The following is a 72,089-nucleotide window of genomic DNA, read 5'->3' on the forward strand; positions in this document are numbered from 1 at the left end:
TCTGTATGGAGGACTATGTGGGGCCCATTATTCTGTATGGATGACTGTGAGGCCCATTATACTGTATGGATGACTATGAGGTGGCACATTACATTGTATGGATAACTATGTGGGGCCATTATTCTGTATGGCGGATGATGTGGGGCCATTATTCTGTATGGAGGACTATGTGGGACCCATTATTCTGTATGGAGGACTTTGTGGGGCCATTATTCTGTATGGAGGACTATCTAGGGCCCATTATTCTGTATGAAAGAATATGTGGTGCCCATTATTCTGTATGGAGGACTATCTAGGGCCCATTATTCTGTATGGAGGAATATGTGGGGGCCATTATTCTGTATGGAGGACAATGAGTTGGCTCATTATTCTGTATGGAGGGCTATGTGGGGCACATTATACTGTATGTAGCACTATGTGGGCCCATTATTCAGTATGGAGGACTATGTGGGGCCTATTATTCTGTATGGAGGAAAATGTGGGGCCCATTATTTTGTATGGAGGACTATGTGGGGCCCATTATACTGTATGGATGACTATGTGAGGCCCATTATACTGTGTGGAGGACTATGTGGGGCCCATTATACTGTATGGGTGACTATATGAGGCCCATTATACTGTATGGAGGATTATGAGGGTCCCATTATACTGTATGGAGGATTATGAGGGGCTCATTATACTGTATGGAGCACTATGTGGGCCCATTATTCAGTATGGAGGACTATGTGGGGCCTATTATTCTGTATGGAGGACTATGTGGGGCCCATTATACTGTATGGAGGACTATAAGGTGGCACATTAAACTGTATGGAGCACTATGTGGGCCCATTATTCAGTATTGAGGACTATGTGAGGCCCATTATTCTGTATGGAGGACTATGAGGTGGCACATTATTCTGTATGGAGGACTCTATGGGGCCCATTATACTGTATGGAGGACTATGTGGGGCCCATTATACTGTATGGAGGACTATGAGGTGGCACATTAAACTGTATGGAGCACTATGTGGGCCCATTATTCAGTATTGAGGACTATGTGAGGCCCATTATTCTGTATGGAGGACTATGAGGTGGCACATTATTCTGTATGGAGGACTCTATGGGGCCCATTATACTGTATGGAGGACTTTGTGCAGATCACAGTTGCGGCATCATATTGTGTTCGCGTCACAGTAGGGTCATCATACCGTGTGTGGAGGAATTCACTGTGAGGGTATCATACTGTGTTTGGGAGGCACTTTTGTTTGCATCATACTTTATTATCTGTATTATTTATTAAGTCAAAGTTTTTTATCCTTTGTTATTACATATTTAAATTAGGCCATTGGGCCATTTGCTTTTTACTGCTCTTACATAACATTATATTATTCCAGTATGCCCTATTTGTGATTGTGTTTTATTTTATTCTAAGATCTATTAATTAAAATGTACTTTGTTCGTGGCACAACCCCTTTAAGAAAAGTTTCATCATTATATTTGATAAGGAAAAACGTCTGCAATTCTAGACATTTTTTTAAATATGAACATTAGCCTGCGACTTTGTCTAAGTTTTTAATTTTGGCCATCTGTGTATTTGAGTTTGACATCCCTGCCATAAATCATCTGATCGCTGTGTTGTGCGGGTCGTTATAGGTACAGGAACACATATGTCCATGGTATTTGCTGATTTGTGATGTTTATTATCTAAAAAAGCTCAATGAAAATGCCATTATTGTAATTGTTTTTCATTATTTTTTAGTAATGTTATAGGAAAAAAATCTTTTAATTTCCCTCTATAATACAGGGACAAAAAATACACTGCTATGTATAGATGTATCTCTATGTATCAGTAGCATTTGCCTGTGGGTTCAGAGTGTGCAAATATCGAAAATCCTCTCAGTGATATCAGCAGAGGCTGTTGCTCATAGCTTTAGTTGTTACCGGCAATGATAGCGGTTGTGGGTTTGATTCCCATGGAGACCAGAAAATGGTTTATTTAATTCATTATAGGCATATGGAATTATACTCTATGGTTGGGGCCCAATTATACTTTATCGAGATCTATGGGTTGCATTATATTATATGTACTGTATGTTTGGCTGCATTATACTATAGGGAGGCTGCATTATACTCTATTAAGGACTGAGGAGAAAGCATTATACTATATGAAGGACTATGGGGAGTGCATTATACACTATGAAGGACTATGGAGAGTGCATTATACTATAGGGAGGGCTATGGGGAGTGCATTATACTATATGGAGGGCTATGGTGAGTGCATTATACTATATGGAGGACAATGAGGTGCATTATACTATATGGAGGACAATGAGGTGCATTATACTATATGGAGGGCTATGGGGAGTGTATTATACTATATGGAGGGCTATGGGGAGTATATTATATTATACTATATGGAGGACTATGAAGTGCATTATACTATATGGAGGGCTATGGGGAGTGTTTTATACTATATGGAGGACTATGAGGTGCATTATACTAATATAGAGGGCTATGGGGAGTGCATTACACTATATGGAGGGCTATGAGGTGCATTATACCATATGGAGGGCTATGGGGAGTGTATTATACTATATGGAGGAATATGCGGTGCATTATACTATATGGAGGACTCTGGGTAGTATGTTATACTATGTGGAGGGCTATGGGGAGTGTGTTATACTATTTGGAGGAATATGGGCCACATTATACAATATTGAGCGCAGTGGGGCACATTATACAGTATGGAGGACTATGGGGAGTACATTATATTATAGGGAGGGCTATAGGGAGTGCATTATACTATATGGAGGGCTATGGGAAGTGTATTATACTATATGGAGGACTATGGGGAATGTATTATTCTATATTGAGGAATATGGGTCACATTATACCATTTGGAGGGTTGTGGGGCACATTATACTATATGGAGGACTATTGGGAGTGCATTATACTATATGGAGGACTATGGGGAGTATATTATACTATATGGAGGACTTTGGGGAGTGCATTATACTATTTAGAGGGCTATGGGGAGTGTATTATACTATATGGAGGACTATGAAGTGCATTATACTATATGGAGGGCTATGGAGAGTGTATTATACTATATGGAGGGCTATGGGGAGTGTATTATACTATATGGAGGGCTATGGATAGTGTACTATACTATATGGAGGACTATGAGGTGCATTATACTATATGGAGGGCTATGGGGAGTGTATTATAGTATATGGAGGACTATGAGATGCATTATACTAATATGGAGTGCTATGGGGAGTGCATTACACTATATGGAGGGCTATGAGGTGCATTATACTATATGGAGGACTATGGGGAGTGTATTATACTATATGGAGTAATATAAGGTGCATTATACTATATGGAGGACTATGGGTAGTATATTATACTATGTGGAGGGCTATGGGGAGTGTATTATACTATTTGGAGGAATATGGGCCACATTATACAATATTGAGCGTTGTGGGGCACATTATACAATATGGAGGACTATGGGGAGTACATTATATTATAGGGAGGGCTATAGGGAGTGCATTATACTATATGGAGGGCTATGGGAAGTGTATTATACTATATGGAGGACTATGGGGAATGTATTATACTATATTGAGGAATATGGGTCACATTATACAATATGGAGGGCTGTGGGGCACATTATACTATATGGAGGACTATTGGGAGTGCATTATACTATTTAGAAGGCTATGGGGAGAGTATTATACTATATGGAGGACTATGGGGAGTGCATTATACTATATGGAGGGCTATGGGGAGTGTATTATACTATGTGGAGGGCTACGGGGAGTGTATTATACTATTTGGAGGAATATGGGTCACATTATACAATATGGAGCTCTGTGGGGCACATTATACAATATTGAAGATTTTGGGGAGTGCATTATACTATAGGGAGTGTATTATACTATATGGAGGGCTATGGGGAGTGCATTATACTATATGGAGGGCTATTGGGAGTGTATTATACTATATGGAGGACTATGGGGTGCATTATACTATATGGAGGACTATGAGGAGCTTTATACTATATGGAGAACTATGAGATGCATTATACTATATAGAGAGCTATGGGGAGTGTATTATACTATTTGGAGGAATATGGGCCACATTATACAATATGGAGGGCTGTGGGGCACATTATACAATATGAAAGCCTATGGGGAGTGCATTATACTATATGAAGGACTATGGGGAGTATATTATACTATATGGAGGGCTATGAGGTGACTTATACTATATAGAGGTCTATGAGGTGCATTATACTATATGGAGAACTATGAGGTGCATTATACTATATAGAGAGCTATGGGGAGTGTATTATACTATTTGGAGGAATATGGGCCACATTATACAATATGGAGGGCTGTGGGGCACATTATACAATATGGAGGACTATGGGGAGTATATTATACTATATAGAGGGTTATGGGGAATGCATTATACTATATGGAGGGCTATGAGGTGCGTTATACTATATGGAGGACTATGAGGTGCATTATACTATATGGAGAACTATGAGGTGCATTATACTATATGGAGGGCTATGAGGTGCGTTATACTATATGGAGGACTATGAGGTGCATTATACTATATGGAGAACTATGAGGTGCATTATACTATATGGAGGGCTATGAGGTGCGTTATACTATATGGAGGACTATGAGGTGCATTATACTATATGGAGAACTATGAGGTGCATTATACTATATAGAGAGCTATGGGGCAGTGCATTATACTATTTGGAGGAATATGGGCCACATTATAAAATATGGAGGGCTGTATGGAGGACTATGGGGAGTATATTATACTATATAGAGGGTTATGGGGAGTGCATTATACTATATGGAGGGCTATCGGGGGTGTATTATACTATATGGAGGACTATGGGCCTCATTATACAATATGGAGGGCTGTGGGGCACATTATACAATATGGAGGACTATGGGGAGTATATTATACTATATAGAGGGTTATGGGGAGTGCATTATACTATATCGAGGGCTATCGGGAGTGTATTATACTATATGGAGGACTATGGGCCTCATTATACAATATGGGGGGCTGTGGGGCACATTATAAAATATGGAGGACTATGGCATGTATTATACTAAACAAGCAAAATGCTGCCTATTCATCGAGTAATTGGATTGTTTATGCCAGAACAAAAATCCTTGTTCTCAGCAGCACATCGGCCGGTGTAACCTGCAGATGTGCTGCTGATAACATGATGCTGTATGGGGACAGATTGATCTATTAGTGATTGTTCTGTATCCATCATTCTTCCTCAGCTGGTGTAAAGAGGTCGGGAAACAAGCGTTGAACGGCTTCAGTATTGCGGATTGCGCTCGTTTAGCGGCCTGATCTCAGCGCATGTACATACAAGCTAAATGTTTGTGTGGTGCTGTATGTCAGCATTTGGGACCCCACTTTAAACTTTTCCCCAGGGCCCCACTTTATCTAAAATCGGCCCTGCACCCATTTAAATGGTTCCCGTCCGCTGCACAGACTGGGAGAGAGAGGGGAGACTATTTGGGGCTTATGTAGTGGCGCTCAGTTTTGTGGACATCGGAGGGAAAGTTTTCTTTTAATTTATGAAATTCAATTCATGTGATAAATTTAAAAAAATATTAGTAACAATTCAACTTTATTTTCATCCTTAGGTTATGGGTGAGGATCTTTTGGCAGAAAGAACAGAGGAAGGACAAACGGACACAAAAACCACTCAGACATTGGCCTCTTACATAATGGCGTCTGACGCCGAGTTCAGAGTCAAATGGTTTCAGAAAGCGACCACTTTCCTAATGAGCAGCGAGTAAAGATGATCAGCTCTCCGCCATCACTGACTGTCTGCCAACTGGAGCTTGTCCATCTCTAATCATTCCTGCTCAATGGGGGCACAATATTTTTACTTCACAGTAATCACTGACATCTTTTCGGAGTATATTGTATACATAGTGATCTTTATACGGCTGGAGCACTTACAGTAGCCAATCAGATGGCATGCAGGTAGCGTTGTGCGAGATCCAGTATGCCGTCCTGCTTCTATCATTAGAGGGTCCTGCTAGAGAACAGCGGCCACACTATTATACTGTGTCCAGAGTTACAGGACTCTGTCAGATGTGGACTGCTACGTTCCAAAAAATGCTTAATAAGTTATTTTTTTTCAAACTGGATTGATATGCAAAATATTTTTAATAAAATCATTTTCTTATACTTGCAGGGTTTCTGTTTATTCAGTAATGTTGTAGCTGTTTGCTCTCACGCTGTGGATGATTGTAAATGAATACAGTTTCCTACATAATCATTGCAGCGGATCAGTTAAAAACGGGTGCCGTATGTGTTGTACCCAGGGCCGGCATCACCACCCGGGCAAGTGCCTGGACCCTGAGCGAGCAGGGGGCCCACTCACCCTCTGGGACACCAGCGCGCTATGGGGCCCATGAGTCAGCGGGGCCTGATGCCAGCGAATGGGCACTTGCACTGGGCCTTCCCCAGTGCTTTAAACTGTTTGCAATACTTACCTCTCCCTGTTCCTCTGTTGCTCCTCTGTCTTCTGCGTCTTCTTACTCTGTGACATCTCAGGGCAGAGGGCGCGATGACGTCACTACAGAGCACCCTCTGCTGAGCAGTCCCAGTGCAGAGAGTCGGAAGACCCTGATGAGACAGGCCTGCTTCCAGCAAGGAGCGGTGAGTATTTGATTTTTTTTTTTAATGTAATGAGTATTATATGGGGCTCATTATCTATTGAACAATATATGGGGCTCATTATGTATGGAGTAATATATGGGGATCATTATCTATTGGACAATATATGAGGCTCATGTATGGAGTATTATATGGGGCTCATTATCTATGGAACATTATATGGGGCTCATTATGTATGGAGTACTATATGGGGCTCATTATCTATTGAACAATATATGGGGCCCATTATGCATGGAGTATTATATGGGGCTTATTATCTATTGAACAATATATGGGGCTCATTATGTATGGAGTATTATATGGGGCTTATTATCTATTGAACAATATATGGGGCTCATTATGTATGGAGTATTATATGGGGCTCATTATCTATTGAACAATATATGGGGCCCATTATGTATGGAGTAATATATGGGGATCATTATGTATGGAGTAATATATGGGGATCATTATCTATTGAACAATATATGGGGCTCATTATGTATGGAGTATTATATGGGGCTTATTATCTACTGAACAATATATGGGGCTCATTATGTATGGAGTATTATATGGGGCTCATTATCTATTGAACAATATATGGGACTCATTATGTATGGAGTATTATATGGGGCTCATTATCTATTGAACAATATATGGGGCCCATTATGTATGGAGTATTATATAGGGCCCATTATCTATGGAGCATTATATGGGGCCTATTCTTTATGGAGCAATATATTGGGCCCACTATTTATGGAGCAATATATAGGGCCCATACTGTATGGAGCAATATATGGGGCCCATACTGTATGGAGCAATATTTGGGCTCCATTATTCTGTATGGAGCATTATATGGTACCCATTATGTATGGAGCAATATATAGGGCTCATTTTACTTTATGGAGTAATATATGGGGTCCATTATACTGAATGGAGCAATATATGGGGATCATACTGTATGGAGCATTATATGCGGTCCATTATTCTGTATGGAGCAATATATGGTGCCCATAGTACTGGATGCAGGACCATGTGCTGCCCATAATACTGTATGGAGGACCATGTGGTGTCCATAATACTGTATGGAGGACCATGTGGTGTCCATAATACTGTATGGAGGACCATGTGGTGTCCATAATACTGTATGGAGGACCATGTGGTGCCCATAATACTGTATGGAGGACCATGTGGTGTCCATAATACTGTATGGAGGACCATGTGGTGCCCATAATACTGTATAGAGGACCATGTGGTGCCCATAATACTGTATGGAGGACCATGTGGTGCCCATAATACTGTGTGGAGGACCATGTGGTGCCCATAATACTGTATATGGAGGACCATGTGGTGCCCATAATACTGTATATGGAGGACCACGTGGTGCCCATAATACTGTATATGGAGGACCACGTGGTGCCCATAATACTGTATGGAGGACCACGTGGTGCCCATAATACTGTATAGAGGACCATGTGGTGCCCATAATACTGTATATGGAGGACCATGTGGTGCCCATAATACTGTATATGGAGGACCACGTGGTGCCCATAATACTGTATATGGAGGACCACGTGGTGCCCATAATACTGTATATGGAGGACCACGTGGGGCCCATAATACTGTATATGGAGGACTACGTGGGGCCCATAATACTGTATAGAGGACTATATTGTCTGGTCTGAACTGTGCGCTGGGAGGATTGGCCGGTTTCTGAGCTGTTGTAGACTTTACAATAGATATCACTCATGTAATGTGAGAAGTGAAATCTTTAGCATTGTACTATACCTATATTCCTGTGCATCATGAATCGTGGTAGGTGTGAAAGGGGCCCACTGAGACTTTTGCCCGGGGCCCATGAAATCCTGGAGCCGGCCCTGGTTGTGGCATCTATTTCTTTTTGTACTGTATGCATGAGTTTTAATGGCGAATTTCTTTCAAAAAACAGTGGGATAAACCGTCATCTGAACTTGTCCCTTAACTTACATTGGTCTGTGAGGTGATCTGAAAGCAGAAAATCCAATGCTGACTTCTAGAACATTTGGGGTAACTTTCCCGCATTGGTCTCTACATAATCTGTGAATTCAGGGAACTGCTAGATCTGCGGCAGATAAAAGAGGGATTATATCAAAATGCCATCATGCAGACCAGCAAGTGACACATCGCTGGGATAAGGTCCTCTGCCCCGACTTGTTGCTTTTAGATTACATAGCAAAATCCTGATGACAGGTTCCCTGTAATAAAATCCCAGAGCTTCTCACATGGGAGATACAGCGGGTGGCAGATACTGGCCTGGAATCCTGCAGATACACAGCACTGCCGTCTCCTATACAGTGCATTGTGAAAGGATTTGGCCCCCTTGAACTTTTCTACCTTTTGCCACATTTCTGGCTTCAAACATAAAGATATAAAATTCTATTTTTTGGGGAAAGAATCAACAACAAGTGGGACACAATCGTGAAGTGGAATGAAATTTATTTGCTATTTTAAACTTTTTTAACAAATTAAAAACTGAAAAGTGGGGCGTGCAATATTATTCGGCCCCCTTGAGTTAATACTTTGTAGCGCCACCTTTTGCTGCGATTATAGCTGCAAGTCGCTTGGGGTATGTCTCTATCAGTTTTGCACATCGAGTGGCTGAAATTCTTGCCCATACTTCCTTGCAAAACAGCTCGAGCTCATTGAGGTTGGATGGAGGGCGTTTGTGAACAGCAGTTTTCAGCTCTTTCCACAGATTCTCGATTGGGTTCAGGTCTGGACTTTGACTTGGCCATTCTAACACCTGCATATGTTTATTTTTGAACCACTCCATTGTAGATTTTGCTTTATGTTTGGGATCATTGTCTTGTTGGAAGATAAATCTCCGTCCCAGTCTCAGGTCTTTTGCAGACTCCAACAGGTTTTCTTCCAGAATGGTCCTGTATTTGGCTCCATCCATCTTCCCATCAATTTTAACCATCTTCTCTGTCCCTGCTGAAGAAAAGCAGGCCCAAACCATGATGCTGCCACCACCATGTTCGACAGTGAGGATGGTGTTTTGAGGGTAATGAGCTGTGTTGCTTTTACGCCAAACATATCGTTTTGCATTGTGGCCAAAAAGTTCGATTTTGGTTTCATCTGACCAGAGCACCTTATTCCACATGTTTGGTGTGTCTCCCAGATGGCTTGTGGCAAACTTCAAACGAGACTTTTTATGGATATCTTTGAGAAATGGCTTTCTTCTTGCCATTCTTCCGTAAAACCCAGATTTGTGCAGTGTACAACTGATTGTTGTCCTATGGACAGACTAACCCACCTCAGCTCTAGATCTCGGCAGTTCATCCAGAGTGATCATGGGCCTTTTAGCTGCATCTCTGATCAGTCTTCTCCTTGTTGGAGATGAAAGTTTAGAGCAGTGTTTCCCATACTCCAGTCCTCACAGACCCCACAGGTCATGTTTTCAGGATTTACATAGTATTGCACAGGTGAGAGAATTCCTGATGCCTTGATGATACTTCCATCACCTATGCAATACTAATGAAATCCTGAAAACAAGACCTGTGGGGGTCCGTGAGGACTGGAGTTTGGGAAACACTGGTTTAGAGGGACGGCCGGGTCTTGGTAGATTTGCATTGGTCTGATACTCCTTCCATTTCAATATGATCGCTTGCACAGTGCTCCTTGAGATGTTTAAAACTTGGGAAATCTTTTTGTATCCAAATCCGGCTTTGAACTTCGCCACAACAGTATCTCGGACCTGCCTGGTGTGTTCCTTGGTCTTCATGGTGCTCTCTGCACTTGAAACAGAACCCTGAGACTATCACAGAGCAGGTGCATTTATACAGAGACTTGATTACACACAGGTGGATTCTAGTTATCGTTACCAGTCATTTAGGACAACATTGGATCAGTGGATTCTAGTTATCGTTACCAGTCATTTAGGACAACATTGGATCATTCAGAGATCCTCACTGAACTTCTGGAGTGAGTTTGCTGCACTGAAAGTAAAGGGGCCGAATAATATTGCACGCCCCACTTTTCATTTTTTATTTTTAAGTTTAAAATATCCAATAAATTTCATTCCCACTTGTTGATTCTTCCCCAAAAAATGTGAATTTTATATCTTTATGTTTGAAGCCAGAAATGTGGCAAAAGGTGGAAAAGTTCAAGGGGGCCAAATCCTTTCACAATGCGCTGTATCTACCACTCGCTGACCTCCCTCTGTGAGAAGCTGATGGTTATTAATGATGGAATACAATGTTTTATTATAGCGGTGAGTGCTGCATTCACTTCTTACACTCATTCATGTGGATTTGTCTGATTAGTGACCTGCACCAGCTTATATCATGGGGCTGCTCAAAGTATAAACATTTACAAAAAAGGTGTGGTCTGTTTATTTTCTTTCGGTTTCCATTTTTTTTTTACTTTTTTTTTTTCTTTACGTGGATCTTTCTGTAAAAGAGAAATAAAAAATAAAATATAGTCAACCTCTGCTATGCTCTACTACCATGAGATCCCCATAATAAAGGCAGAATTTAATAAAGGGTTACACATTTATCCAAGACATTGAAAGTTATGGTTAAAAAGGTAAAAAGACTTTTCTTTTTTTGCAGCAAAATTGGCTACAATTGCCCAGACAGGTTATATTTGCCCACAGCGTCGGACTGGGGAGACTGGGGCCCACCCTACAGCTAGATGCAGATACCTGTTAGCCGTTATCCCCGTTATAGTGGGACCTCGACTGTAAAACACAGGCGGCTCCTGCACATCTACTGTGCGCACAGCACAACTGGGATGGACAATTACGGTAGTTTGCATTAAAGGGCTTCTTTGGTGAAAACAAGTTATCACCGATCCATGGGCTCCTCAGGATTGGTGATAACTTAATGATCGTTTGGGTCCGACCATTGGAAACTGCACTGATCAGAATTGGGAAGTTTTATCCCTGACAGGACACTTTTATCCCCATTTTAAAATGCAGCGGCAGGTGGGATGTCTGACCGCAGATTCATTCATTCTCTTTGGGGCTTCCAGAAAAAAACAAGAGCAGCGCTCGCAGCCATTGAGGGAATGAATGGATCAGTGGTGAAGTCACACATGCTGCTCCAGTCTAGTGGGGATAAAAGCTCCACATTCTACTAATCGGTGCGGGTCCCAGCAGTCAGACCCCCACCAATCAATACCTTATCACTTATCCTTTGGAAAGGTGATTACTTGTTTTCACAGTAGAATTCCTGTAAGTGCATCTTGTTCCAAGTATTTAATCACAAATCTAAATAAAGATTATTCTCCTAATATCAGAGAGAACAATTGACTGCTGTACACAACACACTCCACTTTTTCAAGACCAATAATACCACATTCAAGGGAGAACTAAAGTGACACTGTGACCAGACCACATATTACCAGCATAAAGCGACCGAATAATCCCACGTAGAAGGGAGAAATACAGCCACACCGTGACCAGACCACATATTACCACCACATAGTGACCGAATAATACCACATATTGTATAAGGGACAAATATTGCCACACCATGATCAGACCAGATTTTAGCAGCATATAGCGACCAAATTATTCCACATAGAAGGGAGAACTACCGTCACACCGTGAGCAGACCACATATGACCACCACATAGTGACCGAACAATACCACATATTGTATAAGGGACAAATATCGCCACACCATGACCAGACCAGATTTTAGCAGCATATAGCGACCAAATTATTCCACATAGAAGGGAGAACTACCGTCACACCGTGAGCAGACCACATATGACCACCACATAGTGACCGAACAATACCTCATACTGTAAAAGGGAGAAATATCGCCACACCATGACCAGACCAGATATTACCAACATATAGCGACCAAATAATTCCACATACAAAGGAGAAATACCACCACACCATGTCCACACCACATAGTGACCAAATAATAACACATACAGGGATAAATACCACACCATGACCGGACCAGATATTACAACATAGTGACCGAATATTACAATACTGATCATTAATGAAATGTCCTCGGATGCACATTCAGTTGAAACCAGTGGGCCCCCTCTACGTCCTGCTCAGGGTCCTGCCAAGGACCCTGGCCCACCGGATAATCGTCCAGTGTCCCGGTGCTCCAGTCAGACCCTGTTTGCCCACCAAACTCATCCATTTAAATGTCTGATTTTAGAGTTTGCATTGTGTTCCTTTTCTTTGCTTATAAAAACATAATAATTATAGTCTATGAACCTTTTCTGATGCTGATGGTTCACAAAAGAAATTTGAGACATGTTTGATTGTAATCTGATTTGCAGATAAAACTGGCCCATTCAAATGATTGGATTGCCAAAAAAAGATCCATTTGCATCCTTGTTCTGTATGTTTTTCACTGACTAATGTTAGAAGTTTGTAAATCTTCATCACTTTTTTTCTCTCATCAATAGGTGGCAGAAAATGTCATTTTACAACATGAGGAGAGAAAACTTCATTCCATCACTTTACCTGATGGGCCCATGCAGGTTCGGACTGGCCTGGTGTGATAAATTCCCGGTGGGCCCCGATGAGAGAGTGAGAGAATTGGTAGCGGGGGCTCTTAAAAAGTGCGGGCCCTTTAAAAGCGCAGCCGAAGGAAATGTAGCGTCGCGTGCGGCGCTCATACTATTCAGTGGTGACAGCGGGTGACGCGCATAGTCACATGACAGGAGGACGTGTTCTTGGTGGGCGGTGACACGCACCGCGCTCTGCTTTCCCGCTGGTGGCTGGCAGTTGTGTGGTGTCAGGTGACACGCTGACGTCACGCTCTCCTCTCCCTGCTCCCCTGCCGGTTTTTGATACGCCGACGCCGCGCTCTGCTCTCCAGTCCCGGCTCCTGCTCCCTTGGAATTGGCCTTGTAACACCGGCTCCCGTCCGGGTATGTAACACCGCACCAGCACCGCGCACCGCCCTCTTCTCTCCTGCTCTCTTGGCCTTTTAAGCCGGCTCCTGGGCTGAGTATGCGGTGACCTGCACTCTGCTCTCTCACCATCACCCTGGAAACAAGGCTGCCGGCCCCGGCTACAGCTCTCCCTGCTTCAACTTCAAGTCAAGTGCAATAGCCACATTTTTCTGGGTGAGTGTTCCCAGCATTGGTCATCATCCATATATGGAGGGGTCGCAGGCTGGTCACATGGGGACATGGATGGAGACATGGGGCTGAAGGGGGGGCTGGATGGACCCGTGGGGACATGTATGGAGACATGGGGCTAAAGGGGGGGGTCTGGCTGGACCCGTGGCGACATGGATTTAGACATGGGGCTGAAGGGGGGTTGGTTGGACCCGTGGGGACATGGATGGAGACATGGGGCTGAAGGGGGGGCTGGTTGCACCCGTGGGGACATGGATGGAGACATGGGGCTGAAGGGGGGGCTGGCTGGACCCATGGGGACATGGGGCTGAAGGGGGGGCTGGCTGGACCCATGGGGACATGGGGCTGAAGGGGGGGCTGGCTGGACCCATGGGGACATGGGGCTGAAGGGGGGGCTGGCTGGACCCATGGGGACATGGGGCTGAAGGGGAGGCTGGCTGGACCCATGGGGACATGGGGCTGAAGGGGGGGCTGGCTGGACCCATGGGGACATGGGGCTGAAGGGGGGGCTGGCTGGACCCATGGGGACATGGGGCTGAAGGGGGGGCTGGCTGGACCCATGGGGACAGACATGGGGCTGAAGGGGGGGCTGGCTGGACCCATGGGGACATGGATGGAGACATGGGGCTGAAGGGGGGGCTGGCTGGACCCATGGGGACATGGATGGAGACATGGGGCTGAAGGGGGGGCTGGCTGGACCCATGGGGACATGGATGGAGACATGGGGCTGAAGGGGGGGCTGGCTGGACCCATGGGGACATGGATGGAGACATGGGGCTGAAGGGGGGGCTGGCTGGACCCATGGGGACATGGATGGAGACATGGGGCTGAAGGGGGGGCTGGCTGGACCCATGGGGCCATGGATGGAGACATGGGGCTGAAGGGGGGGCTGGCTGGACCCATGGGGCCATGGATGGAGACATGGGGCTGAAGGGGGGGCTGGCTGGACCCATGGGGCCATGGATGGAGACATGGGGCTGAAGGGGGGGCTGGCTGGACCCATGGGGCCATGGATGGAGACATGGGGCTGAAGGGGGGGCTGGCTGGACCCATGGGGCCATGGATGGAGACATGGGGCTGAAGGGGGGGCTGGCTGGACCCATGGGGCCATGGATGGAGACATGGGGCTGAAGGGGGGGCTGGCTGGACCCATGGGGCCATGGATGGAGACATGGGGCTGAAGGGGGGGCTGGCTGGACCCATGGGGCCATGGATGGAGACATGGGGCTGAAGGGGGGGCTGGCTGGACCCATGGGGCCATGGATGGAGACATGGGGCTGAAGGGGGGGCTGGCTGGACCCGTGGGGCCATGGATGGAGACATGGGGCTGAAGGGGGGGCTGGCTGGACCCGTGGGGCCATGGATGGAGACATGGGGCTGAAGGGGGGGCTGGCTGGACCCGTGGGGCCATGGATGGAGACATGGGGCTGAAGGGGGGGCTGGCTGGACCCGTGGGGACATGGATGGAGACATGGGGCTGAAGGGGGGGCTGGCTGGACGCGTGGGGACATGGATGGAGACACGGGGCTGAAGGGGGGGCTGGCTGGACGCATGGGGGGACTTATGGATGGAGGCACGGGGCTGAAGAGGGGGCTGGCTGGACGCATGGGGAGACACATGGAGGTGAAGGTGGCCAAGTTGGGGACCTGGATGGACACATGGAGGTGAAGGGCGGCAAGCTGGACACATGGGGACCTGGATAGATATATGGGGTGGGGTGGGATGCATATATGGGGGGGACAGGGTGGACACATGGAGGCCCGGATGGATATATGGGAGGGGCAGGCTGGACACATGGAGACCAGAATGGATATATGGGTGGGGGGGGGTCAGGATGGATAGATGGGTGGCCTCGCTGGACAAGGGACTTTATTACTGTTTAGTGGCCAGATTGAGGAACTTTATTAGTTTATGATGGCGAGTGGGGAACATTATTACTTTAAAGTCCAATTAGGGACATTATTACTTCTGTAATATAATTTACTTTTTAGGAAACTGTTTTCCATAAGAGGGGACAAAAGGGGGGTCCTGTTACTGTGCAGGGCGCCACTATGTCGCTTTATTTCTTCAACTGGTGTAGTGTAGAAGCCTGGGGAAAAGTGGGAATGTGCTCTAAAAGAGATCAGTTATTGATAACTGTGTGTTATTTTCTGCAGAGATGATTCCTCGCTGGAAGAAGTGATGGCGGACTGTGCCAGATGAAGAAAAGCGAAGATGAAGAACTTCACCTAGAGACATCACTGGTGAGTCAGTGTATTACTGTACACTTACACTATATAGTATATTCAGAGCTCCTGTGTATGTCACTGGTGACCAGTGTATTACCTATACACTATATACAGAGCTCCTGTGTATAATGTCATCGGTAATCACTGTATTACCTGTACACTATATACAGAGCTCCTGTGTATAATGTCACCGGTGATCACTGTATTACCTGTACACTATATACAGAGCTCCTGTGTATAATGTCACCGGTGATCACTGTATTACCTGTACACTGACACTATATACAGAGCTCATATGTATAGTGACAGTGTTGTTAGTATTGTGGTTTGTATTCCTGATCAGTATTGTAGTATTTGGTCACTATGTGGTGGTAATATGTGGTCTGGTCATGGTGTGGCGATATTTGTCCCTTTTGTATGTGGTATTATTGGTGTTATTATAGTGGATTATGTTGTGTATGGCGGTCATTTGTTCTCGCTGAGATTAACTAGGAAAAGATTTTTTTCCATGAGGCCACGGCTTCACTATCAGTATTTGGTCAGTATTGTTTCTCAGTAGTGAGAGGCAAAAGCAGGAGTGGGTGATAAATCCAGAATTGGTGACTTGTTTCTATTATTCTCTTTCTCTGATTGTTCCTCACCTGGTTTTGGCTCCCACTCCTGAGAATAATCCTGACTGAATACTGATAGTGGGGCTGTGGCCTTAGAGATGAAATACTTGGAGCAGAGCGTCAGAGATGCACTTACAGGGGTTCTCCGGTGAAAACAAGTCATCATCTCTCCACAGGATAAGTGATAACTTATTGATTGGCGGGGGTCTGACTACTGGGACCTGCACCGATCGGCAGAATGTGGAGCTTTTCTCCCCATTAGACTGGAGCTCATGTGCGACTCGACCACTGATCCATTCATTCCCTCAGAGGCTGCGAGCGCTGCTCTTGTTTTTTTCTGGAAGCCCCAAAGAGAATGAATGAATCTGCGGTCAGACATCCCACCTGCCGCTGCATTTTAAAATGGGGATAAAAGTGTCCTGTCAGGGATAAAACTTCCCAATTCTGATCAGTGCAGTTTCCAATGGTCGGACCCAAACGATCATTAAGTTATCACCAATCCTGAGGAGCCCATGGATCGGTGATAACTTGTTTTCACCAAAGAAGCCCTTTTTTGGAAGCCCCCAAGAGAACGAATGAGGCTGTGGTCATACGTCCCACCTGTCGCTGCATTGTAAAATGGGGATAAGTGTCCTGTCAGGGATAAAACTTCCCCATTCTTCCAATCAATAAGTGATCACCTATCCTGTGCAGCCCATGAATCTGTGATCACTTGTTTTAACCAAAGAAGCTCTTTCATGCAAACTCCAGAAATTGTCCGTCCCTGTTCTAGTCTGTGCACAGTAGATGTGAGGAGCCGCCAGTCACTGCTCCACTATAACAGGGAGAGCAGAGAAAAGACATCTGCATATTGCTGTAGGTGGCCCCTAGAGTCAATGTCCCCTGTGGCCCCAGACGCCCCAGTCCGACCCTGCTGACATCTGATTAAGGCCTAAGGCCCCGTTCACATGTCAGGTATTAATCAGTGTTTTTTTCTCATTTTCATCTGATTTTGGTCAGTGTGGCAGTTTTTCTCCTCAGTGGGGCATATTTTTTTATATGTAAAGTAAAAAGCTAAAGGTTTCCTAGCCTCGCTTGCCCGGCCTATAGACCCTGGAAAACAAGCAGTACAGGCAACATGGTTGGTTCTGGCCATTTTTCTGACAGACTCATTGACTTCAATAGATGATCTTTATCTACAAATCGGATGAAAATCGGACCGGTCTCAGTTCTGATTTACAGATCAATCGTCCACAAAAAATAGAGCTGTAAACCTGTCCCCGGTCTATAACGGAGCATATTCTACCTGTTAGAGAAATAACCAGACGTGAAAAGAGCCATGTGCTATTCTTACAGGGAAGGGGCCACCATTTTATGTTTTGTATTAATAATTATTGATTATGTAATCAATTATTTTTAATACAAAATTAAATGTCCGACTTTATTAGTTTTTTAGTTATTTATGCTGACATTGGCCACTGGGGGCTGCCATTTTTATTTGGGGGGGGGTGTAAAAAGTGCTCTTACACACCTCATTTACAGCAGCCCTGGCCATAAGAGACAGTAGTCTGTCACCGACCCCATCTCTAACATTAGAGGCCGCTCCTCCTGCCTCTAGCTGTGACCTGGGCACGCCCCCTTGGCTGTTCAGGTCGCAGCCGTGGGAGGAGATTGCAGCCATCTTTGTGGAGCCTGCAGTGTAAGCTGTACATTCCCCCTGTCGTCGCACGCACTGCTCAGTCAGAGCGTGCCATGACAGGAGCTGCCGGGGAGGAAATGCCTGGGAGTGGAGGCCCCGAGTGAGTATCTGCGGCGGCGCCGTGCGGTGATCTCAGCTTCTCTGCTGTTATCACTGCCGACATCTTCAGGCAACACAGACACAGCGCTGCGTGGGAACGTGGAAGGTGAGTAGAAGCGTTTATTGTTTTTTTTTTTTCTCCTTTGCATTGAATATATGGGGGCATAAACCCACCAGGATGGAGGAGGAGTCATAAACCCACCAGGATGGAGGAGGAGTCATAAACCCACCAGGATGGAGGAGGAATCATATACCCACCAGGATGGAGGGGGGGCATATATCCACCAGGATGGATGGAGGGGGGGCATATACCCACCATGATGGATGTAGGGGGGGGGCACATACCCACTAGGATGGATGGAGGGGGGGCATATACCCACCAGTATGGAGGGGGGGATATACCCACCAGGATGGATGGATGGAGGGGGGCATATACTGACCGGGATGGATGGAGGGGCATATACACTTACCCAGGATGGATGGATGGAGGGGTATATACACCTACCCAGGATGGATGGATGGAGGGGCATATACACCTACCCAGGATGGATGGATGGAAGGGTATATACACCTACCCAGGATGGATGGATGGAGGGGCATTTACACCTACCCAGGATGGATGGATGGATGGAAAGGCATTTACACCTACCCAGGATGGATGGATGGGCATTTACACCTACCCAGGATGGATGGAGGGGCATATACACTTACCCAGGAAAGATGGAGGGGCAGATACTCCTACCCAGGATGGATGGAGGGGCATATACACCTATCCAGGATGGATGGATGGAGGGGCATTTACACCTACCCAGGATGGATGGAAGGAGGGGCATTTACACCTACCCAGGATGGATGGATGGAGGGGCATTTACACCTACCATGGATGGAAGGATGGAGGGGCATTTACACCTACCCAGGATGGATAGATGGATGGAGGGGCATTTACACCTACCCAGGAGGGATGGATGGATGGAGGGGCATTTACACCTAGCCAGGATGGATGGATGGAGGGGCATATACAGTATAGACCAAAAGTTTGGACACACCTTCTCATTTAAAGATTTTTCTGTATTTTCATGACTATGAAAATTGTACATTCACACTGAAGGCATCAAAACTATGAATTAACACATGTGGAATTATATACTTTACAAAAAAGTGTGAAACAACTGAAAATATGTCTTATATTCTAGGTTCTTCAAAGTAGCCACCTTTTGCTTTGATGACTGCTTTGCACACTCTTGGCATTCTCTTGATGAACTTCAAGAGGTAGTCACCAGAAATGGTCTTCACTTCACAGGTGTGCCCTGTCAGGTTTAATAAGTGGGATTTCCTGCCTTATAAATGGGGTTGGGACCATCAGTTGTGTTGTGCAGAAGTCAGGTGGATACACAGCTGACAGTCCTACTGAATAGACTGTTAGAATTTGTATTATGGCAAGAAAAAAGCAGCTATGTAAAGAAAAACGAGTGGCCATCATTACTTTAAGAACTGAAGGTCAGTCAGTCCAAAAAATTGGGCAAACTTTGAAAGTGTCCCCAAGTGCAGTTGCAAAAACCATCAAGCGCTACAAAGAAACTGGCTCACATGAGGACCGCCCAAGGAAAGGAAGACCAAGAGTCACCTCTGCTTCTGAGGATAAGTTTATCCCAGTCACCAGCCTCAGAAATCGCAGTTTAACAGCAGCTCAGATTAGAGACCAGGTCAATGCCACACAGAGTTCTAGCAGCAGACACATCTCTTCAACAACTGTTAAAAGGATACTTTGTGCAGCAGGCCTTCATGGTAAAATAGCTGCTAGGAAACCACTGCTAAGGACAGGAAACAAGCAGAAGAGACTTGTTTGGGCTAAAGAACACAAGGAATGGACATTAGACCAGTGGAAATCTGTGCTTTGGTCTGATGAGTCCAAATTTGAGATCTTTGGTTCCAACCACCGTGTCTTTGTGCGTCGCAGAAAAGGTGAACGGATGGACTCTACATGCCTGGTTCCCACCGTGAAGCATGGAAGAGGAGGTGTGATGGTGTGGGGGTGCTTTGCTGGTGAGACTGTTGGGCATTTATTCAAAATTGAAGGCATACTGAACCAGCATGGCTACCACAGCATCTGGCAGTGGCATGCTATTCCATCCGGTTTGCGTTTAGTTGGACCATCATTTATTTTTCAACAGGACAACAGGCTGTGTTAGGGCTATTTGACCAAGAAGGAGAGTGATGGGGTGCTACGCCAGATGACCTGGCCTCCACAGTCATCAGACCTGAACCCAATCCAGATTGTTTGGGGTGAGCTGGACCGCAGAGTGAAGGCAAAAGGGCCAACAAGTGCTAAGCATCTCTGGGAACTCCTTCAAGATTGTTGGAAGACCATTTCCGGTGACTACCTCTTGAAGCTCATCAATAGAATGCCAAGAGTGTGCAAAGCAGTCATCAAAGCAAAAGGTGGCTACTTTGAAGAACCTAGAATATAAGACATATTTTCAGTTGTTTCACACTTTTTTGTAAAGTATATAATTCCACATGTGTTAATTCATAGTTTTGATGCCTTCAGTATGAATGTACAATTTTCATAGTCATGAAAATACAGAAAAATCTTTAAATGAGAAGGTGTGTCCAAACTTTTGGTCTGTACTGTACACCTACCCAGGATTGATGGAGGGGCATCTACACCTGCCCAGGATGGATGGATGGAGAGGCATCTACGCCTACTCAGAATGGATGGATGGATGTAGGGGCATATACATCTACCCAGGATGGATGGATGGAGGGGCATATACATCTACCCAGGATGGATGGATGGAGGGGCATTTACACCTACCCAGGATGGATGGATGGAGGGGCATTTACACCTACCCAGGATGGATGGATGGAGGGGCATTTACACCTACCCAGGATGGATGGATGGAGGGGCATTTACACCTACCCAGGATGGATGGATGGAGGGGCATTTACAACTACCCAGGATGGATGGATGGGCATTTACACCTAGCCAGGATGGATGGATGAAGGGGCATATACATTTACCCAGGATGGATGGATGGAGGGGCATATACACCTACCCAGGATTGATGGAGGGGCATCTACACCTGCCCAGGATGGATGGATGGAGGGGCATCTACGCCTACTCAGAATGGATGGATCGATGGAGGGGCATATACATCTACCCAGGATGGATGGATGGGGGGGCATATAAACCTACCCAGCATGGATGGATGGAGGGGCATTTACACCTACCCAGGATGGATGGATGGAGGTGCATACACACCTACCCAGGAAAGATGGAGGGGCAGATACTCCTACCCAGGATGGATGGATGGAGGGGCATATACACCTACCCAGGATGGATGGCGGGGCACATACACCTACCCAGGATGAATGGAGGGGCATATACACCTACCCAGGATGGATGGATGGAGGGGCATATACTTCTGCCCGGCATGGATGGAGGGGCATCAACACCTACCCAGGATAAATGGAGGGGCATATACACCTACCCACAATGGATGGAGAGGCATCTACACCTACCCAGGATGGATGGAGGGGCATCTACACCTGCCCAGGATGGATGGAGGGGCATCTACGCCTACCTAGAATGGATGGATCGATGGAGGGGCTTATACATCTACCCAGGATGGATGGATTGGGGGGCATATAAACCTACCCAGCATGCATGGATGGATGGAGGGGCATATACACCTACCCAGGATGGATGGAGGGGCATATACACCTACCCAGGATGGATGGATGGAGGGGCATACACACCTACCCAGGAAAGATGGAGGGGCAGATACTCCTACCCAGGATGGATGGATGGAGGGGCATATACACCTACCCATGATGGATGACGGGGCACATACACCTATCCAGGATGAATGGAGGGGCATATACACCTACCCAGGATAGATGGAGGGGCATATACTTCTGCCCTGGATGGATGGAGGGGCATTAACAGTTACCCAGGATGAATGGAGGGGCATATACACCTACCCAGAATGGATGGAGAGGCATCTACACCTACCTAGGATGGATGAATGGAGGGGCATCTACACCTGCCCAGGATGGATGGATGGAGGGGCATCTACGCCTACCCAGAATGGATGGATCGATGGAGGGGCATATACATCTAGCCTGGATGGGTGGGCATATAAACCTACCCAGCATGGATGGATGGATGGAGGGGCATATACACCTACCCAGGATGGATGGATGGAAGGGCATATATACCTACCCAGAATGGATGGATGGAGGGGCATATACACCTAACCAGGATGGGGACCATATACCATATACGAAGATGTGGCCATATACAAGTATGGGGAGGGCATATACTGTGGGGCATATATGGGACCATTACGCTGTAGAGCACTATATGGGGCCATTACGCCTTTGGCTCACCATATGCGGCCATTACGCCTTTGGCTCACCATATGTGGCCATTACGCCTTTGGCTCACCATATGTGGCCATTACGCTGTGGCTCACCATATGGGGCCATTACGCTGTGGCTCACCATATAGGTCCATTACGCTGTGGGGCACCATATGGGGCCACTGAAGTTCTCCACCGAGGGGGTTAAAAACTCCTATTACAGTTACTGATGATTACTGCATGGCTCCTGTCACACAATTATGTTATAGCCTATTGACTTTGTACTTATATATAAAGATGATAATCATAGTGTCTTTTCAGCAGGGACAGATGTTACAGACTTTGCAGTAACTAATAAAAATGATGCCTTAAAACATTCTCTCATTATTCTGGCATTTAGCAAATATTAAAAATTATGGTAATCCTAATTGACCTAAAACGGGAAAGATTTATTCTGATTTCATGTCAGATATTGAGAAAAACATGCAGATGTGTCTATTTATACAGTGTATGGAAACTTCTGATTTCAACTCTGTGTGTGTGTGTGTATATATATATATATATATATATATATATATATATATATATATATACATACTAGCTATTGAACCCGTTCTACGCCCGGGTGGTGAGCATTTTTATTGGTATATCGTCTCCCATGCTGGTATGTGCTGCCCCCATCCTGTACCCACCATCCAATCCCGGTATGCGTGGCACCCCTCACCCCCAATCCTGGTATGCATGGCACCCCTCACCCCCAATCCTGGTATGCGTGGCACCCCTCACCCCCAATCCTGGTATGTGTGGCACCCCTCATCCCTATCCTGGTGTGTATGATATCCCTCATCCTGGTATGCCTGGCACCCTATCCCTCACTCCCAATCCCGGTATGCGTGGCACCCCTCACCCCCAATCCCGGTATGCATGGCACCCCTCATCCCGGTATGTGTGGCACCCCTCACCCCCAATCCCGGTATGCGTGGCACCCTCACCCCCAATCCCGGTATGCGTGGCACCCCTCATCCTTATCCTGGTGTGTGTGGTATCCCTCATCCTGGTATGCATGGTACCCCATCCCTCATCCCTATCCCGGTGTGTATGGTATCCCTCATCCTGGTATGCATGGCACCCCATCCCTCATCCCCAATCCCGGTATGCGTGGCACCCCTCATCCCCAATCCCGGTATGCCTGGCACCCCTCACCCCCAGTCCCGGTATGCCTGGCACCCCTCACCCCCAGTCCCGGTATGCGTGGCACCCCTCACCCCCAGTCCCGGTATGCGTGGCACTCCTCACCCCCAGTCCCGGTATGCGTGGCACCCCTCATCCCCAATCCCATTAAGCTTGGCACCCCTCATCCCGGTATGCATGGCACCCCTCATCCCTATCCTGGTATGTTTGGCACCCCTCATCACTATCCTGGTGTGTATGGTATCCCTCATCCTGGTATGCATGGTGCCCCATCCCTCATCCCGGTATGCATGGCACTCCATCCCTCATCCCCAATCCCGGTATGCGTGGCACCCCTCATCCCCAATCCCGGTATGTGTGGTACCCCTCACCCCCAATCCCGGCATGCGTGGCACCCCTCACCCCCAATCCCGGTATGCGTGGCACTCCTCACCCCCAATCCCGGTATGCTTGGCACCCCTCACCATCAATCCTGGTATGCGTGTTACCCCTAACCCCCCAATCCTGGTATGCGTGTTACCCCTAACCCCCCAATCCTGGTATGCGTGTTACCCCTAACCCCCCAATCCTGTTATGCGTGGTACCCCTCACCCCCAATCCCGGTATGCGTGGCACTCCTCACCCCCAATCCCGGTATGCGTGACACTCCTCACCCCCAATCCCGGTATGCGTGGCACCCCTCACCCCCAATCCCGGTATGCGTGGCACCCCTCACCCCCAATCCCGTTATGCTTGGCACCCCTCATCCCGGTATGTGTGGCACCCCTCATCCCTATCCTGGTATGTATGGCACCCATCATCACTATCCTGGTGTGTATGGTATCCCTCATCCTGGTATGCATGGTACCCCATCCCTCATCCCGGTATGCATGGCATTCCATCCCTCATCCCCAATCCCGGTATGCGTGGCACCCCTCATCCCCAATCCCGGTATGCGTGGCACCCCTCATCCCCAATCCCGGCATGCGTGGCACCCCTCACCCCCAATACCGGCATGCGTGGCACCCCTCATCCCCAATCCTTGTATGCGTGGCAACCCTCATCCCCAATCCCGGTATGCGTGGCACCCCTCATCCCCAATCCCGGTATGCATGGCACCCCTCAATCCCGGTATGGGTGGCACCCCTCACCCTCAATCCTGGTATGCATGGTCCCCTCACCCCCCAATCCTGGTATGCGTGTTACCCCTCACCCCCCCAATCCTGGTATGCGTGGTACCCCTCACCCCCCAATCCTGGTATGCGTGGTACCCCTCACCCCCCAATCCTGGTATGCGTGGTACCCCTCACCCCCCAATCCTGGTATGCGTGGTACCCCTCACCCCCCAATCCTGATATATACATGGTCCCCTCACCCCACAATCCTTTTATGTGTGGCCCCCTCATCCCTTTCACACTGTACACAAAAAAAAACAAAAAAAAAAAAGTTACACTCACCTTTGTAATAAAGGTAACCAAAAAATTAGAGAAATATTACAAAAATACTGGTACATACTGAGACAAGATCCCCTTCTACGGGATGTACTACCAGAGAGACCAGGCATCACCTTTAGAAGGGGTAAAACACTCAGAAACATTATAGCACCTAGTCGCTTGAAAAAATCTGTAGTGAAAAGCTCTGGAAAAAAACAAACGTCTCTCCAATCTAAAACTACTAATCCTATAATAAAAAAGACAACCAATACACTCAATGGCACTTTTAAATGCAACCAGAAAAAGTGCCAATGCTGCCAAACAATAACCCATGGCCATCAATCTATCACCTCCAATAGTACAGGAGAAACCTTTCCCATAAAACATCACCTGACTTGCACTAGCAGCTATGTTATATATGTAATTACATGTAGTTGCGGAATGCAATATGGTGGCCGGACGACACAGATGGTCAGATCACGTTTAAACGCACACCGACATAATGCAAAAATTGGGCTACTATCACATAGCCTATCGAGACATCTCTTACTAAATCATAATAAGAGCTTTGAGATAAGTTTGACTCCTGTCGAAGAAATTCCGCAGAATATATCAAACAGAATCCATCTACTGAACAAGAAAGAGGCTTTCTGGATGTACAGATTGCGCTCTCTACATCCGGACGGCCTCAATGATAAACTGGAGAACATATAGAACATCGAATTAGATCAGGACAGCGATGCTGACCAATAGAAATATATAGAAAGAATGGAATATATGGTAACCCAGGCTAGATATTTTTTATGATATATTCTTGGGTTTGCCCATAAACCCCTGACTAGTGAAGCCAGCATCATGAGGACATCCACAGCATAGAAGTAAATACCAATGAGAGAAACACAATAGACCCTGGAGTGTGGACTACACGAGTTCAATCCCAATAGAAAAAACTAACTTATCTAAAAAGTTCCCACAGCAATTAAAGATATAGAACTCACAATATGATTAGATTAATGTAATATGATTATTCTTTTTATTTTTTAATTATTTTTTTTTTGTGTTGTGTTTTCTCTCATAAGAAAAGTTTTTCTAGTAAAAGAAGTATAATATAATAGTCCTAATATGATCATTGAATATATGCTGTATGTGTGGATAATGCCATAGATTTACATTTTTTTATACATCCACTCATGCTGTACACTAGTGTTGAGCCACCCCCGTAGTGTTCGAGTTCGGTTCGGTTCGTCGAACACCCGTGTGTTCGTCGAACTGTTCGTCGAACACCTTCGAACACCGTTAAAACCAATGGCAGGCAAACAAAAACACATAGAAACACATAGAAAACACCTTCAAAGGTGTCCAAAAGCTGACAAACTGCTCAGAAGACACAACTAACACATGGAAAAGTGACAAGTACATATAGTCATGTGAAAAGAAAAGAGGTGGAGGAGTAAAAGGAGGGGGAGACACAGATATAGGCATGTCATGCCCTTCTAAAATCCAAAAAGTGAGAAGCCGACACGGCCAGTCCGTTCCTGCCTGTGCCACCTCCGTGTCGCCGGGTTTGTGCCAGAGCCGCGGTGGACCCTGACGGCCAGCCCCCCTATCCCAATACTGGTGCCTGTCCGCCGGTGGGTCGAGGCCCCCCACGGTGGGGGGGGAGTAACATCTGCAGAAGAAAGACCATCTTCCAGCCAAACTAAGATGTCGACTTCTTTTCGTGGACAATGTGATACGATCCCATTCTTACGGACACGCCCATCGCTACAAATTCTAGATGAGGCACAAAAACAGCAGGTGCTTCAACGGATATCAAGTGCTCCTTCAAGTGGGCTCTCCATCACCTCAATTTCAACATCACAAATACTCCAGTCCTCAGAGGTGTCACCCCAATCGCACTTGCTTCCTCACAGCTCCCAAGTCTCCAGCTGCCCGTCTGAGTATGGGATAACACAGATGGCTGAGTCTGCCCAGCTGTTTACTCATACTATAGCCTGGGAAACGGAGGTCTGCTCCAGAGCTTCTGTTAATCCAGATGAGGAAATGATCTGATCCGATGCCCAGAATCTTTATAAGTTGGATCCAGGACCAGATGAAGAAGGTTCTGAGCATAATGTAGACCCTTGTTCCCAAACTGTAACTCCTGTTGGTGGAGACAATGATGAAGACGATGATGAGACTCAAATACCTGATTGGAGCGACAACTTGACTTTTCGGTCAGGGCAGGAAGAGGTTGGCTCTGAGGGCGACGGGTGTGATAACACACAGGGTGATGATGACGAGGTTGGAGATCCCACTTACTGTCAACCCACAGTCAGACAGTCGATGAGGTCAGCAGAGGAGGTGGAGGAGGATGTGACTAGCCCTGGGGATGGGGATGACTCGGTACCCGGACATTTGCCTGGCCTTGGGGATGTCGCGGTGGTCGGCTCCCTGGCCCGTACCCTGGGGTCTCTCTTTAAAAGGGTGGATAATTGTTAATTTTATAAGAGTTCATGACGCCACCTGTGGTATCTGGTGACAAGCACCAGCGCTGCAGCAGTCCACTGAGGCCGGTGATAAGGCAGCTCGATGGTATAGCTCCCCACAGGTGGAGCTAGGTCTCAGGGCAGCGTATGCAGGGGGAATGCAGGACAGGCGAGACCCAGCTGGATCAGAGCAAGAACGGGAACGGACACGGTAGTCACTTCAGTACCTTTTACTGGTGGAAATTCAGGCACATCCCGGAGCACTGTAGGGTGAAGGGTGCATATCAGGATCCTCCCCAATGAGCGGGTGTAGGGCCTCCTGTTTCTTGCCTCTGCGCAGTAAGTTTCTGACCTGCCTGGAGCTAGGCCTAACTTTGTCTCTGTCCTGCGCTGGCTGACCTTGTGGTAGGGCCTTCTCTTGGAGTTCACGCTCCCAGTATGCGGGGCCTAAGCGTCTCCTGGCTCTGTTACATATCAGCACCTTAGCGATCCTGGGACTTGTAGTTCTCCAGGGATTCCGGTTATGCCTTACTGGGTCATAGAGATACCGGTAAGCTCGGATCCTGTGTCCGGTAAATGCTTCGGGGTGAGCTGGTTAAGCTCCTCTGCCCCTTATGTACTAACTCGCCACTCGCCTTCGGCCTACTCGGGCCCTCACTAGGCTATACACACTAACGGCAGCTTGCCGCGCTTCATTGATCTTACGGCACCGGCACACCTTAAGCTCTATCTGGGCTCGCTGAATCTAGCAAGCAGGAGCTTCGTGCTCCACTGCTGAACTATTAACTGCGTTCTCTAGACTAGACTGAGCTCCACTGCAGACTGACCTCTCTTAGGCTTCTCTACTGCAGGAACTCTTCAGAGGAACTGAACTGCCTAGCTCCACCTTCCCTATTTATATCCCTAACGGGCTCCCTCTGCTGGACTGAGGTGGAAGGTGGAGATGTGTGAAGGAGCACACAGACAACAAGTTAAAGTCCAGGGTCTTTACTCACAGTTCGTTTGTTCCGGGTCACTTCTGTCAGCAGTGACCGCCCGAGCCGTGCTGCGTCCACCAGGTGAGGGGCTCGGTCAACTCCCAGGCAGCTCAGGAGCATGGCACAGGACCCCCTTTAATCCTTTCTCTGGCCTGCCTTACCAGTGACCCACTTTTGTCCAGCTGCCGCGGACTTGTGCGGTTAAACGTGGGCCCCGTCCTCCGCTGTCCTATATGGTGCCTTCCTAGCAGGTTTGATGAGGTGTCGCACCAATAGATGATCACGACGACCGGTCTTTGGCTGAGGGTTGTTTCTCCTCCACCAACTTGGGATCCGGTACCCTTAATCTGCCTGACCCTGCACCCTGGATTCTCGTGGGTTCTTAGGGTCCCTTCCACCTTCTTGTTCCTGAGCCCTTCTGTTTCTCTGTCTCTCCTTCTTTGCAGTTCCTGTTCTGTTCCTTTCTGTTCCTTTCTCTTGGAGCTGAGATGAGCCAGAATCTCAGCTCCCCTTCACCTCCTCCTCGGCCTCTCACTAGGCCCTCCTGGAGTAGAGCTCCTACAGAGCCTCTACTCCCTGTCTTCTCCTCTGGCTGAACTGACCCAGAACTAAGATGGTGCCCACCTTTTATACCTCCCTCTAGCCATGAGCCCAGGTGACCAGCAACCAATGGGCTCCTTCCTACACTCAGGAACCGCCCCCTATCTGCCCCTACAGTACTGGGTGTTCCACCCCTCCCTCCCCACTCCAGCAGGGACATGGTCGGTCGTGCCTGCACTTATGTCTAGTGGGAGCACCGTTGAGCTGTCCCTCGGAAATGGGGTGTGTGTGCTGCATGCAGCTAACTGAGCCCTGGTCCACACTCCATCCTTACCCGGGAGTGGAATACCACACCTCTGGCAGAGGTGCAATACCCCTGTAGCGGCCGAGCCCTCGGGGCGCTACATTCCCCCCCGGTAAACCACAGCACGTCCTCGGGCTGGAAAAGAGCAAAAACAGATAATTACAGGACATGCAAAAACTTTTTCAATAACTTTTCACATCAGAAAACAGGTAACATGGTTCAATTCCCTTTATGGGAAACACTCCTCTTCTCTTGCCACTACCACAAAACACTTTGCTAATGCCTCTGGAACTCTTTTGTCACTTATCATATAAAACGGTCTCAAAATTATGTAAAACATTTTCTAGCAGCATATAAAACTTTCTCATGTAACACATTTTTAAGTAAAGCACATTCTTGGATTCTTGGCTGCGGTGCAACTTGCAACCAGGTAAAGGTGCAACAGTCCAGTAAATCTTGAGGTAGACGTTGCGGTTTTTGTATAAAACCAGTAGGGGGGGCTTTAGGAAGCGCAACTATATACAAAGGGTTGACCGCTCTCAGTCCTCGGCCAGTTTTGGGAAGGGAATGGCTGCTCACAGTCCTCAGCCTGATAGGGGATGAGGGGCACACAGGTAGCAGTTCAATATTTGTCCCAACGGGGACCACACTTTCAAGACGGGAACAGTCCCAAAAACAGTTCTGATACCCTGACGGGTAACTATGTACACGGGTACTTTGCTACTTACTAGTAGCGGTGTCCTCCATATGCTCCTTCTTCCTCCTCATATGGTTCTTCAGACCCGTCCGGGTCCTCTTGGCTCTCCTCATAGCCGCGGTATTGTAGCTCCTCCTCGGTGAGCCGATGAACATGTAGGGCGTATGGTCCTTTTGCACCCACGTGGCGGGTAAAGGCGACCACATCACCAGGGTACAGGTCACGGCCACGATGCCCCTCAGGTAGATGACTCTCCACGTCCCTGCGGGTCACAAAGACCATCGCCTGCGGTTTCTGGGCCCCTGATGAAGCCCCAGCCGTTCTCCATGTGGAACTTGACTACGGTCCCGGTGATTCGGGGACCACGGGCTGCTTGGGGGTCTTGGCGGGCCTTGCGCTTTTGTTCAGCACTCTGGACTTGGAGCCGTTCCTCCCTGACGCGCCTCTCTCGTTGCTCCCGCTCAAAGGTCGCCAGTTGCTGGTGACAGGCCTCCAGACGACGGACCGCGTCTGTCCGGGTCTCTTGAGAGAACCCCATCAAGTTCTCGCCGGTGGAGTCCCACGCAAATTGGACGTCTTCTAGTGGGGGTAGGGTGACCTCGACGGGTTCAGGAGCCGGTATCAGAGGCTCGCGCGGGGGCTGGGCCTTCCATGGATGATTGCCGGTCACTTCAGCCGGCCACTCCAGCGGCAGTCCATCCGGACCGGTGTGATGGGCAAACAGGTCCACGCCCAGCGATGGTATAGTGGGGGGACCTGATCTGGGAGCAGCGCCCGGGGGCACTCGGCCTTGCGACCAGGCCGGGGGTCTTGTGGCTGCGCTAGGTGGCAGTCCCATCCGGGACAGGGGCGCAGGCTTGGCGATGGCGCCCGGGTCATAAAATGTGGGCACCACATTTTAAAAAAGACATAGACAAACTGGAGCAAGTTCAGAGAAGAGCGACCAGAATGGTGACTGGTCTGCAAACCATGTCCTATGAGGAACGGTTGCAGGATTTGGGAATGTTTAGCTTGCAAAAAAGAAGACTGAGAGGAGACTTAATAGCTGTCTACAAATATGTCAAGGGCTGTCACATTGTAGAAGGATCATCTTTATTCTCATTTGCACAAGGAAAGACTAGAAGCAATGGGATGAAACTAAATGGGAGGAGACACAGATTAGATATTAGAAAAAACTTTTTGACAGTGAGGGTGATCAATGAGTGGAACAGGCTGCCACGAGAGGTGGTGAGTTCCCCTTCAATGGACGTCTTCAAACAGAGGCTGGACAGACATCTGTTTGAGATGATTTAGTGAATCCTGCTTTGAGCAGGGGGTTGGACCAGATGACCCAGGAGGTCCCTTCCAACTCTACATTCTATGATTCTATGATCCAGGCCTTGCGACCGGGCCGATGATGCTTCCTGCTTTACGGCACCCGGGGTCAAGGGGCATGGCGCTGGGCGGGGCGTGGCCGCGGCGCTCGCCGCTTGAGGCCTAGCCGGGAGCAGTGGCGGCGCGGCAACAGGTGCGGTGAGTGGGGCCTCTGGTGCTGCGACGGGAGGCTGGGGCAGGCTTGCGGGTGCTGGGCTTGGGGTGGTGACGTCCCCTTCACTTGCCTCAGTCCTCGTGGCTCCCTCTGCGGCGTCGCCTCCGGTCCTCTCTCCTCCTGCGCCGTCCTCCGAGGCAGGCAAACCGCGGGGTGCGGCTGAAGCCTGTCGCTGGTGGGTCTCGGCCTGCCGGGCCAGTTCCTCTCTCCACTCGGTGAGTGCACTCCGCTGCGCCCGGACCATCCTCCGCTCTAGGTCCTCCAGTGCAGCTTGCGCACGCTCCGGATCTCTGGGGAGCTGCGCCAGGACTTCTGCTAGGCTGCAGAACGGTTCGGCCTGCAGCAGGCTTCGGGCCAGGAGGCTGGTGCTGCTCAGGGCGTCCATTCCCGGGTGCGGTCTGTCTGGACTGATCCAGACCACTCCCTGCCCCGCAGTTTTCTTTCCTATCCGCCCCCATGGGGGGTGGTCCTGGGGCATTCTGCTGACAATCACTCTCAGGGGCAGCCCCCCCACGTTGACGGACATTTCCACAGCAGTGCTCATGGTTGTTGGGGGCGGGCTTCCTCTTTGGCGCCATTCTGGGACCCGGCCCACGATGGGAGGCGGCCTCCTGTGGTCTTTTGGCGCGCACATTATGGCGCTCGTTCTTCTGGGGCGGGCGCCATCTTTAGTACCGTGAAACAGTCTCTTTTCAGGCGCGCAGTACCCGTGGTTAGCGGGCACGAAATCCTGCCGACTACGCCAAAGCTGACTCGCCCCCTGGGCCGTGGGGCACGCGGATCCGGGCGATAGGGAGATGCTGGGAGTAGTAGTGGCGGCCCGGTCCCGCGGCTCAGGGTGGTCAGACCAATGGTAGTCTGCTACTGTACTTTAGATAATGTCCGACTACGCCACCCGTGGATTGCGGTTATTAGGAACCGCCACTGCAAGGCAGTCCGCTGGGGCTGATGATGGGTGCAGCTGAGGTGATGTGACTCCCCACGGGAAGAGTGCAGCCCCAGGGCAGTGTAGTGGATGGTGGGAGTGATGGTAGTGCGAGTCCCGGTGCTGATAGTGCTGGAGGCGCGAAGGAGCACACAGACAACAAGTTACAGTCCAGGGTCTTTACTCACAGTTCGTTTGTTCCGGGTCACTTCTGTCAGCAGTGACCGCCCGAGCCGTGCTGCGTCCACCAGGTGAGGGGCTTGGTCAACTCCCAGGCAGCTCAGGAGCATGGCACAGGACCCCCTTTAATCCTTTCTCTGGCCTGCCTCACCAGTGACCCACTTTTGTCCAGCTGCCGCGGACTTGTGCGGTTAAACGTGGGCCCCGTCCTCCGCTGTCCTATATGGTGCCTTCCTAGCAGGTTTGATGAGGTGTCGCACCAATAGATGATCACGACGACCGGTCTTTGGCTGAGGGTTGTTTCTCCTCCACCAACTTGGGATCCGGTACCCTTAATCTGCCTGACCCTGCACCCTGGATTCTCGTGGGTTCTTAGGGTCCCTTCCACCTTCTTGTTCCTGAGCCCTTCTGTTTCTCTGTCTCTCCTTCTTTGCAGTTCCTGTTCTGTTCCTTTCTGTTCCTTTCTCTTGGAGCTGAGATGAGCCAGAATCTCAGCTCCCCTTCACCTCCTCCTCGGCCTCTCACTAGGCCCTCCTGGAGTAGAGCTCCTACAGAGCCTCTACTCCCTGTCTTCTCCTCTGGCTGAACTGACCCAGAACTAAGATGGTGCCCACCTTTTATACCTCCCTCTAGCCATGAGCCCAGGTGACCAGCAACCAATGGGCTCCTTCCTACACTCAGGAACCGCCTACTATCTGCCCCTACAGCACTGGGTGTTCCACCCCTCCCTCCCCACTCCAGCAGGGACATGGTCGGTCGTGCCTGCACTTATGTCTAGTGGGAGCACCGTTGAGCTGTCCCTCGGAAATGGGGTGTGTGTGCTGCATGCAGCTAACTGAGCCCTGGTCCACACTCCATCCTTACCCGGGAGTGGAATACCACACCTCTGGCAGAGGTGCAATACCCCTGTAGCGGCCGAGCCCTCGGGGCTCTACAAATGTTTATGGGGGCCTCATGTGGAGGATTCCATCAATGCACTCTTGTAGGATCTGTGATACCAAGCGCAGCGGGGCATCACAGATGCTATTGACGACGAGGTTAGGTTGCGCCTTCCTGAACAGAGACGGAGTACTGGAAGCACGTCAACAACTGCATCCTCAACCACAACTCTGCCTCTGACCACAAGTCGTAGTGGCTCTTCAGGTCACATGGGCTCTAAGCCTTGCATAGCCTGGGCATTTATTCAGATCGATAAGGATGACCCAACTCGTGTTATCTGTAATATTTGTCAGCAAAAGCTAAGTAGAGGCCAAAAAATCCATAGTTTGAGTACTTCATGCATGTACCGTCACATGGATATGAAGCATAAGTTGCAGTGGGAAGCTCACTGTGCTACAATGCGGCCTAGCCGGCTGGGCCAACCACCGTCTGCCCCATCTTGTGCATCCGCAGCCTCTTCATCCTCTGTGACTGGGGGGACAGCAGTCACACATGTTTTTGGACGCAGACCTGCCACCTCTTTACCCGCAACAGCCAGTGTGATTGGCAGGTCGTCAGTTCATTGGGAAGTGGAAACACCTGCTAGTGTTGAGCGCTCTCCGACATCGAGAGCACCACCTTTGGATCAAGGCAACCTAACATGTCCGCCTGCATCTTCCTCACAGATCGGCAGTTGCCGGGGACACCCTACTCAACACCGTCTAAGCACAACAGCCAGCCCTCGGTCCCTCAGATGTGGAAAAGTAAAAGACCATTTCCTCCTAGCCATGAGAAAGCTAAGAGGTTGAATTTCACCATCTGCAAGCTGTTGGCTACAGAAATGCTGCCTTTCCACCTGGAGGACACAGAGGATTTTCAAGACCTTATGTCCGTCACAGTGCCCCAGTACCAGATGCCCAGTCGGCACTACTTCTCAAAGAAAGGTGTGCCTGCACTCCACTAGCATGTCGCACACAACATCACCTCTTCTTTGAGAAACTCTGTGTGTGACAGGGTGCACTTCACCACAGACACTTGGACGAGAAGGCATGGACAGGGGCGTTACATGTCGCTGACTGGGCACTGGGTAACTATGGTGACAGCAGGACAAGGGGCTGCTGTCCAAGTCTTACCGTCCCCACGAGTTGTGTGTTAATCCTCTTTATCTCGAACTTCCTCCACTGCTTCTGCCTCCTCAACCTCCTCTCGGTCCTCCACCTGCACCCAAAGCCTGTCTGGTAATGCCACCTGCTTTCTAACTGCGCAGAAGGAATCCTGCACACCTCCTTACTATGCTGGCAGCTGGGCTCAACGCATCAGTGTTTACTTTGAAATGTCTGGGAAATGTGAGTCACACAGCTGAGGAGTTTTGGTCAGCTCTGGAGACCCAGTTTCATGAAAGGTTGTCTCCACTGGACCTGCAACCAGGGAAGGCCATGTGCGACAATGCTGCAAACCTGGGTGCGGCCCTTCGCAGGGGCAATGTCACACACGTGCCTTGTATGGCTCACGTGTTGAACCTGGTTGTCCAGCAATTTTTAGCCCATTATCCCGGACTAGATGGCCTTCTGCAGAGTGCACGGTCGCTGTGTGCTCACTTCCGCCGTTCGCATCCCGCAGTTCAACGACTTACATCTCTACAGAAGTCGTTGGGCCTGCCAGTTCACCGGCTGAAATGCGATGTGCCGACACGGTGGAATTCAACTCTGCACATGTTGCAGCGACTGTGGCAGCACCGACAAGCCCTGGTGCAATACGTTCTGACGTATAGCCTGGGCCAACGAGATCCAGAGGTGGGGCAAATCACGCTGGAGGAGTGGTCTCAGATCAGGGACCTATGCACCCTTCTGCACAGTCTTGAAATGGCGACGAAGATGTTTAGTGCTGACGATGCCATTATCAGCATAACTATTACGGTGATTTACATGCTGGAGCACATGTTAAACAGAATTCGGAGTCAGGTGGTGGGACAAGAGGAGGTGGAGGAAGTAGAGGAGGAGTCGTATGCGGAAGGGATAACATCTCCAAGGTCCAGACGGTTGGCAGCACCAAGGCGGCAGGCATGGGAGGGTGGGGGAGAGGGATTAACCAGGGCGCATGGTAGCAGCCAAACTGTTGAGGAAGGTGCAGGAGCCGAGGAAGAAGTGGAGGACGAACTGGCAATGGGCATGGAAGACTCATCAGATGAGGGAGACCTTGATCACATTTCTGTTGTGCGAGGTTGGAGGGAGAGGGCAGAGGAAGGAAGCATGATTCTTACCTCGCTACCAACACAACAAGGACTTGGTCCTTCTGGATGCGCAAGACACATGAGTGCCTTCTTGCTGCACTACCTGCAACATGACCCCCGGATTGTCAGAATTCGAAGTAATCCCGACTACTGGGTTGCCACACTCTTAGATCCCCGGTACAAAAGTATATTTGCCGAAATAATTCCTGCCATAAAAAGGTATTGACGAATGCAGGAGTATCTGTTGCAGAATCTTACATGTGCTTTTCCACAAAACACCAGTGGTGCACGTAGTGAATCTCACAGTTCTAACTTGCCAACGGTGGGACTGTCGAGTCTTCATCACTCAAACAGTAACAGTAACACAGTATCTGCTGGTAACAGCAATTTTGTGGAATCGTTTCACCACTTTTTTAGACCATCCTTTGCAAGGCCACAGGAGACAAGAAGTCTGACACATAGTCAATGCCTAGAGAGGATGGTACAGGAGAATCTCCAAGTGAACATCGAAGCCATGACTGTGTCACTGGACCCTTGCTCATTTTGGTATTCCAATCTTGAAAAATCGCCGGAGCTCGCCACTCACGCCTTGGAGATCTTGTCATGCCATGCAGCCAGCGTTCTCTCTGAACGTGTGTTCAGCGCTGCTGGTGGTGTGCTGACAGATAAGCGCACGCGGCTGTCCACTGAGAATGTAGACAGACTCACGTTCATAAAGATGATCAAATCATGGATTCGCAAGGACATTTCTACCCCTGTGTCATCCTTGGGAGACTAAAAGCTTGGGGATTTGGTAAAATCACCTCACCAACCGTTTTAAGCAACAGTGGGGCAATTGATGCCACTTAACCCTAGAACGCATGACCATAAAAATCTACACTTTCACATACCTGGGGCCCTTTAGGCCCGTGTGCAAATAACATGGAATAACTCAAACTCAAATGACAAACAACTATATACATGAAGAATACCTAGAGTTTCAAAATTCTAACTAAAGCAATCTTGCAGAAAATAGAAAACAATTAACTGGGCGGGCCTGCAAGGCCACAGGTATGCGTTCTAGGGTTAAGTGGTGTCTGTGCCACAATTTTGGGAGTCCCCTTGCTGTGTCTTACGTGACGTTGGCATCGTCAATTCCAGGTGGGTTGGGTCGCACCCCCCCTTTTAACTGTAAGAAACTACATACACTATGGCTTGGGGTAACACAGATGGTTGAGTCTGAAGAGCTGTTTACTCAGAGGTCTGCTCCAAATCTTCAGTGTCTGCTAGTCAGCGTAGAATTTTTAACTGTATCTAGCCTAGGCAATACTTTGGGCATAGTAGCCCAGCTGCGAAGCAAGCTGCACCGCCTGTGTATCTAATAAGAATTTTTAAATTAATCTAGCCTAGGCAGACTGTGGGGACCCCCAACCAAACCCAGATGCTCAGCCCCCCTACCGCCCCCCTTTTATGGACAACCCAATAATGTAACTCTTACAACTGGATAGGTGAGGATCGGTCACAGCTTTATTAACTCTTTATACTCATTCCATTAGAAAGGCATTTTATTTCTAAAATAATTCAGCTTGTTGCAGCATGCCCTGGGTCCCCACTCCGGCAAGTTGGCCAACAAGTGTAACTCTCCAACATGTCCTTTCTATTTCCAGGCCACGGAGGATCCAGCGTACTCGTATGCAGGACTCTGACCCCCACCCATCACTCTTAACGCTTGTTCCACTCTGTCCTGGAGTCCTGACAGGAATATGTCCAGTCCAATATCTATTAAGTGAACACCGTCGGGCCGTATGAGGCCTGCTTTATCTCCTTCCAGTTGTCGGTGTCGTATCACTACACCGCCTCTGTCTCTTCTAAATTTTGCCATCCGAATATTTATTACCCGCCTTGTCCATTCGATGGCCGTGATGTCTCGCGCACCTTGCCATACCGCTATCGGCACAATCTCTGACCATACTATAGCTAATTTTGTGAAAAATTCTCTGAAGCGCTCAGTGTCTAGTTTCATTATTGCCATTAGTTATGCGCTCTTGTGATGACCTAGGTTGTTTCCCCCGGCCTGTATAACTAAGATGACCGGACCTCTTGCCTCTCTCCCTACCTTGATTACCTCCATTAGTACCTGTGGCCATAGCAGGCCTCTAATACCTCTCCAGTTGAAATATGTGTTATGAAACTCTAATTTCCTCCCGCCTGGGCGGACTTTCGCCCTTTTTTGTGCCCAATATATATACGAGTGGCCTATCACTCACACTGTTGGCTTATCGTCACCTGTAAAAGAAACAAACCACGTTAGGATAACAAGTCCGGTCTTATGTATCTCGCCAAACACGTGGATCGCCATCTCCCTATCCTCTGAACTTCCGTTTCTGACAGTCCTGCTCTTGCTGCTTCCGTGGCCGCACCTATGCGGAATGAGTGTGTCCCGTAATCTTTGGGGTGGTTCCCTGCCGATGTTATGCATTTATTAAATATAGCTTGGAACAGGTATCTTGATAATGGCGTTCCATCAATGTGTGATACGAAGAAATTACTTTGTGATCTGATGGTTAGATATGTTTTTACTATTGTTACCCGACTCAGTGTACCGTTTGTGGGTTGTAGAAGTACCCAAGTACCCCTGCCCGCTGGAACCGTTTTCGATTGGTGTATGCGTACACGTATTGCATTATTGGCTATGACTACTTCCTGGTGTAATAAGCGTCCACTGGTGGTAATTTTGGATTGAGGGACTAATTCGCTTATACATAGCGCCCCGAAGAAGGCGATCACAAATGCAGTAGACATTAGTGTTGCTTCAAATTGTGAGTGTCATGTTAATGGTGTTAGGGATAAGATGTGAGAAATCAGTTTTAGTGACACGGGACGGGACGTCTACATTCCTGACTTGGCTGACCCCTTTTCCACCCTTTTATGGATTGTCTGATGATGAATCTTTGTCACATCTCCCCAATTCAGTAGTTGGAAGTGAAATGCTACTCCGGTCCGCCACCGCTGCGCTGACGCCCCTGATATGCCCCTCATCATTAGCTGGTGGAGAAATTCTATGGTGACTTGTGATCTGGCTTGTTCACATTGGTCAACCCGTCTGCCTGCTACTAGTCGTGTCCACTCTTCCCATGCCTTACCGTATGCTTGCCACGTTGACGGGGCAACTGACGCTCTGATTAATGGCATCAACTATTCGCCACTAGATCCCATAGGGAGGGTGGGCAACTGTTGCCCGATGGGTGGGCGTTGTGGAAGAGCTCTGTGAAAATCTGCCAATTGAATTGTTATAAAGCGTTAGCAGCAGCTTTATACCCCTCAACATAGTGGCTAGCGCGGACCCATACATTGTGTTTTAGGCACAGGAATACTAGCCTGCGTAGTAGGCCTAGCACTGGGAGAGACGATGATGCCATCTTATTAATGCAGTGCGCTAGGCTGGTGTTTTGTGTTATTAAGCGTATATTTTTGTTAGCCAGGCGCGCGCCCCATATTTCTATTGCTACCACTATTGGGAAAAATTATTTTCAGGGCTAGATGCAGCTAAAAATTATTATTAATTTCAAAGCTGGTGGAGCTTGGTATAGATGGCCTAATACAATGAGACCCACACACTGCTAGAAGGCCAAATATTTTTTCAGAGGTAGATGCAGATAAAAATTATTTTTAATTTGCAACCTGATGGAGGTCAGTATAGATGGACTAATAGAACAAGTCCCACACACTGCTAGAAGGCCAAATATTTTTTCAGAGCTAGATGCAGATAAAAATTATATTCAATTTGCAACCTGATGGAGGTCAGTATAGATGGACTAATAGAACAAGTCCCACACACAGCTAGAAGCCCAAATATTTTTTCAGAGCTAGATGCAGATAAAAATTATATTCAATTTGCAACCTGATGGAGGTCAGTATAGATGGACTAATAGAACAAGTCCCACACACAGCTAGAAGCCCAAATATTTTTTCAGAGGTAGATGCAGATAAAAATTATTTTTAATTTGCAACCTGATGGAGGTCAGTATAGATGGACTAATAGAATGATGCTATGCCCAAAAGATTTTACTTCACTAGGTGCAGTAAAAAAATTGGTATTCTATACACAGGTGGTATATCTTGCAACACAGATAGGCTACTCCACTGACTAACACACTCTGCAATAGGCCAAAAAGGATTAGCTTTGCTAGATTCAGCCAAATGCTGTGAAAAAAACTTGCACAGCACTGGCACAGACCTGCCTGGCAAAAACTGATAGGAACTGATGTAACCTAGTCCTGAAAAGGACTGCAATTACAATTAGTCTTTACTCCCACAATCTATCTATTTAAGAGCACAGACCTGCCTGATAAAAGTCGTAGGAAATGCTGTAACCTAGTCCTTAAAAGGACTGCAATCACAACTATTCCCTACTCCCAAGCTATCTGTAGATTTGTGCGAAAATTGGCTTGAAATTAACAAGGTATAGCGCACACAGCAACAGCGGTGCCGTCTAACACGCAGCTGCAGCAGTGAGAAAATGGTGGCGACGGGGAAAATGGCTTGGTCTTATAGGGCAAGGACATGTGACATACACTGCCAATGACACATGCCCTTGCTTGTGTGAAAAAAAGCACTTCGCTCCGTGTGTGCGCAGCTGATAGGCTGACAGATTGCACCTCCCCACTGCAAATGCGGGAAAGAGAAAAAAAAATGGAGATCTTCATTATTCCTGCAGAGATCCATCCCCTGCCCCTCCCCCCACCCCGCTGTACACTCAAACTGCGTATTAACATTAATTTTCATCATTACTGAGAAAAAATCCAGTTATGATTTTGGTGCACGAACAGTTATCGAACATAACCTCGAACAGCCGAATTTTTCTCAAATTGTTCGTGTTCGCCGAACGGCTCGAACACCGCCCAAAACAGCTCGAATTTGAGATTGGCGAACAGTTCGAGTAGAACAACGCTCATCTCTACTGTACACACGCAAATCAATGTTTGTAATGTTTTTCATGTGTGTGTGTTTTTCACCATATATTTTATCATGTACTGCAAATATACCTGTAACAACAAAAGAAACAAGCATACTGAAAACCACCAAGCAGCAATTAAGCTAATGAAGAACCACCAGGTCTTGACCATTTAACCTAATTAATTTATTCAAGTGAACCTATATAGACTATATAACTCTAACAGACTGTAAAGCAATATCTTACCTGAGGAAGGCTATTCTGTACCAATATATAGCCGAAACGCGTTGTTCTATGTATCGTTTTTTTATGATGATTTTTATCTAAGTAAATTTCTGAAGACTTTTAATACCTCCGCCTGGTGCCTGTCTCCTGGGAGCGCTGAACAGACTAGATGAATCCTTTCATTTTCTCCTGACCTTCTCAAGAACAGAGGAATTTTAATTTCATATTTTTTTTAATCAAATCATTCTGAACTTCAATTCCCATAACCCACCCTAAACCCAAATCCCAACACTCCAGAGAACCATTTTCAGAGCAGTTCTAGAATAACGGACTATAGCATTCGTAGAAGGGGAAGAAGATAAAAAAGTGACTAACAAAGGGGTAGCAGCGTTTTAATGTTATCATTTACTGCTTGATGCCTGAGCCGGGGAGTGCACGCTGAAAACTGTTGCAGGCTGCTGTAATCACAGGACACAAGCAAACAGCATGGCATTTCCTATCAGCAGGGAGGAAGTAAAGGGCGACAGCAATGAAAGTCTCCTCCTACTCCGCTCCATATTGAAATGAATAGTGTGCATCCTACAAATGAGATGCATACAGCAAACAATTGATTTTCCATACATAGGTTTTGAGTTGACCACTGGATATACACATGTGTATCACTAATTACCAGAACTGGAAATCGAAAAAAAAGACGAGCAAGTTTGGGGTGAATCCTGCCTTCATTACTGCACAGCCGCTCATAGAGGGATCGGTGCTAGGAACAGCAGGAGTGCCGGCGATGTTCACAGATTTACCTGCTGCGGGACTGAAGGAGTCTGATCACGCTCGGCTCGAAGCTTTTTACCTGGTTTACGATAGGAATAATTGAAAGCTGTGCTTCAAAGGCGAGGAAGAAGTTTGCCACAGTCTGCGCTTGAATACCCTTAAGGGGGGAAAAAAAAGATATATACAAATACTGAAACATCTAAATGCATTAGAACATCAAACCTGGTGAAGCGGTAAATGACTTGTCCTCCAGGGATACAGGCTACTGTCATTCAGTAATTATTTAATAGGAATTTTACATTTTATGTGATCACCACGCTAGAATGTAAATGGAGAAAAACACAACACAACTCCTCATCATATGAAGATATTTTGTGTTATAGAACAGGATTTCTGTGGCACAACAAGACTGATTTACTATGTATGTGTGTCACCCTGGCCTGGATGCCACAAGTGTAATTAAAGCTGTGTCTGAGAGCAAGGGGGAGGTTCTCTAGTCAGGGGAACATTAGCATGCAATGCCTCCTGTCTCAGGCCAGTAGGGGGAGCTGGCTGCCCCTATAAAAGCTGGTACTGGGGGCAGGGTTAGAGAGAATGGATGGCCTGTCTCAGCACTGAGACGTGTCCCAGAGTGGAGCAGGGACAGAAAGTTGATTGCACCTAAGAGGAAGTGTGGCAGTAGGAGAGCCATCAGCCAGAGACGAGAGGCGAAGAGAGCCTGTCTTGGCAAATCAGAGACTGACCTTACCAGACTTTGGTGTCTGAGGCTGGAAGGATTCCACATCCCCCAGCAGAGAACCAGTCCGCAAGGGACTGTATATTCCTTGGCCTAAGAAGCCTGGAGGCCCTGCCACAACCGAAGGGACCAGTAAAGCCGTACAAGGCTGGGAGCAGAAAGGAACCCACGTCGCAGGCCATACAGGCGAGAATACACGGAAAGCTCGGAAACGTGGGCTGTTACCCTATCAGGAGGAGATAGCCAGAAGGAGCGCAGAAAGCACGGTAGGCCTACACCCTCACCCTGACCAGGGCCAATTTCCCCGTTACTCTCAGACATCCAGGTCCCCCTCCTAGCCGGGACTGTTTATGGGTCAATTTACCTGTTCTAGTAAAGACCCTGGACTGCAACCTGTTGTCTGTGTGCTCCTTGCTTCTCCAGCACTATCAGCACTGGGACCCTCACTACCATCACTCCCACCATCCACTATACTGCCCTGGGGCCGCACTCTTCCCGTGGGGAGTCACACTACCCTAGCTGCACACCTCATCAGCCCCAGCGGTCTGCATGCAGCGGCGGTTCCTAATAACCGCAAATCCACGGGTGGCGTAGTCGGACATAAACATCAGCACATAACGGACTACCACTGGCCTGACCACCCTGAGCCACGGAACCGAGTTGCCACTACTACTCCCATCGTTCCCCTACTGCCCGGATCCGAGTGCCCCACGGCCCAGGGGGCGAGTCATATGCACCATAGCCTTCATTTGATGTCACTTACTTAGCACCAACACCTTGCCCCAACTCTGCAATCCCCAATATCAGTCCATGACCTCAATGGGGTCACTATAAAATTCTAAAGAGGACTGGTCATGTCTTTATTAGAAAATAGACAAACTTAGGATAGAAACAATATGAACATATACCCTGCTATAAGTAAGTAAAAAGCAATAGGAAATATATATAATATAGGGTACTTAGTAAACATGTTGTTTGATTAAAAAAAAAGCCATCCCACCAGCACCAAGGTGTACCCAGTCAGTTATGTGAAGTATATAATAAAATACACTTTAGTACAATATTAGTATCTTGTCCCTTTAAATCTGCAGCTACTTCTGTCACCATGGTAACTGCATTCATACTCAGCCAATAGGATTGCTCGGTTTGAATTTGAAGAAAAAAAAAAAGTTCTATATGGTCAGTTTGTTCCATCTCATCTGAGTGTGAAGACAGACACCTGCGATCAGCGAGATTATAGGTATAAGACGTGATATAATATAACGGACGGAGCCACATCCCATCACACGCACTCAGCGACCACAACTGACAGGAATCAGCACATTTATCAGAGGAGAAGTCATTATTCCCCAACACATGATAAGTGACAACTTCTAGATCTGCTGGGAACCCAACTAATCCCTGCTAGTACCTCCCCGGACCACCGCTCCATTCATTCTCTATGCAGGAGAAAGCTGAGTACAGCGCCCCCCATAGAGAATGAACGGACCGGCGGCTGAACATTTGCACTTCGCTCACTTCTATCTATAAGTGCTGTTCTGCTGATTGGGTCATAGCGGCCAAACCCACCGATCTAAGAGTCATCCAGAGATCAGTGAGAACTTGTTCCAACTAGACATCCCCTTTAATTGAAGAGATCACATATCTAACAGCCAATCCTATTCATTCCCAATCTTCCCTGTGCCCAGTAATGCCCCTGGGTATATCGCCAATATGAGCCAATCACCAAACCCTCTGCTGACTGTTCCCCATGTTTTATAGATTTTGGATCCGTTTCTACAAGAGAAGATCTCAGCGGCCACCATGGGGATGGGTTACTCTGCCAGCGATGGAGCAGGTAGTATCCACCAGCCGGTGATATCTCACCTTCCTCCATATTCTGCTGTTACATGTGTTTCTTCAGCTTTACCTCTTCCCAACAGAACCAATTGATGGTTTTTTCTGTTTTTTCCTTGGCTTTTTCCAAGGGCTATAACTTTTTAATGTCTGTCCACATAGTGTGAGGTCTTGTTATTTTGTAGGATGAGCGGTACTTATAAATCCCACCATTCATTTACCACATAGTACTAGAAAACGGGAAAAACATTCCAAGTGCAGTAAAAGTGCGAAAAAAAAAGCCTGACCCTGTTTTTCTGGGAACGGTTTTAACGGCGTACATAGTGTGGTGAAAATGACCTGGTAATAGGATCCTACTCCTCAGTGTGATTACAGCAACACCAAACTTCTCCAAGAGTTTTTCTGAGACCCGTAACATTTTCGTTTTTCGGGTTGATGGAGCTGTGTGGGGGCTTATTTTTTGAAGGGCAAGAGGACTTTATTGATAACATTTTGGGACACATATGACATGGTCATCGCTTCTTACAGGGTTTTCTGCAGTATTGTGGCGAACGAAAAAAATGCAATTTTGTCTTTTTGAATTTTTTTCTGTGTTCACTGATCGTTTGTTTTTTATATTTGGATAGATTGTATTTCTCTGAAAGAGACCATACCACAAATGTGTATATTTTTATTATCTTTATTTTTAGTGGGAGGTGAGTTGAACGTGTGGGGTTTTAATATTTTAGACTTTTTTTTTTTTTTTAAATTTTCACTGCATTTGTATACATCATCTGATTGCTTGTGCTATATACAGCGATACCACAGTAATGCTCCATATAGCAAAATCACTTTCTTCTTTACAGCCCAAATGAAGCTTTATGATGACAGGCATGGAGGCTTCAGCAGACCCCCGGATGTCATAGCAGTCCGTGTGTGCCCTGTGATCGCGTCACAGGAGCGCCGGTGGGCGCATGGAACGATGCGTCCCAATGCCGGCGCGCTGTTAATGCTGCTGTTAGAGATTGACAGCAGCACTGAACAGGTTAACAGTGGTGGGCAGATCTTCGCTCCACTCGCAGCTCTTAGAGGCAGGTCCTGGTTGTTTGTCACAGCCATTATCTGCCATGTACGGGGCGAGCTGACTCTGCTCCATGCACCCGCTACTGACTTATACCATACATGTACGGCAGATGTTGGTAAGGAGTTAAAGCGGTTGTCCTGCTTTGCGGCCATTTGTTTTTTTTACTTTAATGCAAGTATTTGGGGCTAAAATTGATTTCCGTTATTGAGTTTCATTAAAAATGTTGCGTTCTGTAGCATCTGTGCTGCACTGTCTATTCCTGGCTGCAAAATTAGCTAACTGAGAATCTATCAGTGAGCTCCTTCTGACAGTCTTAAGGGAGAGTTTGTAGATCTTTCATCTGTTTTTTTTTCCTGAGTGCCTTTTAGCTGATCTATGCCCAAAGAAAACATGAAACTTGAATGTGCAGGGAAGCAATAAGTCTGTAATAACCAGTGAAAAATGAAATCTAAATGTAAAAAATTACTTTTAGTAGTAAATACATGGACATAAGAAAATACACACTGCAATGTCCTGCATTAGGAGGAACTCAGGGCCCACTGCACCAGCATATTGTCTCACAAGGGGCCTGAGGATCTCATCTCGGTACCTAATGGCAGTCAGGCTACCTCTGGCGAGCACATGGAGGACTGTGCGGCCCTTCAAAGAAATGCCACCCCACACCATTACTGACCCACTGCCAAACCGGTCGTGCTGAAGGATGTTGCAGGCAGCAGATCGCTCTCCACGGCGTCTCCAGACTCTGTCACGTCTGTCACATGTGCTCAGTGTGAACCTGCTTTCATCTGTGAAGAGCACAGGGAGCCAGTGGCGAGTTTGCCAATCCTGGTGTTCTGTGGCAAATGCCAAGCGTCCTGCACAGTGTTGGGCTGTGAGCACAACCCCCATGTGTGGACGTCGGGCCCTCATACCACCCTCATGGAGTCAGTTCTAACAGTTTGTGCAGACACATGCACATTTGTGGCCTGCTGGAGGTCATTTTGCAGGGCTCTGGAAGTGCTCCTCCTGTTGCTTCTTGCACAAAGGCGGAGGTAGCGGTCCTGCTGCTGGGTTGTTTCCCTCCTACGGCCCCCTCCACGTCTCCTGGTGTACTGGCCTGTCTCCTGGTAGTGTCTCCAGCCTCTGGACACTACGCTGACAGATGCAGCAAACCTTCTTGCCACAGCTCTCACTGATGTGCCATCCTGGATGAGCTGCACTACCTGAGCAACTTCTGTGGGTTGTAGAGTCCGTCTCATGCTACCACGTGTGTGAAAGCACAACCAACATTGAAAAGTGACCAAAACATCAGCCAGAAAGCACTGGTACTGAGATGTGGTCTGTGGTCCCCACCTGCAGAACCACTCCTTTATTGAGGGTGTCTTGATAATTGCCAATAATTTCCATCTATTGTCTATTCCATTTGCACAACAGCATGTGAATCATAGAATCATAGAATAGTAGAGTTGGAAGGGACCTCCTGGGTCATCTGGTCCAACCCCCTGCTCAAAGCAGGATTCACTAGATCATCTCAGACAGATGTCTGTCCAGCCTCTGTTTGAAGACGTCCATTGAAGGGGAACTCACCACCTCTCGTGGCAGCCTGTTCCACTCATTGATCATCCTCACTGTCAAAAAGTTTTTTCTAATATCTAATCTGTGTCTCCTCCCATTTAGTTTCATCCCATTGCTTCTAGTCTTTCCTTGTGCAAATGAGAATAAAGATGATCCTTCTACAATGTGACAGCCCTTGACATATTTGTAGACAGCTATTAAGTCTCCTCTCAGTCTTCTTTTTTGCAAGCTAAACATTCCCAAATCCTGCAACCGTTCCTCATAGGACATGGTTTGCAGACCAGTCACCATTCTGGTCGCTCTTCTCTGAACTTGCTCCAGTTTGTCGATGTCTTTTTTAAAATGTGGTGCCCAAAACTGTACACAGTATTCCAGATGAGGTCTGACCAAAGAGGAGTAAAGACCGATAATGACTTCACGTGATCTAGACTGTATGCTTCTGTTAAGAACACCAGAATTGGCACCGAAGAGGAGACCCCACCGAAGAGGAGACCCACCGAAGAGGAGACCCAAGAGGAGACCCACCAAAGAGGAGACCCCACCGAAGAGGAGACCCCACCGAAGAGGAGACCCAAGAGGAGACCCACCCAAGAGGAGACCCACCAAAGAGGAGACCCCACCGAAGAGGAGACCCCACCGAAGAGGAGACCCCACCGAAGAGGAGACCCCACCGAAGAGGAGACCCACCGAAGAGGAGACCCAAGAGGAGACCCACCGAAGAGGAGACCCACCAAAGAGGAGACCCCACCAAAGAGGAGACCCCACCGAAGAGGAGACCCAAGAGGAGGCCCACCAAAGAGGAGACCCAAGAGGAGACCCCACCGAAGAGGAGACCCCACCGAAGAGGAGACCCCACCGAAGAGGAGACCCCACCGAAGAGGGGTCTTATTAAACATTGACCTGTCTTTAGATGAAAAGGGAGCTTTTTTTTTTCTTTCTTTCTTTTATTGTATTCCTACTTCTTCCCTGAACATGATTTTTTATTTTTTTTTAAATCTGCCATACTGTTCCAGAGATATGGGCCTTTTTACTTACTGCTAAATTTTATGATCTATATCAAAGGGGGCGTGGCTCACAGGATCCTCAGGGGCGTGTCTTTAGGCTGCTCTGCATAATTATCCTGTGGGCCACGCCCCCTTATAAAGATTACACACAATCAACACTAAATAAAAAGGCCCATATCTCTGCAACCGTATGGTGGATTTAAAAAAATGAAAAAGTGTAATACTCGGGGGAGCAGCGGGAATAAAGTAAGGGCAAACACTGGTCACTTCTGACTTGGTGACATGTCCTCTTTAAAGTAGAATTTTTGTTCTTCTTCAATTCTGGTTATTGTATGTGATAAATTGGGAACATGTCATTTACTTACAGGATTGTGCTGGCGTTATCCTTTACTCTGCTGAATCTGCTACCCAAGTGGCCCTCGATGGTATTCAGTGTCTAGGTAAGGAGAGTCTAACCTGTGCCTTTTGGCCAACACCTAAATCCACCAGCACTACTGATACATATTTATTCTTCAGTTTTGCCCTCGATGTTTCCAGCAGTCCACAACACAAAGCGATCACCATTACGGCTGTGGGGGTTTTTTTTGGGGTTTTTTTGCCTAATGTTTTCAGCCGATTCATCAATTGAGCAAACTCTGTGCCCGAAAAATATAACCTCCATAATTGATTTTATATGATACATTTCTCGCACAAAATTTTGCGCTGTGTTAGAGGAGCATCCAATTTTTTTTTCATTAAAGTCACAAAAAAAAAAAGATTAAAGACGAAAATAAAGAATTCATTGTACTGTGTGCGCCATTTTGAAGAATTATTTTGGTGCAAAAAAAACCCCATCAAGTAATGATCCAAGATGTAAAAAAAAAAAAAAATGAGAAAATGACTTTAAATTTTAACTGCAAATGAAACTTGCCCTATGTGTCTTCACCTGTATGAAAAGACTGGGATGGCTCTGGGAGCAAGCGCACCACCACCGCTGTGTTTTCATATATAGGCATCTCCAATGTTTAGGAATTCAGTGTTGACAAGCGTTGCGATTTGTGCAAGTAAAGGTGTCAGGTTTAGATTGTTGCCTGTATTCACTTTAAGGGAATCTTTAAGTAGGTTTTTGTTATATAATCGGAGAGCAGCATGGTGGAGGGGCAGAGACCCTGATTCCAGCGATGTGTCATTTTTGATACAAAAACAGTTTTCTCTGCTGCAGAGCTCTAAATGCTTAGCCCTGTATAACCCCTCCCACACCACTGATTGGCAGCTGTGTATAACACCCGCCCACACTACTGATTGGCAGCTGTGTATAACCCCCGCCCACACTACTGATTGGCAGCTGTGTATAACCCCCGCCCACACTACTGATTGGCAGCTGTGTATAACCCCCGCCCACACTACTGATTGGCAGCTGTGTATAACCCCCGCCCACACTACTGATTGGCAGCTGTGTATAACCCCCGCCCACACCACTGATTGGCAGCTGTGTATAACACCCGCCCACACTACTGATTGGCAGCTGTGTATAACCCCCGCCCACACTACTGATTGGCAGCTGTGTATAACCCCCGCCCACACCACTGATTGGCAGCTGTGTATAATCCCCGCCCACACCACTGATTGGCAGCTGTGTATAACCCCCGCCCACACCACTGATTGGCAGCTGTGTATAACCCCCGCCCACACCACTGATTGGCAGCTGTGTATAACCCCCGCCCACACCACTGATTGGCAGCTGTGTATAACCCCCGCCCACACCACTGATTGGCAGCTGTGTATAACCCCACCCACACTACTGATTGGCAGCTGTGTATAACCCCCGCCCACACCACTGATTGGCAGCTGTGTATAACCCCTGCCCACACCACTGATTGGCAGCTGTGTATAACCCCTGCCCACACCACTGATTGGCAGCTGTGTATAACCCCCGCCCACACCACTGATTGGCAGCTGTGTATAACCCCCGCCCACACCACTGATTGGCAGCTGTGTATAACCCCCGCCCACACCACTGATTGGCAGCTGTGTATAACCCCTGCCCACACCACTGATTGGCAGCTGTGTATAACCCCCGCCCACACCACTGATTGGCAGCTGTGTATAACCCCCGCCCACACTACTGATTGGCAGCTGTGTATAACCCCCGCCCACACCACTGATTGGCAGCTGTGTATAACCCCCGCCCACACCACTGATTGGCAGCTGTGTATAACCCCCGCCCACACCACTGATTGGCAGCTGTGTATAACCCCCGCCCACAACACTGATTGGCAGCTGTGTATAACCCCCGCCCACACCACTGATTGGCAGCTGTGTATAACCCCTGCCCACACCACTGATTGGCAGCTGTGTATAACCCCCGCCCACACCACTGATTGGCAGCTGTGTATAACCCCCGCCCACACCACTGATTGGCAGCTGTGTATAACCCCCGCCCACACCACTGATTGGCAGCTGTGTATAACCCCCGCCCACACCACTGATTGGCAGCTGTGTATAACCCCTGCCCACACCACTGATTGGCAGCTGTGTATAACCCCCGCCCACACCACTGATTGGCAGCTGTGTATAACCCCCGCCCACACCACTGATTGGCAGCTGTGTATAACCCCCGCCCACACCACTGATTGGCAGCTGTGTATAACCCCTGCCCACACCACTGATTGGCAGCTGTGTATAACCCCCGCCCACACCACTGATTGGCAGCTGTGTATAACCCCCGCCCACACCACTGATTGGCAGCTGTGTATAACCCCCGCCCACACCACTGATTGGCAGCTGTGTATAACCCCCGCCCACACCACTGATTGGCAGCTGTGTATAACCCCCGCCCACACCACTGATTGGCAGCTGTGTATAACCCCCGCCCACACCACTGATTGGCAGCTGTGTATAACCCCCGCCCACACCACTGATTGGCAGCTGTGTATAACCCCCGCCCACACCACTGATTGGCAGCTGTGTATAACCCCCGCCCACACCACTGATTGGCAGCTGTGTATAACCCCCGCCCACACCACTGATTGGCAGCTGTGTATAACCCCTGCCCACACCACTGATTGGCAGCTGTGTATAACCCCTGCCCACACCACTGATTGGCAGCTGTGTATAACCCCCGCCCACACCACTGATTGGCAGCTGTGTATAACCCCCGCCCACACCACTGATTGGCAGCTGTGTATAACCCCCGCCCACACCACTGATTGGCAGCTGTGTATAACCCCCGCCCACACCACTGATTGGCAGCTGTGTATAACCCCCGCCCACACCACTGATTGGCAGCTGTGTATAACCCCCGCCCACACCACTGATTGGCAGCTGTGTATAACCCCCGCCCACACCACTGATTGGCAGCTGTGTATAACCCCTGCCCACACCACTGATTGGCAGCTGTGTATAACCCCCGCCCACACCACTGATTGGCAGCTGTGTATAACCCCACCCACACTACTGATTGGCAGCTGTGTATAACCCCTGCCCACACCACTGATTGGCAGCTGTGTATAACCCCACCCACACTACTGATTGGCAGCTGTGTATAACCCCCGCCCACACCACTGATTGGCAGCTGTGTATAACCCCACCCACACTACTGATTGGCACCTTCCTGTGTATAACCCCCGCCCACACCACTGATTGGCAGCTGTGTATAACCCCCGCCCACACCACTGATTGGCAGCTGTGTATAACCCCACCCACACTACTGATTGGCACCTTCCTGTGTATAACCCCTGCCCACACCACTGATTGGCAGCTGTGTATAACCCCCGCCCACACCACTGATTGGCAGCTGTGTATAACCCCCGCCCACACTACTGATTGGCAGCTGTGTATAACCCCCGCCCACACTACTGATTGGCAGCTGTGTATAACCCCCGCCCACACCACTGATTGGCAGCTGTGTATAACCCCCGCCCACACCACTGATTGGCAGCTGTGTATAACCCCCGCCCACACCACTGATTGGCAGCTGTGTATAACCCCTGCCCACACCACTGATTGGCAGCTGTGTATAACCCCCGCCCACACCACTGATTGGCAGCTGTGTATAACCCCCGCCCACACCACTGATTGGCAGCTGTGTATAACCCCCGCCCACACCACTGATTGGCAGCTGTGTATAACCCCTGCCCACACCACTGATTGGCAGCTGTGTATAACCCCCGCCCACACCACTGATTGGCAGCTGTGTATAACCCCCGCCCACACCACTGATTGGCAGCTGTGTATAACCCCCGCCCACACCACTGATTGGCAGCTGTGTATAACCCCCGCCCACACCACTGATTGGCAGCTGTGTATAACCCCCGCCCACACCACTGATTGGCAGCTGTGTATAACCCCCGCCCACACCACTGATTGGCAGCTGTGTATAACCCCCGCCCACACCACTGATTGGCAGCTGTGTATAACCCCCGCCCACACCACTGATTGGCAGCTGTGTATAACCCCCGCCCACACCACTGATTGGCAGCTGTGTATAACCCCCGCCCACACCACTGATTGGCAGCTGTGTATAACCCCTGCCCACACCACTGATTGGCAGCTGTGTATAACCCCTGCCCACACCACTGATTGGCAGCTGTGTATAACCCCCGCCCACACCACTGATTGGCAGCTGTGTATAACCCCCGCCCACACCACTGATTGGCAGCTGTGTATAACCCCCGCCCACACCACTGATTGGCAGCTGTGTATAACCCCCGCCCACACCACTGATTGGCAGCTGTGTATAACCCCCGCCCACACCACTGATTGGCAGCTGTGTATAACCCCCGCCCACACCACTGATTGGCAGCTGTGTATAACCCCCGCCCACACCACTGATTGGCAGCTGTGTATAACCCCTGCCCACACCACTGATTGGCAGCTGTGTATAACCCCCGCCCACACCACTGATTGGCAGCTGTGTATAACCCCACCCACACTACTGATTGGCAGCTGTGTATAACCCCTGCCCACACCACTGATTGGCAGCTGTGTATAACCCCACCCACACTACTGATTGGCAGCTGTGTATAACCCCCGCCCACACCACTGATTGGCAGCTGTGTATAACCCCACCCACACTACTGATTGGCACCTTCCTGTGTATAACCCCCGCCCACACCACTGATTGGCAGCTGTGTATAACCCCCGCCCACACCACTGATTGGCAGCTGTGTATAACCCCACCCACACTACTGATTGGCACCTTCCTGTGTATAACCCCTGCCCACACCACTGATTGGCAGCTGTGTATAACCCCCGCCCACACCACTGATTGGCAGCTGTGTATAACCCCCGCCCACACTACTGATTGGCAGCTGTGTATAACCCCCGCCCACACTACTGATTGGCAGCTGTGTATAACCCCCGCCCACACCACTGATTGGCAGCTGTGTATAACCCCCGCCCACACCACTGATTGGCAGCTGTGTATAACCCCCGCCCACACCACTGATTGGCAGCTGTGTATAACCCCCGCCCACAGCACTGATTGGCAGCTGTGTATAACCCCCGCCCACAGCACTGATTGGCAGCTGTGTATAACCCCACCCACACTACTGATTGGCACCTTCCTGTGTACACTATATATTGATAGAAAGCTGCTGATCAGACACCTAGTGCTGTAATGATAATATCCTGCTGATTTAAGACTGATTTTATTGATACAGCAGCACACAGCCCTGTAGTAACACATTGCTGGAATCTGGCCGGACATTATTCTGATCTCAGATTACATAGACAATCCTGCTGACAGATTCCCATTAAAAGGTTCTTCCCGTCCTCTGCTCCCCATCCTCTGGCTTCCTGCTTGCTCCTGATGATTGACAGTTCGGACCAGAGGTGCCACCCGTCCTGTGCGCTCTCCAGTGCTGCAATCAGAAGCAGCCTTCCCTCCTGGAGAATCAGAGGACAGAGGCATAATGAAGCCGGCCGGATCCAGAGCGGACAGCACTCCTTCCCTAGGAGACCGACCACCTCTGACAGACTGGCAGAGGTGGCTGGTGACCTAAAAATATCTCTCTTCTCTAGGTCTGAGAGGATTTTTAATAAGAAGTAAATTGAAAAGTTTTTACCGTATTTTGCAATTTTACCCATGAAGACTGAGACCACCCCATGTTCACTGTTCTTTTATAAATGTTTATTTCTCCACAGGGGGCAATGGCTATATAAACGACTACCCGATGGGCCGCTTCCTTCGTGATGCCAAGCTTTATGAAATAGGGGCTGGTACTACCGAGGTTCGGAGACTGGTCATAGGAAGAGCCTTCAATGCTCTGTACAAGTAACCTGCCGACCTTGGAGATCACCGATCATGGCTCTAACTCCGAACTCAATCCGCAAAAATCTCTCTGCACCCGGGTGGATGAGGAGCGATGGGCACTCACTGCCTAAAACACTTACCTCGTAGCTGCGAGCCTCGTGGCCGCACAGACTGGACTGTTAGGAGACCGGACCGGTCCAGTGCTCTGTCTACCGACTCTTTATCAAGTGAATGTGAAGATTCTTATACCGGGGACATGAAACCATGAACCGTATAGTTATATCCAAGAGATGGGGGGCTCTGATCACCCCCACTGATCACTGTTTATGGAGTCTGTGTATTGCTCCAGGAACAAATAAAGCATACGTCAATCATCTGTCATTATTTTCCCCAGTGCTGTCTATAGTGATATCTACAGCCTGTTAAAGGAGTTGTCTGGGACTTAAACATTTAACATTGATGACTTATCCTTAGTATAGGTCATCAATGTCTGATCGGTGGGGGTGCGACACTCTGCACCCCCGCCAATCTGCTGTTCCTGGTGTCAGCGGCCAGGACTGATCAGTTACAGAGCTGCACAGTGGGTGCGACCGGGCACTGCACTCCACCGGGCACTGCACTCCACCTGCTATTGATTTGAATAGGGGGCGGATGTGCAGTACCGGCCGCGGCCACTATACAGGCGCTGTGCAGATCCATAACTGAGCAGTTTTGTGACGCCGCCGACATCAGGAACAGCTGACTGGTGGGAGTCCCGGGTGTCTCACCCTCACCAATCATACATTAGTGACCTGTCACCAATGTAAGTCTTAAAGGGGTTGTCTAAGTGTAACCCACCCTGTAAGAGCAGAGATGCATTACAGAAAGTGGATGCTTCATCTCTTCATTCCTGTCCTGTCTGTCATCCTGCATAGTCCAGTGAAGGCAATGGCAGGAGAAATGCATGCTGGGAGGTGAAAGGAAGTCAGTTCCAGCTCCTATAGTGCTGATGAAATACTGCACATTCAGAGTATGAGAGTTTTTGGACATATTAGACTATATCAGCACCAGTGGCGGTTTTAGCTTATTGTGGTGTATGTGGTCGGCTTCACTCTGCTTTTCTACAGGATTTATGTGAAGGGCTTTAAGAAAATATAAGCTCTTAAGAAAAATTATAGAAAATTTCAGTTAAATTACTTGTAAAAATCACTGATTCTTCTGTGGCAGAATCAGGGGGAGATCTGGAATTTTTACAAAGAATATAACTCAATTTTTTGTTTTTAAGCAAGCGACAGGTTCTCTTTAGCAGTAGTCCTAAATAAAATACACATGGAATAAATGGGGAAAGAGTTGATACGAGGAGTAAAATAATAGAAATATATCCCCCCGGTGGAGGTTTAGTAGATTGCAGGCAGGTGTCACAATGTACTTTAGTGACCCCTGCTGGTAGTGGTGGGGATTTGTTTTCAATTGTATTTTAATTCTATTCTTGCTGCATCTCACAATAAATACTAAGGAGGGAAATTTCCTAAGACAGGCGAGTCACAGTCCAGTCTGATTTGTGCTGGATTTATGAAGAGGGGAACACCATGTAATAAATAAGGTAAAGATTTAGCCGTTCTTGAAGCAAATTGAAATCTCCATCTGCTGTGAGCAGCCATAGAGCTGCTTTATGTGCTGAATTCTGGTATATTATAGAAAGTCTATCAGATGTATAGGCCGCCCCTCAGGCCTAATCACAGACACTTTATAAAAAGAAACAATTGCAAGTTTTAGCACAAGACAGATTTCTAAATAAAACATTTAATAGATCGCCCCTATGGGCATATTATTAAAATCTAAAAGAAAGTTATTCTATCCATTAGCACATATGCTCCTAACATGGGAAATAATCACCACAGAATTGTTTAATATGCAGTAAATGAATAACCTGCCAGACACCCGACGGACTGACCGCGGCAGGGGCAGAAATCACACTTAGGCCACGGCCCCACTATCAGTATTCGGTTAGTATCTTTCCTCTGGAGTGGGAGCCAAAACCAGATGAGGAACAATCAGAGAAAAGGTATAATAGAAACAAGTCACCAATTCTGGATTTATCACCCACTCCTGGTTTTGTCTCCCACTCCTGAGAAAAAATACTGACTGAATACTGATAGTGGGGTCGTGGCCTTAAAAGGGTTATTCCCAAATGGGTATTGTTGGATAGTTCTTGTAAATACAAGTGATTTTTGCAATTTACTGCTTATTAAAATTGTCAGTCGTTCTTGAAATATTAACACTTTATTCTTTTAGTTACAGCTCATTGCTTTGGAGACCGACCACTGCTGCTGGACAGCAGAACATAAGCAGTGCTTACATGCTCTTTTCCATTGAGCTTGTAAGCGCTGTATTGAACCTGTCCCGAAACGCTGAAGCGCACCACAACTTCCTAACCAGTTTCAGCACAAGGTAGACCACAGCGGTGGTCGGTCTCCAAGGCAACAAGCTGTAAACAAAAGAAAAGCGTTAACTCAAGAACGACTGAAAAGTTTAATAAGCAATGAAATGCAAAAGTGCTTGTTTTTACCAACACTATCTGACAGTGCCCATCTATGAAGATGAGGAAAAACCCTTTTAAAGGCCACTGACAAAGGAACAATATTTGCAGCCTGTTTTAATATTTCTCATCTGGAGCCTCCCTCACAGCAGTATATGCCGAATTTGGGGGTCTGTACGTCCATTTCACTGTTGCCTTCACTAGCTCGCAGGTATCTGCACCGAGGTCTCTTCTATAGCGGCCATGTAGTGGTAGATACCAGTTATTTTTCCCTATTACTGTACGTGCTCCTCTCCGTGAGTCACATAGTATTCATGTCCCCGTTGTGCCCTATAGTTGGTAAAATTGCCTTCTAGAAACATGAATGCTACCTGTGGATTCATTGGAAAGTTATCATACCCTGAGTGTCCCTATAGTGTAATAATGCCCTTTAGGTGTCCACTGAACTGCTAATAATGCCCCCCTGAGGATTCCTTTTACAGTTATATTGACACTGTCGCCCACAAAAAATAGGGCCCAAAAATGTAAAATAATTATATATTCACCATAAACCGGATCCTGAGTGATCTGCGTCCTACAACGCAGGCTGCCGTGAGCACTTCTGCCTATCAATGGGTACTGATTGTACAGAAACTCCTCCGTACTCCAGTAGATGTATGTAACATCAAAATCAGATTTAGGCTATGTGCCCACGATGCAGAATAGATGCAGATTTTTCCTGAGCGTTTCTGCCTCTCCCTGGCAGAAAAAAAAACACATGCAGATTTTACATGCGTTTTTTTCTGCCAGGGAGAAGCGTTTTTTAAGCATTTTTGCATGCATTTCCGCATGTAAAAAACGGGTCATGCAACCGCCGACATCAGCGGTCGTGTGACCATCACATGACTAAATGACGTCAGCGCAGGTCCTTTTAGAACACGGCAGGACGCCAATTACAGAGGACACCGCGGAAGAGGTAAGTATAATGTTTTTTTTTTTTTTTACGTTTTAATTCTTTTTTTTTTTACTAATGGTACCCGGGTCGGATGAGAGTCTCCTCTGCTCCAGACCCGGGTACCATCCACGCATTGAACCGCATAACATTCGCATGCATACATGCGGATGTTATGCAGTTCAATGCAAGTCAATGGCGGCAATTACGCACAAGAAATGGACGTGCTGTCGATTTTTCCGCAATGATAATACGCAGCGGAAATTTCTGCAGCATGTGCACAGCACATGCAGATTACCAAGCGTTTTTAATGCACTTTCGTGGTGGAAATGCATTAAATCCGCATCGTGGGCACGCAGCCTAAAACACTTTATGCAATAAAATGAAATTGAATTAAAAAAATAGTTTACTACCTGTTTGCAAATGACAAACTGCACTTTTACTATTTCTAGACGATTTATGAAAAAAATCACGGCCAGACGATATTTATTACGGACACATTGGAAAACCATAATAAATGCTTGTGATTATAAGTGATAAATGTCCACAGCCCATAATCCTGATGTGTAACGTCAGCTGCAGTCACTGTCATCTGTAACATGATGAGAATTACTCACAATAATCTGCAGAAGTTTCTTCAGCTTCAGAAAATGTAATTGTTTCTCCAGAGCGGGCGATAAAGTGCCGTATTGTTCTGTGCTGGAGTTTGTGGTGGGCCGGCGACCCTGGTGCTGGTTATAAGCCCGGTCTATGGACCTCAGCGTTACAGGTCACCTAAACACCTCTACATGGAGCCTGTAACCTGTATTCTCAGGCCGTGTAAGGGACGCCATAATGATAAGGCGCCTGCCTGGTAACAAGTGCAGATTAATGGCCGCTACAGTGAAGAGAATGGCCTGTGGTGAAAGGGTTAATACTGGGGCCCTGCATCAGTAATAGCCCCTGTAGTCACCATGACAACTGTTATGAGGTCATAAACACATGTCATAAAGAAGATTCCGTGAGAGAAGGCCGCGCTGCCACGATCAGCGCCATTACTGATGGACCGAGGACCTGGAGCGCGGCCCCCCACGTAATGTACCCACCTGGGTGTAATATGGAGGTTCTAGCAGGGGGAGGGGTTGTCCGCTTTAGACGCCCCCAGGGTGTATGAAGATAATAGATGGGGGTCCGCAGCAGAGGATAGAGAGACCCTCTACATACAGCCCCTCTCCTCAGGGTGAACATGGATAGACCTATGAATTTCATGGGTGCTGTGGGGAGATGGGTAGAGGGGAGGGGGGATTTATCCTATTAGGGGTCATCCATAACCAACAACCCCTGTAACCGAGTGTCCAACTTCTTGTGACTTGGACCTGGATCTGTAAGGGAGAGTTATAATAATTTCTGTAATGAGTATATCATGTCATCCATGTTGTATATATATATTCACTGTGTCCATTAGTGGAGATTTGAATCCTTAGTTATGTTCTCTATAGTCAGCAGCAAGAATTAATTGTAACTGACTATTATCTGATTCTGCATTGTCTGTATAACCTTGATCACAATGTATTAGGGTCAGACAGCCGCTCAGCTTGTTTGTCTCCTTGTTAACAGGTAAACAGAGTTTTACTTCAGAATTCAGGTGTCGTCTTATCCTCTTGGTAAAAGGTGAAATTCTCCTGTCATCTTGGTCCTTCGAGCCGGAATTCATCATCTCCTCCAACATGAGGTAAGTGCTGATACCGCGCACGAGGAGGGATGGAAATACCCTCTGTGGAACAAGTCCTCCGCCTGAATTGGCGTCAAAAGAGGCCAAGGAGAATTGAGAGTCGACCACATCTGAATTTGGGTAAGAAAAATGGTATTATTATTATTAATTAGGTAATATTATTAGTCCAGTATTAATGGTATTTATAAGTTGCTGCAATTGGGGTTCGTGTGACCCCTGGAAATTGCTGCAATTGGGGTTTGTTTGACCCCTGTAATTGTTGCTATTGGGGTTGTGTGACCCCTGTAAGTTGCTGCAATTGGGGTTTGTGTGACCCCTGGAAGTTTGACCCCTGGAAGTTGCTGCAATTGGGGTTTGTGTGACCCATGTAAGTTGCTGCAATTGGGGTTTCTGTGACCCCTGTAAGTTGCTGCAATTGGGGTTTCTGTGACCCCTGTAAATTGCTGCAATTGGGGTTTGTTTGACCCCCTGGAAGTTGCAAATAGTCCATAGTCTATGTGAGAAGACTACAGGAATAAATAACTCTGTGTGCCCATTAAACGATCTACATGGTGAGGGTCTAGGACCAGGGGGCATTGTTAATAATCCGCTGGGCTAACTTGCAATAATACTGATGGTTGTGTGTGTGTATGTATGTATGTATGTATATATATATATATATATATATATATATACACATATATACATATATATATATATACATATACACATATATATATATACACACATATACATATATATATATATATATAATATAGAAAAAAAGAAAAGAAAAAGAGCAGCACAAGCAAACAACCAACTTGTAAATGGGTGGGTGCCCATCCTCCAGGTAAATAGCAAACCTCCTTACATATAAAAAAAAAAAAATAGCTCCACAGTCACCATCAGGGCGGCGTCAGCACCCGACGCACCCGGGCAAATGCCGGGGCCCTGAGCAGGTAGAGGGGCCCACTGGCGGTCGCGCACCCCGCCGGGCTATGGGCGGAGGAGAGCTGTGCCAGCGCCCGCCCTTCTCCGCCGCTTGCTCAGCGCCCCGGCAGCCGGATACTTACCTCTCCCCGTGCCTCCGCAGATCTGCTGTCTTCCTGCTCTATGCTCTCTGTGACGTCTCAGGTCAGAGGGTGCGGTGACGTCTTTACACCGTGCCCTCCCCTGAGCCGTCACAGGCCGCGCAGAGCGGGAATATACCGGCGAGTCGGCGACGCTGGAGTCCGGAGCTGAGGCATGGGACATTATATGGGGGGGGGGTGACATCCTGCATGGGGCATTATAAAGAGAGGGGGGGGGTGACATCCTGCATGGGGCATTATAAAGAGTGGGGGGTGACATCTTGCATGGGGCATTATACAGAGGGGGGGTGACATCCTGCATGGGGCATTATACAGAGGGGGGGTGACATCCTGCATGGGGCATTATACAGAGGGGGGGTGACATCCTGCATGGGGCATTATAAAGAGGGGAGTGACATCCTGCATGGGACATTATAAAGAGGGGGGTGACATCCTGCATGGGGCATTATAAAGAGAGGGGGGTGACATCCGGCATGGAACATTATAAAGAGAGGGGGGTGACATCTTGTATGGGGCATTATACAGAGGGGGGGTGACATCCTGCATGGGGCATTATACAGAGGGGGGGGTGACATCCTGCATGGGGCATTATACAGAGGGGGGGGTGACATCCTGCATGGGGCATTATAAAGAGGGGGTGACATCCTGCATGGGGCATTATAAAGAGGGGGGTGACATCCTGCATGGGGCATTATAAAGAGAGGGGGGGACAGCCTGCATGGGGCATTATACAGAGGGGGGGGGTGACATCCTGCATGGGGCATTATAAAGAGAGGGGGTGACATCCTGCATGGGGCCTTATACAGAGGGGGGGTGACATCCTGCATGGGGCCTTATAAAGAGGGGGGTACATCCTGCATGGGGCATTATAAAGAGGAGGGGTGACAGCCTGCATGGGGCATTATAAGGGGGGGGGGAACAGCCTGCATGGGGCATTATAAGGGGGGGGGACAGCCTGCATAGTGCATTATGTGGGGGGAACTGCCTGCATGGAGCATTATAAGGGGGGGGACAGCCTGCATGGAGCATTATTTGGGGGTCAGTATCTTGTATGGAGCGTTATAAGGGGACCAGTATCCTGTATGGAGCGTTTTATGGGGGCCAGTATCCTGTATGGAGCGTTATATGGGGGCCCGTATCCTGTATGGAGCTTTATAAGGGGACCAGTATCCTGTATGGAGCGTTATAAGGGGACCAGTATCCTGTATGGAGCGTTATATGGGGGCCAGTATTCCGTATGAAGCGTTATATGGGGGCCAGTATTCCGTATGGAGCGTTATATGGGGGCCAGTATTCCGTATGGAGCGTTATATGGGGGCCAGTATTCTGTATGGAGCCTTATATGGGGGCCAGTATTCCGTATGGAGCCTTATATGGGGGCCAGTATTCCGTATGGAGCCTTATATGGGGGCCAGTATTCCGTATGGAGCCTTATATGGGGGCCAGTATTCCGTATGGAGCCTTATATGGGGGCCAGTATTCCGTATGGAGCCTTATATGGGGGCCAGTATTCCGTATGGAGCCTTATATGGGGGCCAGTATTCTGTATGGAGCCTTATATGGGGGCCAGTATTCCGTATGGAGCCTTATATGGGGGTCAGTATTCCGTATGGAGCCTTATATGGGGGCCAGTATCCCGTATGGAGCGTTATATGGGCGCCAGTATTCTGTATGGAGCGTTATATGGGGGCCAGTATCCTGTATGGGGCATTTTATGGCGGCCAGTATTCTGTATGGAGCGTTATATGGGGGCCAGTATTCCGTATGGAGCGTTATATGGGGGCCAGTATTCCATATGGGGCCTTATATGGGGGCCAGTATTCCGTATGGAGCCTTATATGGGGGCCAGTATTCCATATGGAGCCTTATATGGGGGCCAGTATTCCGTATGAAGCGTTATATGGGGGCCAGTATTCCGTATGGAGCCTTATATGGGGGCCAGTATTCCGTATGGAGCCTTATATGGGGGCCAGTATTCCGTATGGAGCCTTATATGGGGGCCAGTATTCCGTATGGGGCCTTATATGGGGGCCAGTATTCCGTATGGGGCCTTATATGGGGGCCAGTATTCTGTATGGAGCGTTATATGGGGGCCAGTATTCCGTATGGGGCCTTATATGGGGGCCAGTATTCTGTGTGGAGCGTTATATGGGGGCCAGTATTCCGTATGGGGCCTTATATGGGGGCCAGTATTCTGTATGGAGCGTTATATGGGGGCCAGTATTCCGTATGGGGCCTTATATGGGGGCCAGTATTCCGTATGGGGCCTTATATGGGGGCCAGTATTCCGTATGGAGCGTTATATGGGGGACAGTATTCTGTGTGGAGCGATTCGCCGGTTTCTGAGCTATTGTGGAATTTACAATAGATATCGCTCATGTAATGTAAGAAGTGAAATCTTTGCATTGTACTATATATATATATTTCTCTGCTGTATCTCTGCATCATGAATCGTGGTATGTGTTAAAGGGGCCCACTGAGACTCTTTCGCCCGGGGCCCAGAAAAACATATATATATGCCGGTATTTTGTTGTTATATATTTATGTATATATGTATACGCCGGTATTTTGTTGTTATATATTTATGTATTTATGTATACGCCGGTATTTTGTTGTTATATATTTATGTATATATGTATACGCCGGTATTTTGTTGTTATATATTTATGTATATATGTATACGCCGGTATTTTGTTGTTATATATTTATGTATATATGTATATGCCGGTATTTTGTTGTTATATATTTATGTATATATGTATACGCCGGTATTTTGTTGTTATATATTTATGTATATATGTATACGCCGGTATTTTGTTGTTATATATTTATGTATATATGTATACGCCGGTATTTTGTTGTTATATATTTATGTATATATGTATACGCCGGTATTTTGTTGTTATATATTTATGTATATATGTATATGCCGGTATTTTGTTGTTATATATTTATGTATATATGTATACGCCGGTATTTTGTTGTTATATATTTATGTATATATGTATACGCCGGTATTTTGTTGTTATATATTTATGTATATATGTATACGCCGGTATTTTGTTGTTATATATTTATGTATATATGTATACGCCGGTATTTTGTTGTTATATATTTATGTATATATGTATACGCCGGTATTTTGTTGTTATATATTTATGTATATATGTATACGCCGGTATTTTGTTGTTATATATTTATGTATATATGTATACGCCGGTATTTTGTTGTTATATATTTATGTATATATGTATATGCCGGTATTTTGTTGTTATATATTTATGTATATATGTATACGCCGGTATTTTGTTGTTATATATTTATGTATATATGTATACGCCGGTATTTTGTTGTTATATATTTATGTATATATGTATACGCCGGTATTTTGTTGTTATATATTTATGTATTTATGTATACGCCGGTATTTTGTTGTTATATATTTATGTATATATGTATACGCCGGTATTTTGTTGTTATATATTTATGTATATATGTATACGCCGGTATTTTGTTGTTATATATTTATGTATTTATGTATACGCCGGTATTTTGTTGTTATATATTTATGTATATATGTATACGCCGGTATTTTGTTGTTATATATTTATGTATATATGCATACGCCGGTATTTTGTTGTTATATATTTATGTATATATGCATACGCCGGTATTTTGTTGTTATATATTTATGTATACGCCGGTATTTTGTTGTTATATATTTATGTATATATGTATATGCCGGTATTTTGTTGTTATATATTTATGTATATATGCATACGCCGGTATTTTGTTGTTATATATTTATGTATACGCCGGTATTTTGTTGTTATATATTTATGTATATATGTATATGCCGGTATTTTGTTGTTATATATTTATGTATATATGTATACGCCGGTATTTTGTTGTTATATATTTATGTATATATGTATACGCCGGTATTTTGTTGTTATATATATATGTATATATGTATACGCCAGTATTTTGTTGTTATATATTTATGTTTATATGATATGCCAGTATGTTGTTGTTATATATTTATGTATATATGTATACGCCGGTATTTTGTTGTTATATATTTATGTATATATGTATACGCCGGTATTTTGTTGTTATATATTTATGTATATATGTATACGCCGGTATTTTGTTGTTATATATTTATGTATATATGTATACGCCGGTATTTTGTTGTTATATATTTATGTATATATGTATACGCCGGTATTTTGTTGTTATATATTTATGTATATATGTATACGCCGGTATTTTGTTGTTATATATTTATGTATATATGTATATGCCGGTATTTTGTTGTTATATATTTATGTACATATGTATATGCCGGTATTTTGTTGTTATATATTTATGTATATATGTATACGCCGGTATTTTGTTGTTATATATTTATGTATATATGTATACGCTGGTATTTTGTTGTTATATATTTATGTATATATGTATACGCCGGTATTTTGTTGTTATATATTTATGTATATATGTATACGCCGGTATTTTGTTGTTATATATTTATGTATATATGTATATGCCGGTATTTTGTTGTTATATATTTATGTATATGCCGGTATTTTGTTGTTATATATTTATGTATATGCCGGTATTTTGTTGAATTTTGTCTTTTGTCAATCGTGTCATTGTCATTTGTCTTTTAATATCGTAAAATCAAAGACATAAAATGTATGTTTTCTGTAGACACATGAGGCTCCTTGAATGATCTCTAGAGTGAATGTATGAGGATTAGATATAAAATCCTGAGTGTATAAGGGAGTCCAGTTAGGTGCGGTTGACGGTCATTTGTGGACTGAAGACAATTGATAGGTTATTATAACTGTGTAAACACCAAGGTACACGGCACCTGATCCCATGGATGATATTTCTTGTCGTCTTACAGAATACAATCTGTATTGTTCTATGTATACTTCTTATAATAACACAGAGTGACTGAAACCTCCACGTTTCAAAAGTGAACGCAGGGTTAAACCTGTGGCGGTTGAGCGAGACCTCGTCACGATCACTGTGGAGTTAGTAGAGTCCGCGACGGTGGTGTTCTGAATACCTGATTTTAAGAACGGGAACGTCTCTGTATATAAAGAGACGGTGTCGATAGACTTTATCTCAGCACTTCAGGTCTAGGAATACGAGGGAACTTTTGTCTATTGTCTTATCGTTTCTCTTGTCTTAATTCTGTGGGTCACATGTCTTCATGTGCGTGGTTGTCCAAACGCTGATTGTGAAAGTTGTTGTGAATTGTGTGTTTGTATTGTTATCCTCGTCAATTACACTGTGCTGCCATATTCCTCCTTTACAGGCCTTCATTGGACAAAGGTGGGAACACATAGAATATCCAGTAAATAAGCAGAGATCTCCTTCCTGGATTCAGGTGTTGTCCGATCTCACTTGTAGGTGAAATTCTCCTGTCAGAGAGATGGTCGATCCACCTGCGCAATCAGATCAACCAAATTCGTTCTAGCAATCAATATGGTGGAAGATATCGCAGCTGGATCTCTCCAACATCCACTTTATCACATTTATCATCTACATTTGTTATGTCGTTCTCTGTAAATCTGGATAAATGTACAAATTGTAAAACTCTGCAGTTCCACCTGTTATATATCGGCACTAACTCTCTAAGCCCAAGGGAAGGGCAGCCCTCCAGCCATGGTTCCCTAGAGGTTTCCTCCACAGAGGGTTTTCCTCTCCTGAGTGCTGGAGGGTGACTCTTCGTGAGTCGGGGGTTGTGCCATTTTCGGTGTCATGTAAATTTAAATAAAATTCTGACTATTTGACACCTAATTGCAATGCTTTGTGTATTTATTTTGTGTGCTTCTGTCTGATTCATTTTATTTGGGGGTTGGGGTCCATCACATACGGCTGGACATCTGCCGGCCGCACAGGACGTAGTAAGCATATTATGCCCCGGGGGTCGCCCCTGCTCTGATGATGATGATGGAGAAGAGGAGACAAGCATTACAGCACAACTCCTGAACGTGTGCTCTCATCATTGGAATAAAGAATTGTATTACAACATTATTAAAAAGCAGATTACTTGTCTATTCCTGTAGCTCACATTGTTTTCAAAGGAGAAAGCTGCATGCAAGATGGTCTGTGGGAACAGGGGCTACACAAAATCTTCTTTATCCTGATGGGTCATCCCTGCCACCAGATGGGAGCTGCACCCCCGACCTAAGGGGCAGCCTCAAAATAATGCTTCCTTAAAGGGAAACTTTTATGTCTGATAACGCTATAAACCTGAACATATAGGGTTAATCTGCAGGTTAATAGCTTTAGGAAGGTGCCCAACCGCTGGACAGTAAGTGTGGCACCCGAGAGAAAATTAACTTTATTTATCCTAGGAGACGCCATCTTTCAGTCATTCAGACATGGCCCAGAGCAATTATTGTCACCGCTCACAGGACTGAGAGCAGCAGCTGTAAGCATGCCCCGGCACTGAGTGACAGCCGGCTATGCAGTGCAGTCAGTGCCAGGCCGTGCTCACAACCGCCACTCTCAGCAATGTGAGTGATGGCTGTAATGTTGTTTTAGTACCAAATTTGTAATTTTCACAGGGGATAATAGGAGAACACGGACCCCATAATTTGTTACACAATTTCTCCCGAACGTAATGATGACCCCTGTGCGGTCAAAAACTGCAGTGGGAGCAGACGGCCGGGCTGGGAGAGGAAAGAGCGCTATTGGATTTTGGACTGGAATAGATTGTGAATGCTGTCTCACATGTGAAGACCCCCTGACATGCCAAAACAGCAGAAACAACCCACAAGTGACGCCATTTTGGAAACTAGACCCCGGAAGGAATTCTTCTAGCTGTGCGCTGAGTATTTTTAACCCACAGATGATTCACAAAACTTTATAACAATTAGATGTGAAAACAAAAAATAAATATTTTCCACTGAAATACTGTGTTAGCCCAAGTTTGCAATTTCCACAAGGGATAATAGGATGAAATGGATCCATATATTGTTATGTAATTCCTCCGAATGCAGTGATCCCCAGGGCCGTATTCACAGGTCATGCTGCCCCAGGCACTGGTCATAAATGCCCCCTGATTACAGGCCATTTATAACAATTATCCGTATGGGAAGGTCATGTCTAGTCAGGCGCAATGCTAATCAGTCAGTAATAACAAAGGAGAACCTGAATAATAAAACTATTGTCTATAACTGATCACTAGTTATAACAATGTAATAATAATTGGCACCAGTTGTACAATTTCCAGAAGTCTGATCCCCCCAGCGAGCAGCCTGGTCCTGGTGGTCAGTGGTGGGGATTGTGTCCTAATCATCTGGTCTTCTGGAGCACATAGTAATAAATGCTGAGACTAAATATTATTCCTATACAGAGACAGAATAATACCGCTATATCACTTCCTAATAACAGCACCACACACCCATACAATGAGTATATAGTCCCATCATATCACCGCCACCTTGCTGGGATTGGAGAACCATCATACATAGACTGAATAATACCACTATGCTGTGACTGAATAACAAGACCAAAGACTGAATAATACCGCCATATTGTTACCAAATAAAAACAATCCTATGGGAATCCATACAATGCAGAAAATGTAACTGAGGGCTCTGTGCACACATCTTCTCAGGCGGATTCCTCTGCAGAAACTGCCTGGAAAACCTCCCAACCAATGTCCAAAAGAAAGAACATCTTCATCTCCATGTAAAGCCACTTGCTTTGCTCATGTTCCGACTTCTGAACGTCTTTTAACCACTTCAAATTCCTAAAAACGCCAAGAGACTAAAAGAAGCGACCTGAGCGCTGTCTGGAGTTTGATGCTGGGAAGACGCTGTTACGTTACAATACAAGTCAGTGTTAGAGCTGAGATTGTGGACTTTCCTCTCTTCCTCCAGACTCTGGATCTTGATTTCCAAATGAAATGCAAAATTTACTTTCATCTGAAAACAACACCTTGGACCAGCGCTGCCATCGGGGCTTTAGTGCCCTTACTAGATTCCTCTTTCATTGCCCCATGCCCCCTTAAAGTATGATGCCAACAAAAGTGCCCCCCAAACACAGTATGATACCCCCATGGTGAATTCCTCCACATACACAGTATAATGATCCCTACTGGACCCCTACCGTACCCCACCAACTCCCAAGTCAAAGTATGGTGACCCCCAACACAGCATGATCCCCCAACTGTGACCACCACACAGCCCCCCATGCTGTATAATGGGCCTATATACATTATAATGACCCCACACCTCTCCACACTCCACATAGTATAATGCACTTGTCATGGTCCTCCACACAGTATAACGCACTCGCCATGGTCCTCCACACAGTATAATGCACTCGCCATGGTCCTCCACACAGTATAATGCACTCGCCATGGTCCTCCACACAGTATAATGCACTCACCATGGTCCTCCACAAAGTATAAGACACTCGTTATGGTCCTGTACACAGTATAATGCAGCCCCCCATAGGGTAAAATGCAGCCCCCAGTCCTCCAGTATTATCAGTACACACTGATTTATAAATAAATACATACTTACCGCTCCTCGCTCCCCGCTGCTTCAGTCTCTGCAGCGCGTCTGTCATCACCTCCGCAGCTGCCAGCTCCACTGTCTGACAGAGCGTGGAGCGTCATCATGCCGCTGCGTCAGACGCAGAGGAGGAATGATGGGAGAGGGAGTGTCACATGACGCTCCATCATTGCTTTCCAACCAGGGCCGGCTCCAGGTTTTCGTGGGGCCCAGGAGAAAGAGTCTCAGTGGCCCTTTTAACACATACCACCATTCAGGATGCACAGATACGGCAGAGAAAAAAAATGTTATATATATATATATATATATATATATATATATATATTAAAAAATAATGCAGCATGGCTCCATATGGCCAAGATACGTCTTAACAATGAAAATATTGGATCTAGACTGTTTTTTGCTCAGGAACAAGTACTTACAAAAAAACAAAGGTTTTTAGCGCATAAATTGGCTCATATTGTTATAAGGGGGTGTAACTGCCTCTTGCTGATTCTGCACTCCTCCCAGTAACCAGCTGGTGATGTATAAACAGTTCTACTTGCCCTCTAAATGTAGATGTATTTAGCCCAGAAAAAGACGATTGTCCGTTTAGTTGTAGGCTTGTAGCCCGAAAGTGGCATGTAAGGCAGAGTAGTTACCCATCAGGGGGAGGTTACCTTGCCATGGTTGATGGGCACACATGAATTGGCCAATTTATGAGCTAAAAACCTTTATTTTTTGTAAGTACTTGTTAGTGAGCAAAAAAACAGTCTAGATCCAATATTTTCATTGTTAAGACATATCTTGGCCATATGGAGCGCTGCTGCATTATTTTTTAATATATTTTATAGTTAGAGGAGCTGGCACCAGTTCACACTAGGAGGTGCTGGTCAGGTTTATCTGGTTCATAAATATATATATACACTACCGTTCAAAAGTTTGGGGTCATTTAGAAATTTCATTATTTTTGAAAGAAAAGCACATTTTTTTCAATGAAGCTAACATTAAATGAATCAGAAATACACTCTATACATTGTTAATGTGGTAAATGACTATTCTAGCTGCAAACGTCTTGTTTTTATTGCAAGATCTACATAGGTGTATTGAGGCCCATTTCCAACAACCACCACTCCAGTGTTTTAATGGTACATTGTGTTTGCTAACTGTGTAAGAAGGCTAATGGATGTTTAGAAAACCCTAGAAAACCCTTGCAGAAGTATGTTAGCCCAGCTGAAAATGGTTTGGCTGATTTGAGAAGCTATAAAATTGACCTTCCTTTGAGCTAGTTGAGAATCTGGAGCATTACATTTGTTTGTTCTATGAAACTCTCAAAGTGGCCAGAAAAAGAGAACTTTCATGTGAAACTCAACAGTCTATTCTTGTTCTTAGAAATGAAGGCTATTCCATGCGAGAACTTGCCAAGAAACTGAAGATTTCCTACAACAGTGTGTACTACTCCCTTCAGAGGAGAGCACAAACAGGCTCTAACCAGAGTAGAAAGAGTAATGTGAGGCCCCGCTGCACAACTGAGCAACAAGACAAGTACATTAGAGTCTCTAGTTTGAGAAATCGACGCCTCACAGCTCCTCAACTGGCAGCTTCATTAAATAGTACACGCAAAACGCCAGTGTCAACGTCTACAGTGAAGAGGCCACTCCGGGATGCTGGCCTTCAGGGCAAAGTGGCAAAGAAAAAGCCATATCTGAGACTGGCTAATAAAAGGAAAATATTTTTATGGGCAAAAGAACACAGACATTGGACAGAGGAAGATTGGAAAAAAGTTTTATGGACAGACGAATCAAAGTTTGAGGTGTTTGGATCACACAGAAGAACATTTGTGAGAAGCAGAACTACTGAAAAGATGCTGGAAGAGTGCCTGACGCCATCTGTCAAGCATGGTGGAGGTAATGTGATGGTCTGGGGTTGCTGGTAAAGTGGGAGATTTGTACAAGGTAAATGGGATTTTGAGAAAGGAAGGCTATCACTTCATTTTGCAACGCCATGCCATACCCTGTGGACAGCGCTTGATTGGAGCCAATTTCATCCTACAACAGGACAATGACCCAAAGCACACCTCCAAATTATGCATGCAGGGAAGAAGCAGGCAGCTGGTATTCTGTCTGTAATGGAGTGGCCAGCGCAGTCACCAGATCTCAACCCCATTGAGCTGTTGTGGGAGCAGTTTGACCGTATGGTACGCAAAAAGTGCCCATCAAGCCAATCCAACTTGTGGAGGGGCTTCAGGAAGCATGGGGGGAAATTTCTCAAGATTACCTCAGCAAATTAACAGCTAGAATGCCAAAGGTCAGCAATGCTGTAATTGCTGCAAAGGAGCATTCTGTGACGAAAGCAAAGTTTGAAGGAGAAAATTATTCTTTATAATAAAAATCATTATTTCTAACCTTGTCAATGTCTGGACTATATTTTCTAATCATTTTGCAACTCATTTGATAAATTAAAGTATGAGTTTTCATGGAAAACACAACATTGTCTGGGTGACCCCAAACTTTTGGACGGTAGTGTATATATATATATATATATCTATAATATAACCGGGGATGCGGGTCTCTGTCCGAAGCCTCGATAGACTGCGCATGCGTGACGCGCAGTCTGGCTCCAGGCAGAAGACCGCATCCAGCCGTTACAGGTAAGAGGAGGTGTATGGCGTCGGAGATCGCTGTATGCGTAGGCACTGAACGCACACTGCGATCTCCGGCGCCATACTTACTTACCTGACCGGGAAGAGCGTTGCCGCGGCGCCTCTCTTCAGCGGAGACCGGGGGCGGAGTGAGACGTCGGATCGGCGCGTGCGCATAGC

The 72,089-nt window shown here is 46.9% G+C and overlaps 1 protein-coding gene across 2 annotated transcripts; it reads left to right on the plus strand.

Moving 5' to 3' along the window:
- Positions 1 to 13,489: 13,489 nt before the first annotated feature.
- On the plus strand, positions 13,490 to 54,891 carry LOC141197842 (isovaleryl-CoA dehydrogenase, mitochondrial-like). 2 transcript variants are annotated; one of them, XM_073662911.1, is made up of 4 exons: positions 13,490 to 13,791; positions 15,963 to 16,049; positions 48,643 to 48,715; positions 54,402 to 54,891. In XM_073662911.1, exons 2-4 carry the CDS (start codon positions 16,005 to 16,007, stop codon positions 54,533 to 54,535), a joined length of 252 nt encoding a protein of 83 aa, XP_073519012.1. In that variant the 5' UTR covers positions 13,490 to 13,791; positions 15,963 to 16,004; the 3' UTR covers positions 54,536 to 54,891. The 2 variants fall into 2 exon arrangements, 1 of the variants encoding a protein (XP_073519012.1); XR_012269871.1 differs by lacking the exons at positions 13,490 to 13,791; positions 15,963 to 16,049 and adding an exon at positions 44,579 to 44,655.
- The last annotated feature ends 17,198 nt before the right edge of the window (positions 54,892 to 72,089 follow it).

This window comes from Phyllobates terribilis, unplaced genomic scaffold (assembly GCF_046119375.1).
Source record: "Phyllobates terribilis strain yellow unplaced genomic scaffold, ASM4611937v1 Scaffold_92__1_contigs__length_6168646, whole genome shotgun sequence".
Lineage (NCBI taxonomy): Eukaryota > Metazoa > Chordata > Amphibia > Anura > Dendrobatidae > Phyllobates > Phyllobates terribilis.

Bases quoted from the DNA above. Each gene is read 5' to 3' on its own strand.
- LOC141197842 (XM_073662911.1), top strand. From the start codon at position 16,005: ATGAAGAAAAGCGAAGATGAAGAACTTCACCTAGAGACATCACTG. The intron at 16,050-48,642 runs GTGAGTCAGTGT...ATTTACTTACAG, and splicing joins TTCACCTAGAGACATCACTG to GATTGTGCTGGCGTTATCCT. The intron at 48,716-54,401 runs GTAAGGAGAGTC...ATTTCTCCACAG, and splicing joins CGATGGTATTCAGTGTCTAG to GGGGCAATGGCTATATAAAC.